This window comes from Puntigrus tetrazona, chromosome 3 (assembly GCF_018831695.1).
Source record: "Puntigrus tetrazona isolate hp1 chromosome 3, ASM1883169v1, whole genome shotgun sequence".
NCBI classification, from domain to species: Eukaryota; Metazoa; Chordata; class Actinopteri; order Cypriniformes; family Cyprinidae; genus Puntigrus; species Puntigrus tetrazona.
The window spans coordinates 1924758-1996846 of record NC_056701.1 but is presented as its reverse complement, the minus strand read 5'-3'; the positions used below and the strand labels follow the sequence as shown (position 1 = coordinate 1996846).

The window sequence follows — 72089 nt, the reverse complement described above, 5'->3', positions numbered from 1 at the left end:
TATCCGGAATGCTGGATCTCTGTCAATCTTTAAGAAACAGCTGAAAACTCACCTCTTTCAGCAATACCTCATCTCATCAAAAGTGTTTGTGCCACTGTTATGAGAACTATGACGCTAAACATATAAATTATACATTTAAAGCAGTCGTTGATTTAAAATATTAAACATTTAAATTTGAGCAAACTAATTTATCCACGATTAGTGCCCAGTAAACAAACGAAGGCCCCGAAATATTCAGAATGTCTCGGTCACAAATACTTAAACTGACATAAATTAGGTGTAATTAGGATTACAATTGCAGCTTAATTTACAAAATTTCATGCTAAACTCTATTTGGAAAAGATAGGAAGGATAATTTACTCTTTACTCATATTATTTTTTTTGTTGCTATATAAAAAGTGTTCTTGGTGCGTTGCATCAGGGTCATGTGACTGTCCAGGTGTTGTGATTTCTGTCTGTTGTTGGGATATTTTTAACACTATGTTTGAGTCTTAAGGAAACGTTTGGTATCTGATCCGTATCCGTGTTCTTCTGTTTCAGAGCGGGGCAGCTGCAGGATCTGAGGCGACTTCGGTCATGCCGTCACTTTTAGATGAGGCGAGACTTCATTTAAAAAAAACCTATTTTGACTAATCTCTCATCTTTGAATTAGAGCTCATCCAGCTGATGAGGAGTAGATTGAGACGTGTCTGGTGTGTGTTTGCAGACTTCTTCTGTGGGACTGGAGGAAGTGACAGACTCTGCAGGTATTTCAGCGTGACGCTAGCAACACCGACGTCATGATTCCCAGAGAATACATCCACAGCTTTCTGTTGTAACGTTGCTTTGGATGAATCTGCCTGCCAAATACTTTTAATTAACATCAGTGTGCAAACGTTTTGGATGAAGGAAACATTTGGTTTGTTCGAAAGTGAGAGTAAAGACTTTATCCCATATCCTAAAAAAATTAAATTAAAAGTTTCCGCAAAAGTGATTTTAACGTTTCCAAACATCACCGAGCAGCAAATCAGCATATTAGAAAGACTTCTGAGAGATCATGTGACACTGCAGGCAATGCTAAAACACCCTGGTACATCATTTTATCGAGCTATCAAAACAAGTCGTGTGTGTATAATATATATATATATATATATATATATATATATATATATATATATATATATATAAAATATTTCTGAAGCACTGATGGACATATGTGTGCTGTTTTTATCAAAAGAAGCGTGTGTTATGCTAGAGTTTCGCAGCTTCAGTGTTTTCTCCGTCTCTTGCAGGTGACTCTGGTTGGCCGTCTCCGGTCCCCGCGAGCGACCCCCACGGGGCCCTGGGTCTGGAGGACACCGAGCTGATGGGAGACGAGCTGGACAGTCTGCTGGACTGCATGTCTAAAGAGGAAGACGCGTCGCAGGTGAGCCAGGCCGACTAACTGGGTTCATGCAAGGGGCCTCAAGTCCTTGAGTTTGACGTTTTCTAACGCGAGTCCTGGAAAGGCCTCGAAAACAAACATATTTATGAAAAGGTACTTGAAAAAAGTACTTGTATGTTTAAAAGGCAGTATGTATATATGGAATGAGTATTTTTTGTTTTGCATTTAAAAAAATCTAAAAAGAGTCGTTTGCTCTCGCGATGTTGCTCCTAGAGGCGAAAAGCAAAGTAAAAGTAGAATTGGAAACGGTAGATCTGTCACGTAAATCGTTTAAAAACCCACGCCGGCGCAGGAGAACGCATCCACATGTATGTGATTTGTGGCCGTCGCGATCTCAAAATAAAAGTTCAAGCCGTCGCTCTGCGTTCACGTGGAATCACAAAATTGTTGAATTGCGCAGAAAAATGAAACATCGCTAGGCTGTTAGCGCCCTCTGCAGGTGTTATAATGCGTAGCGTACTTAAAGGAGTAGTACCTAAAAAAGATCTCCCATCTCGTCATACTTACCCTCAAGCTGAATTTCTTTGTTTTGCCGATATTTTAGAGAAAGTTTGTTACCAGGCTGTTTTAGGTCACCATTGACTCCCATAGTATGTATTTTTTTTTACTATGGAAGTCAGTGGTGTCTTATCCTGTTGTCGCTAGTGTAATACATGGAAACGTAATCCACTTTACACTTAGTCTATATTTATTACTAAAAATATCAGATTACTCGCAATAATCCGTATTGCTTGATTACCAATATAATCATTAGTTATGGCTCTAGATTAGTTAAACGTTTCAAAATACAACTACATTGGTTTGCTTTTTGTGATTTTAAAAGTAAAAATCTTTCAAATCCGATTCAAATACTGGCCTGTTTTAATGAACCCAATATGTGTATTGTGTATATTTAGTACACAGCGTGTTGTCACAGCCGTAACAGGTATGATGTAGCTCATAACTTTCCAAGGGTCTTCAGGCCAGTCATGCATTTAAAAAAAAACACTTTAAATTAAGAAAGCAATAACTTTGCTGTAGTATTCTTTCAAGTTGCTTTTGCATTTTGCTTTTGCTTTATTAGTTTATTCATTAGATATCGTGAAGAGCAATAGTGCTTGAAACGTCCTGGACTATGATTTTGCCGGACGCAGGCGATGAGTTAACCCCGTCCTGTCTGGTGCTCAGAGCAGAGTCGTTCCCAGCGGCCTGCTGTGTTTCTCACCTCCTCGCCTCCCTCCGGCTTTCTTCTCGTCCGTCGGGGGTGAGCTGAACTCTCTGGACTCCTTCACGGAAGCGGAGCGGCGCTCGGGGTTGAGCGGCGGCGGGCTGGACGCGCTGGACTCGCTCGGCCCGCCCCTGGCGGTGGGAGGAGCCTCGCTGGATTCGCTGTCCGAGTTCGCCCTGCCAGGTCTGACGGTCGCCGCTCTCCAGACTGTGCTGAGACGCTGGGTCCTGTGGGGTTGATGACGTGCTTGTGTCTGTTTCTCTGTCAGGCGCGGAGATCGGCCGCCGTTTCCTGACGCCTGTCAAGCTGACGCATCCTCCCGCGGTCAGTGTGATGTTTTGGAAGATGCGACAGCGCTAGTGCATCTTTGTTTGTTTCATTAGAGTGTGTGTGTGTGTGTGTGTGTTACAGAGGAATGGTCATGGGACCTCGACTCTGTCCAGGAACCCTCTTGAACAATCACATGACTTCACTCAGGCCTGCAGCAGCTGCTTCAGGAGCACGGGTGAGCTCTCTTTATTCTTTTACTGTTTTATCATTCTCTCTATGGCAGCGTTCCATTGTTTTTTTCTTTCTTTTTTATTGTTTTAAGCATTTGCTTGTCATTTCATCTATCGTTCCATCTGATGCTCTATTTTTTACGTATAGTTTTATTTTTTGGTGAATTGTTCTGTTCGTCATTTTATTTGTTATATCCAATGTTTTGTATATATTTGTTTATTGATTTATTACTCTATCATTGTTTTATCATTCTATTTATTCAATTAGTTTAATTTATTTTATACCTGTTAGTCTATTTAGCGTTTTATATATTAATTTTATTCATCATTCTATAATCATGTCATTCTTTTTGTTCTGTCTAGTTCATTTTTTCGTCTGATCTTTTGTTATATATCATTTTATCATTGTTTCTGTTACTTTATTGTGGTTTATTACAGATTATACCATTTATTGTTACGCATTACGTTATCATTTTAATTTTCTCTCATGTCATTGTTCGTCTTTAATCTAATATTCCACTTATCATATCTATATCCATTTGATCAATTGTTCTGCTCTATTTATCATTCTGTCTTTTTTTTTTCATTCCTTTTTTGATTCCTATCGTCTGTCCGCGTGTCTCTCTCAGGTCCAGGTGTGCTGGATTTCGAGTTCAGTCCTGGTGTTTCTCACAGCTGTAAGAAGGATCTTCTGCTGTGCAGGAGAAGGGGCGGGGCTAACCCACCCTGGAGGCGGATCCGGCCCCGCCCAACTCGCAACAACTTCCAGGCCGCCTTTGTGCTCTGTAGAGGTGCGTCATCAGTTAACCGCTCAGTGACTGATGAACTAGTGCCATTAAATCCTCCCTGTGTGTGTGTGTGTGTGTGTGTGTGTAGAGGTGTTGGAGAATCAGGTGTGTAAGTACGGCGAAGGCTGCACGTTTGCCTATTGTCAAGAAGAGATTGACGTGTGGACGCAGGAGAGGCGGGGCTTACTGATCAGAGAGCTGCTCTTCAATCCGCTCTCGACCAATGAGAGACAAGCACTCGGCGTCATTGAACTACTGAACATACACACGGGCATGTTTATGTTCCTCTGTGAGGTAACGGCACACACAGGTTTAGCCTTGAGCTTTATACTTTATATGAGTACGTCTTATTACTGGGTGTTACTGCCGGTCATCGAAGTGTTTGTTTTTAGTGTTTACTTTTACTTTATTTGTTATCTTCACACCAAGAACGATAAAGTCCACTCCATCACATTATAACTTCAGTTTAGAGATGTTGATGTTTCTATCGTTCATCAGCTGGAAAAAAGCTGGATTTCAGGGATATTGTGTCTGTGTTTTTATCATTACATTGTTATACAGTATGAACCAAGGTTATTAAAAGTATATTATGTTATATTCTATTGTATTACTACTGTCTGTGTTGTGTATGGGTCTTTAGTCATTTAAAAACTAAATTTCTTCTTTTTTTTGACAGAAATATTTAAATAATTCAATGCAACATTCATTCATTTTGGTCAGTTTTAATCTAAAAGAAACTGCATGTTAAATTCGCTTGTAAATTTATTCAATATAAACGCGAAACGCATTGTATATTACTTTAAATGTATTTCAAAAACACGCGACATTATAATAGCACAAGACTGTAATTAGGTTAGGTTGATGCCGAGTCAAGTTTCTTATATTTTCAGAAGATTGTTTTCATTAAAATGCATGCGATTTTAAAAAACAGTTACAAATATGAACCTTAGTTTTCATGAGCATTCGTTCGATACGAGTCTTATTATTTGACACTGTTGTGATACTGGACCTGGTGTCCTCTCACAGGCCTGTTTCGACTGCCGACCCAGAACGATCAGCAAACGCTGGAAGGAGAATCCCGCTCTGTGTGCGAACGCACCGACTCGACATCAGTTTGACAAGAACAAGTACGTGAGAACCATCGCATGTTGATGAAGACGTGACCGCGGAACCGGATCGTAAGCCTGTGCCCTTCTGTGTGTCTGTCAGGTGTTTGGTTCACGCGGTGAAGAGCGGCGCTGTCAGTCACAGTAAGGTCCGAGCGCTGAGCTCTCGCTGTCAGTTTGACGTGTGTCGTCTCGAGCTCACTTCGGACTGTAAGAGGAAGGACGGCTGCTGCTTCGCTCACTCGCTCATCGAGCTGCAGATCTGGATCCTGCAGAGAGACACTGGTACACAAACTTCACAATGAAGTATAACATGGCACAAACATGACATTCAGAGTAATATATATGTATATAATACCGGTGCATCTCAATAAATTAGAATGCTGTGGAAAAGTTCATTTATTTCAGTAATTCAGCTCAAATTGTGAAAGTCGTGTATTAAATCAATTCAGTGCACACTGACTGAAGAAGTTTAAGCCTTTGGTTCTTTTGATTAGGCTCACATTTAAGAAAAACCCACCAATTCACTCTCCACAGATTAGAATACTTCATAAAAAAGATTTCTAGTGAATTGTTGGCCTTCTGGAAAATATGTTCATTTATTGTACGTGTAGGGCCTCCTTTTGCTTTATTTACTGCCTTTATTTACTGATTAGCTTGAGGCGCTGCTGAGGTGGTGTGGAAGCCCAGGTTTCTTTGACAGTGGCCTTCAGCCCGTCTCTAGTTTCTCATTTTCCTCTTGACAAGACCCCATTGATTCTCTGGGGTTCAGGTCTGGTGAGTTTGCAGGCCGGTCAAGCACACCGACAGCATGGTCATTTAACCAACTTTCGGTGCTTTTGGCGGTGTGGGCATGTGTCAAATGAAATGAAATCAGCATCTCCAAAAAGCTGGTCAGCAGAAGGAAGCATGAAGTCCTCCAAAAAATCTTGGTAAACGAGTGCAGTGACGTTGGTTTTCAAAAACACAATGGACCAACACCAGCAGATGACATTCATCCCAAATCATCACAGACTGTGGAAACTTAACACTGGACTTCAAGCAAAGGGCTATGAGCTTCTCCACCATTCCTCCAGACTCTAGGACCTTGGTTTCCAAATGAAATGCAAAACTTGCTCTCATCTGAGGACCAGTGGGCAACAGTCCAGTTCTTCTCCTTAGCCCAGGTGAGACGCCTCAGACGTTGTCTCTGGTTCAGGGGTGACTTAACACGAGGAATACGACAACTTTAGCCAAATTCCTGGTTTCTCTTGATGCGTTGACCCCAGCCTCAGTCCATTTCTTGTGAAGCTTGACAATCCTCAAAAGGCTGCAGTTCTCTCTGTTGGTTGTGCTTCTTTTTCTTCCACACGTTTTCCTTCCACTCAACTTTCTGTTAACATGCTTGGATACAGCACTCTGCGAACAGCCAGCTTCTTTGGCAATGAATATTTGTGTCTTACCCTCTTTGTGAAGGCTGTCAATGATTGTCTTCTGGACCGATCAGCAGTGTTCCCCATGATTGTGTAGCCTAGTGATCCAAACTGAGAGACCATTTTGAAGGCTCAGGAAACCTTTGCAGGTGTTTTGATTTGATCATTGATGTCACCATATCCTAATTTATTGAGATCGTGAATTGGTGGGTTTCTGTTTCTGAGCCAAAATCATCACAATTAAAAAGAACCAAAGACTTCAAAACTACTTTATATAATCTGTATGAGTGCCAGATATGCTTTTTGAATTTGAAAGGCATGATAAATTGAGCTTATTTTGTCCTATGGGACTTCCGAAGGGTAGCACTGAATGAAAATGTGATATTTAAACCCCAGGAAAAAAACGTGTACGTAAAGTTCAGATGTGTTGACTTAAAGCATTCGTTCTTGAGCATCAGTGAATGTTAGAGCTTTTGTAATAGATCTCCCTCAGTTGTCTTCAATGTGAAAAATCATAACCTCAAAATTCACTGCGGGGTTTATGGTGTCTTGGAGGTTTTTATGAAGAAGAGACAGTGGGCAGTTTAACTGTTCAGGGCTCGCAACGAAACTGAAAAAGTCAACGACTTAAAATTGTGATTTGAAAACGCTCAATTAGTTTGATGTGAAAATAACACAGCAATACTAAAATGAGCAGCAGGTGGAGACACTGAAACTAACAGACTTCACCTGTGTGTGTTTAGGAATCACTCATGAAGAGATTGTACAGGAGTCTAAAAAACACTGGAACAAACAGCTTGTGAGTTTCTATTTAATTATTATATTATTTTAGTAGATATTTTAATATTAAATCAATTAATAGAAATAAAAGTCATTCTTAAATGGTGCTTTATCGTTGTTTTCTTACCTTGGTGTTGTTTTTTTCTTTCACAAATCAAGTCATTTTGTTCTTCTCACACTTCATGTAATGGCAGGGAATGCGAAAACTGAAAAAAAAAGGATGTGAATGTGTCAAGTTGCTTAAGCACGAATTAAAGCAATTTGGAGGAAGGATCTTTTTAATGCTTACTGTTGGAGGTTTAGTAAAATAATTAGCACTTTTATCATTTCTCAGCTCTATTTATGTCGTCTTTCCATCAGCCTGCGGTCGTAGCTTCACTCTCACTGAGCAAAATCACTGGTGCCAAATCGAAGAGTCCAATCAGAACGGAGGTGACGAATGGAAACGTGGGTCCTGTGCAGGGAACAGGAAGTGCCAAGGTCAAAGGTCACAGGCTGGAGCTGATGAAGTTTGTGTGCGGTCAGTGCTGGAGAGACGGGCTGGTCAGTGAACCGGACCGAGCGCAGAAATACTGCACCGCTAAAGCCAGACACAGGTGCAGACGGATGCTCACACACACACACACACACACACACACACACCTCAACACAACCGTCTCACTCTCTTCCCATGTCTCTTTTCAGCTGGACCAAAGACAGGAGGGTTTTACTGGTCAAATCCCAAGAGAAGAAGAAGTGGGTCGCAGTTCGACCTTTGCCCTTTTCCAAGACCTTTCCTCAACAATATGAAGTGAGTAAAAACCAGTGGTAGATAAAGTACCTCAAAGACATAATCAAGTACAAGATTACTTATCAAGAAAACGTCTTTGGAATGAGTTGAATTCAACAAAAAAACCACACACCCACACACACACATATAAATCTATAAGTAAGCCAGTAACTCCCTGATTCACATCTCTATTCTCAAAAAGACTCTCAAAGATGTTTCCTGACCTCTTAAAATGTTAGATGCAGTCGGAAATGGCTTGATAGAAAACATATTCTCAGTTCTAATAATAGCTCATTGATGCTAAATTACTCTTGAGTCTTGTTTAAAAGGTTTTATCGCATCACCATTGAAATGGTTTCCCTTTATTAAAGCAAAAACTCATAAGTGATCAATCAAAAATATGTCGAGTGAAGTCTTCACCCCGAGGTACGGCGAAACGTCTAATGCAAGCATTATTATTTTATACTCAGGAGGTGGTTACAAAGTTTCGCAGCTAGATTTTCAGCAAAATATTATCTTATTGGATATGGTTTAGTTCAAATGAAGACACTTCTAAGCTTTATGTTCTTGATTACATCAGCTCAAGCTGAATTACTGCACACACATTCTTCCTTCCATGCTAAATAGGGGGAGGGTTTCTTTCTTTCTCTGCAGCATAAAAACAGGATGCTCGACCTTTATTTGGCACGAAGTGAATAATCTATTCTATTATAGCAACATCTTTTTTATCTTTAAACACAAGCGAGACACAAAACACATGTATAGGCTCCAATTAAAGCTGCTAACCACAGCAGGCATGCATCGACAGGACGCTCATCTAAACAGGATGTTGGTTAAACAGCTATGCTGGTTTATTCTTTGCAACCCTGACCTCCATGTGGATTTCCGAACCGTCAACCTCGCTTACCAAAGTTTTTTTCTTTGCCTTGACATTCATTTCAATAAAATTTCATTTCATAAATCATTTATTCATATCGTGAAATTAATCTTAAAAGATCTCTGGCAGTCAATGAGTTTCTCTTCTTCTCGTTCTCAGCCCTTGATGCTTCTTTCCTGTTTTTTCTTCTTTTAAATTGCCTTGTCGTGTCTTATTTTCTACAAGCAAATTATCAAAATGAATTTCTAATGTGTGGGAATTTAAATGTGTGCATATATATATATATATATATATATATATATATATATATATATATATATATATATAAATAACAGTATATATTAGGGCTAGTAAGCAATTACAATTATTAATCTAATTAATTACATAATATGGGGATTAATTAATCACACATCAAATGGGTGAGCTATACTTTTAATAATTGATTTAGTTATTTTACTATTATTACTATTTCTAAAATGAAATGATACTCTGAATAATAAAATAAAACTACCAGTAGGTGGTAGTAAATGTCGTAATGATTAAGTCAGAGTCATATATGCTTTTCTTTCTTTTTGATTCGTCCAAATGGCTGATTCATTCAAGAGTGAAGTTCTTTACGAATGGTCCATTGAATCGTTAGGCTTGTTAAACTTAAACCAGATCGTCACCATTAAAACATGAAAAAAGTTGAAATGCGAAATTAAAACCGTCAGTAGGCGACAGCAAGTCATTGAGATTCAATCACTTGATTCAAACAACTGATTCATTCAGGAACAAAACGTTTGACGATGCTAATGAGTGAATCATTTATTCAACAGATTCATTTAAAAAGCTGATTTATTCAATAAGTAAACACTGTCCATTGCTCAGAGAGGCAAAACAGTGCTGTGATATTTGTTTGGACTTGACTTAAAAATGAAACTGACTGCAGTTGTGTTGGCTGCAACATGAGCAAAGGTGCTTTTAGGAGTCTAGCTTGCAAGCACCAGACCCTTGATTTGTCCAACCTGGTTTCTTGTCGTCTGTGTTCTTCTGACTTCATTTTGCAGTAAGTAATGAATATGCACCAAAAATATACATTTCAATTAGGAGGCGCGGTGGAATAAAAGTACAATTTGTTTGAAAAACTCAAGTAAAGTACAGATACTCCCAAAAAATACTAAGCTAGTATTCATATTTTGTTACTTTACCCCACTGCTAAAAACACTGTACGTTTTCTCATAGATCTGCGTCCATGTGCTGAAGCAACGTAAATGCAATTACATCGGGAACTGCACTTTCGCTCACAGTCAGGAGGAGAAGGATCTGTGGACGTACATGAAGAACAACGGCTGTAAGCGTTAAATCAAACACAATCAACACTGATGTTCAGTCACAGTCACATACTGCATATACCAACCAGGTTTTGTGAAGTTCTGAGGTTTGATTTAGGATTTATAGGATTTTGTGTACAGCTGTTCATGGCAACATTTGTAAATTACCAGTATATACTTTTTCAAAAATTAGTTTTTATTGATTTAGGCAGTAATGAGAGTTCTAGTTCTACTTGCCTCTGGGAAATATAGGAGCAGAGGAAACAATGGCCGCAGCAGTTGCAGTGAAATCACAGCTCCTACTGCGGCCATGGTAGATCACCAGACGTCCTTGAGAGTATAGTTCCTAGTCATATCAGTCTAGAAAACCACAACTTTTCATTTTCCTGTCGGTCTTAGTACATGACATAACTACAGAAGGGTCAAGTTTAAGAAAAACGTCAAAACCCTTTGGTCATTTTTGTACGCTATGCTACTGGTCTAATCGGATTCAGTGATCTATGCTAAGCTATGCTAAAAGTGCTCTCGCCAGACCTGGAGATCGGCTGAATGGATTCAAAAACTTATGCAAAAGCGTTCTTTTAAAGCAATCGTTATAATACTTTTTAGTATTCATTTCAATTCATTTGTTTAACTGTTCTGATTATCAGTATTAGACAGAACTGAATGACGGCGGCAAACACGAGGGAGAACGGGAGCGCTATGTGCTCAGCTGCTTCTTATCTCAGCACCGTCAAAATAAATATAAATGATACTTGGGTTAATGACAAAGTGTACTTTCTCATACATTGTATGTGTGTGTAAACCGGTGTGAAGTTGTTACATCAAAGCCTAGATATGGTCTGAATTAATGATTGAGGTCTCGTGTTCTCCGCTACAGTCAAGGACATCCAGCTGGTGTTTGACGATTGGCTCTCAACCTCCAAACAGAACAGAGCCTCTGACATCACCTCAGCATCTCAGCCAATGGAAAAGAAGCAGATCACCATGCCGACAGACTTTGCTGAACCGGCGGTACGTTCCAGCTGGCTCATTTCCTCCGTTCTCCTGTTTCTTATCAGCATCGGCTAAACGCCGGGTTTTCAAAAGTATGTACATTCTGCGGCTTAAGGGGTCCAAGAGTTTTAAACACTGGCGTGTTATAAAAATAAACGTGACGAGCCACGATTCGAAACATGATTGGTTGGTTTACCTGTCAGTCAAATGGCCTCTTGGGCTGGTCTTGGCCATTTAAAGAGGACGAGACCAGAGCAAGAGTGAGCTTTAACATATTTACTGTATAATAAAATAAACTAGAACTATAGATCTACTAATAGTATGGCTGCTAATAAAGAATGCATTATAAAAATATTTGACAAGTTAATATAGATCTATATATAGCATCGTTCACCTTCTCCCAACGTCACAATAGGATTTTACTTCAATAAAGGGGAGATGGGGTGTGCGTCGATGAATAACCCTACAGTACTAATTATTACATATTGGGGAATATATTGTTTGTTTGATTGCAAAAGAAACAAAGTCAGGATTAGCTAACAAGCAACCATATATATAGCCCAAATAACGGCAACCAACTACCGATATTTTAATTTTTTTAGGCTAGGCTAAGCCCAAAGTTGTGTAAAACATGAAGACTTAGCTGCTTACGTGTTTTATTTCTACAGCTGAACGGGTTCTACTGTTCTCTGTGTGGGAAACACAGCAGCAGTAATCGTCAGTGGCAGCAGCACATCTCCACAGAGAAGCACAAGCAGAGAGTGTTCAGCGGAGAGGGAGAGGACGAGAGCCTGGCCTGGTCCCACCGCTTCCCCGGACCCCGCTTCTCCATCTGTCCCAGGTTCACCATCGTCAAATCAGTGAGCGTCATCGGTCGCGAAGGGGTTGTCTTTGTCCTGATTGGCTGCGGTGTTTGATTGACAGGTCGGAGGAGGGCTGTGCCGATGGTGCGAGTTGTGACTTCGCTCACAGCGAGGAGGAGCTTCAGGAGTGGCGCGAACGAAGGGATTTCCTGCGCAGGACGTTACACAGAGCCAGAGCCGAAAACCTGCTCTCCCCAACTGACAACGACTTCGGCATCTTGACCTTCATATTTCAGGATTAAAGAAAAACGACATTTGAACCTTTTCTGTCATGTTTTGATGAGAGGATATTTTACTTCATGTTGCTTAAATAGAGAATAAATCCTGTTTATACACTTAATAAAGCTTTCATCTGTTAGACGGCAATCAGAGCATACTGTCTTTGGGCTGTTGATGTGATCTCTGCAGTATTTGTCCAAGACTTATAATTCATGTTATAAAAGAAAATTAAAATTACACATCGATCACAGTATAATGCAGTAAACATTACTTTTGTGTAATTATGTTTCTATTTGTATTTTTCTCTGCAACTAGAGCTATAACCTTTTCTCAACCCTCTTTCATGGTCCACCTTTAATTGATATGAGGCAGCAGTAATGATGCTTTATTAAAAATGGCATTGTGTTTCTTCCATTTTCAAGTTTGTTTTTTGAAAAAATCAGTGTTGCAGAGTTTATAATATCTTAATATCTTAAAATGAACATTGTGTTATTACAACTTTTGAAAAGTTACCTTTTATAACAATCATTGCAATTACGTTTTAATATATTGTAATTTCCCAGTCCATACTGAAGTCATGTTCTTGTAGCTAGAAATGCATTAAGCAATCTCACCTGGTTTGTCAACTTTGTTTTGTGTTGGTCTTGTGTTTTGTTGTTTTGTTGATGCTGGACATGGCTACTGTAAAATGAACATCCCGTTCACACAACTTTTCCCGCCCCACGTTACTGGTTATAACCCACCTGAATGCATTTGAATTGCCTCTGGAATTGGGGCTGGAGTCACTGCCAGCGTTTCACCCTAGAAAGTCTATGTACAACAAAACCCTTGATTGCATTAAATAAACCCACCTTTTTAATGCAATTGGGTCTGCATCTGTCCTTACATGGTTAATGATTTGCATGCATTATATTCATGGTAGTTTCTAGACTTTCCCCTCAAAGCCTTTGGAGAGGGTTCACGCTAGTGACATCTTGTGGAAAAAGCCTTTGCATCAGCAATTTTTTTATTTACTGTTTCAAATCAATTTGTTCTACAATTCTCATTTTTGTGTGAATAAATGAGTCAATAAACGATCAAAATAAATGAAGATTGTGGAATGGTTCATTGGCGTGAATTGATACTAGAAACCTTTGCAATGGTTTTTAAATCAATATGAAGCAGGTGGTTGTGTGCAAAAATGGAGTTTGGGCTGTCACAGATCATGTGGTGATGGCAAAACAAATCTACTTTACTTACTAAAGGATCTACTTTATCGGCGGGATTTTCAAACCTGAATCACACCAAAACTGTCTGAATCACACCAAACATGGAGTAGTTTTGAAGCTGTTGCAGACTCCTCTGGGACTGGCCCAGCTCATCTTCTATCAGTTTGTGTTCCTCAGGGTCTTGTGTCCTCTCCCCAGTGCTCTTCTCCTCTACACCAACGACCGAGCTTCAAAAGATCCTCGGTCAAACTTCCTAAAGTTATATTTGATGAAATATTTATGAAGATGAGTGGTGACGGATGTTATGGGAGTGACGTGATGGAGCTCAGGAGATGCGGATAACATGACCTTGACAATTAATAAACTAACAAATCTGCTTCTAATATTGAATTAATTTCTAATTACAATATTGAAATACTCGTAAAGCCTTTAAAAATACTAGAAATCGCGAATGGAATTGGGAATCATTAAAAAAAAAAAACAAACACATAGCACATTTAATTAATTTTGTTTGCTTCTCTGTTTCCTTTAAAAAAGTCCAGAAATGTGTCTTTTTAAACATGCATTGATGATGTTCACTGCATTGCTGCGGCCTTTCAAGATCTGGCATGTTTCAACTCATCTTAGAAGACGAATTTGGTGGCCAGGTAAAAAAAAAACTAAACAAAACATAACACAAAGAGAAGTTTCGGTTGCTTGGGTTCTTTCTGGGGATATTTGAAGTCATTCTGAAAGTGAAAGCGATGTTTTAGATTTCTGCTGCTCGTTAGGTGAACATGGATTCTCCAGCCGAATACGATTACAGCTGCCCGGTGTGTCGCGAAGTCTTCAGCGCTCCTGTTATTCTAGAGTGCAGTCACAGCTTCTGTAAAGAGTGCCTTCAGAGGTTCTGGAAGATCAGGAAAACCCGCGAGTGTCCCGTCTGCAGGAGGTCCTCGAGACACGACCCTACGTGCAACCTCGCGCTGAAAAACCTGTGCGAGTCTTTCCTGAAGGAGAGGAACGAGAGCGCTTCCCCGGCGTCCGAGGAGATCTGCGGATTGCACGGCGAGAAACTCAAACTCTTCTGTCTGGAGGACAAGCAGCCTGCGTGTTTGATCTGCTTGACTTCACGGACGCACGACAGTCACGCGTTCAGACCCATCGGGGAAGTGGCTTCGTCGTACAAGGTGGGAGATGAAACACGCTTATAAGCGAGGTCTTATAAACCACGTATGCCTCTGTGCGCTTTCGCTAATGAGCCCGTTTCATGACCATCCTGCAGGACGAGCTCGACGCGGCGCTGAAGCCCTTGCGAGAGAAACTTCAACACAAAGAAAACATCAAGGGAGAGTTTGAGAGAACCGTTCAACACATCGGGGTGAGGACGGATTCTTTTGAAGTTTGAGAAGATGTATTGCTTGTATTTTCAGAACGGATTGGGTGCATATTTTTTATTTCTCAAACCATTTTAACTATTGCGCATTTAAAAAAAAAATGTAACAGAAACTGAAACTCGCTGGAGTGGGCGGGGCCAACGTGCATGCGGCAATACCATTGGCTGGTGCTCATTTTCAGCAGAATCGTTTTAATCATGATTAATATTTAATATTGTTGTAAGATTGGTGTAATCTAATAGAAAAAAATAGATCTTTGTTTTTTATCTTCATTATTATCGTTGGTCTTTTTTCACAGAGACACGGAAAGACCAGTGAAAGCATAGCAACCCAGTAATTCGGTTTAATTTGAAAATCTGCATTTTCATGCATAATAGAAAAAAATAGAAATGCTTTATTAACTCACATAAGTTCAAGTGTTATTAAGGCTGGAATACACAACAAAGTCTTATTCCTTGCAGTGTGAGTGTGTGTGTGTGTGTGTGTGTGTGTGCACTTAGATGGGTTCAGTGCCGAGTTCTGTAACATTTCACATCACATTATGCTATCTTTCTATACGCACCTTCATTACGCTGTTTTCTGTTGAATCTGCCAACTGAATTGGTTTGGCTTCTTGTAACTATCGTCAGCTTCTCCAGAAGTTAAATTGGAGGAAACCAGGGCAAGAGTTACACAATGTAACAGTGTATTCCAGCCTTTGAGCCATTTAACACTTGTGTTTTGTGAAAAAAGACTGATTTGCATACTTTAACCTACAGTGACAGAACATCTGCTACTAGAGTACTAGTGCTACTGTAGTTCAGAAAGTTTGAATTGTAGTTAAAGGGTTAGTTTACCAAAAATGAAAATTAGCCTATGTTTTCTCACCCTCAAGCAATCCTAGGTGCATATGACTTTCTTCTTTCAGACAAATCCAGTCAGAGTTATATTAAAAATACTGGTACTTCTAAGCCCTGTCATTGCAGTGGGTGGGTGTTTTCCTTTAATAGTCGAAAACACATTAAATAAAGCCTGTGTATCCATAATAAAATGATGCATGCGTTTTTGTAATAAATTTTCTAATGTAACAACAAATGCTTTTCTTTCACTTCTGTTGATTATAATATGCAAAACAATCCATATTTCAAATGAAATAAACACTTCTCTATCACTATTGTTTATATGCGGAAACAGTTCCTGCGGATGACGTATGACATTGGCGATTATTGATGAATTTGGAGAGAGAACAAAACATAGTGGTAGTCATGAATTAGAAGCATAATATGAGGATTTGTAAAGAAAAATGTTGGAGGATTTCGATAGAAGCCATGAGGAGACTGGTTTTCCTTTGCTAAAAGTAAGAAAACTTTCCTTCATCTCCTGAGGCTTGTGTGTCAGTAAAAATGGGCTACTTTTAAATTTTAGGTAACTAAACCTTTAACTAATACATTTATTCACTCACTCTTCATGTTGCTCCAGAATAATTTGCATCTTTAAGACGACTGAAGTGAATGTGGTTTGATTTCAGTCTCAAGCTGATCACACAGAGAGTCAGATTAAACAGCAGTTTGAGAAGCTTCATCAGTTTCTCAGAGATGAAGAAGAAGCTACAATCACTGCACTGAGGGAGGAAGAGGAGCAGAAGAAGAAGATGATGAAGGAGAAGATGGAGGAGATCAACAAACACATCTCAGCTCTTTCAGACACAATCAAAGACATGGAGCAGATGATGAAAGACAATGACGTCTGCTTTCTGAAGGTCTGATTTCAGATCATTGATTGATTGATTGATTGATTGAGTTGTTGATGATAAATGGTGTGTTTGTTCTGCAGAAGTTTCCGGTCTCAAAGGAAAGGTGAGTGATCTGCTGGTGTTTCTGGTCTCTCTGCTTCTGAAGTCAAATCCACTTTAGTCCTGATCCCGAATCTTCTTCCAGAGTCCAGATCTCATCACATCCGGATCCACAGACACCTTCTGGAGCTTTGATTCATGTTCCACGATACTTGGGCAACCTGTCCTTCAGAGTCTGGAAGAAGATGCAGGACATCATCCAGAACAGTGAGTCTCCAGAAGATCTGTGCTCTTGTACATACACTGGACATGATGCATGGGGGAAGTTTTATAGAATGTAGCATTATGTGTGAATAATTAATTGAGCTATTACACCAAAATGAGCCATGAAAAGAGAACATGATACAGTTACACTTATACAGCAGATCATTTTATTTACATGGAATCCAAATAGGGTTCACTCTTGATCATTATATGAACTTAAGAATAAAAGCATCTGCTGATTGTGTCTCATCAGCTCCTGTGATACTGGATCCAAACACTGCTCATCCATCTCTTGTCCTGTCTGATGATCTGACCAGTCTGAGATGGAGTTTGAGCAGTCAACTATTTCCTGATAATCCAGAGAGATTTGACGAGTATACCTGTGTTCTGGGTTCAGAGGGTTTTAACTCTGGGACACACTGCTGGGACGTGGAGGTTAAAGATAGTTTATACTGGAGTCTTGGAGCAACTACAGCATCAAACCAGAGGAAGGGACCTGTTTTCTTTAACAGTGAGGTCTGGTGGGTGCAGTATGGACTGGATGAGCGGTTTGGTTTTCCTGTTAATCAGAGGCTGGAGAGGGTGAGGGTGTATCTGGACTATGACAGAGGAACACTGTCCTTCTCTGATCCTGTAACTAACACACATCTACACACATTCACAACCACCTTCACCGACACTGTCTTTCCATTTTTCTGGTGTAATGATTTGAAAATTGTACCAGTTAAATGAATACTGTAGTCTGACAAATGTCAGAAAAGTGGTCATTCCTCTAAAAGGGACCAAACTGTAACATTAATGGGGTCATATGACCTCGCTAAAGAGAACATTATTATGTGTATTTGGTGTAATGCAATGTATTTATGCGGTTTAAGGTTAAAAAACTGTATTTTCCACATACTGTAAATTATTGTTGCTGCCCTATGCCCTGCCTTTCTGATGTTTACAAAGCTTATTGTTTTCAGAAGCCAGCTGATTGGCCAGTTATCCAGTGCGTTGTGATTGGCCAAATACCTCAAGCGCGTGATGAAAATATATATAACTATAATGCAATGACCTGTCATGGTGAAAAAACAATAAATGACATTTGAAACAAGTCATTTGTTGCATCCAGTTAGGGACATAATTACTGATTATAATGACATCTATGTAAACACAACACCATGTCAAAATATGATACAAAATCCAACCTCTACTCTACACCGCTCAATTGGTTCTTTAAATAATAAAACATACTTATAGGCTGTGAGTCAGAAGAGCCAGACTGTCCTTGCAAAGTTGGTATTGACCCACTTTTTAGAAACAGACTTCATAGGTCTCTCTGCAGGTTTAAGAATCATTCTTCCGTAAAAAAAAAAAATCACTGTATACTTTCTTATATTTGTGTCAAACTGTTTTGGAACAGTGTTCTGGAACTTTCAACGAAACATAGCATCTCCAGAACATGGCGCCGGCAGCAACGCTACATCAAAAATAGTAGCTCTGCCTTCTTTCTTTGCATAAACATTGTGGTCATAAAATCTTCCCACACAGTGATGGTGGTGAGTTTTAGAAGGTGTTTTAGGAAGGCATGGTAGAGTCTTAACTTTTAAAAAGAGTATCTCTTTGGGTTTGAGACTTTAGTCTATGCACAAACAGCTTGTAACACACCAAAGATAAAGGAAAACTTCAAAGGAGATGCATGAGCTGGTTTCAAGAAATCTGGTCTCCCATGGATAATTGTCAGCTTTCATTCTCTTTTTGGTGTTGGTCAAAAAATTTGGCGATGACTCTATTGGGGAAATCTAACACCAGATGCTAGTGATGTACGATTCTTAAAAGTTGCTTTTTGATCCCCATGCAAAGTAGTTGCTTATCCCCATGCAAGTTTCATGCATTCTTCAGTAAAACAGTTTTTGTGATTAGTAGTAAATGTCCGTCACACAGAGCTGTAGTTCACTGATAAGTTATGCAATAGTGCATTCATAATCGCAGATGAATCACATTCGATTATTACTGCGATATTGCCCTAGTCAATAGTATTGGTACTGAATCAGTGTACAGAATCAGTTTAGTACCCACCAGTAGGCAGATTCTATAAAACACTGCTGTGCATTCAGTATTTTTAAACACTGACAATGGTTTTGTTCTGCACATTGGTGTATCCGGTCATTATTTAATTAAAGTATAAACACAATAAAATTGAGAGAATACCTTCCCAGTGAAGGCAACTTTTCACAAGAGTGCAGAACTCCATTAACATCTTCAGTGATTATCAAGGGAGTGCTCTTTATAATCTATTCACAGTTTAAATAAAATATGCATTTCATGCTTCTGAGCACACACTGCACAGTTTCAGGAGTGATAATCGTATTTTATTGTGAGACTGAATACGTAGTACAAAAATTAAGTGACCCTTTATTTTGTCATCTTCAGCGTAACTGTTTTATGACACTTGCTTTACACTGGATTTCTTAAGAGGAATGTTTACTTAACTTAAAAATATTTGAAGGCTACATGCTGTTATATGTATGTATGTATGTATGTATGTATGTATACAAAATAAATGAAATAATTTGACATTTTTCAAATGCTTGTTTTCCCATTCAAGTGAAATTCACAATGCAATTAAAAAACTCAGTTTAAAACCCATAGAAAAAACTCTAGGGAACTCACTGTGAATTAATCTTTCAGATTTTAACATCATCCCTGCACCACCCTATAATTTTTTCTATGGTACCAAAATTAAAATCAATTATCTAAATGTAAACGGTGTTAATGAATAAAAACAGAATAACCCCAAAAAAAAATTTTTTTTGTTTCTGTGCATTTTGTCATGTTACTAAAACATTTTATTACTAACATATTTTTCAGTTGCACGTTTTTATCCATTTCAAGTGTCTTGATTGACATTTAAAGAAATCAATGTAAATTAAAGCAGTTCATCAATGGCAGCATACAATTGGACGGTTCTGTGACTAACACGTTACTACGCTGGTTACTGAAACAAACTGGTTAAAAATGAACAAATTAAACAAGGCAGTCAAAAGTCAGCATTACTGTCATGCCCAACTCAAAAATAAGTGATTGAACTGGTTTAAAGCAGTTAAACGTTTATGTTGTTGGCAGAAGAACAAAACTGAGGTGCGAGACTTTTCAAGCCTTTAAATGTAGGACAGAGAGACGAAGAGAGGGGAAAATGGGGAGCGATGTAAGACTTGATCTGTTTTTATATTCAACAATATCAGTTACTTATTCAGAAATGGTAGTGTAGAGTTTGGATTGGGAAGAGATGTTTTCGAAGCCATTGGCTTGCTTAGTTGGGGGCACTTCATTTCTAGCGATTATCGCCTATTTGATCACGAAGATACTATTTAAAATGAGCTGATCTAGACAATGACGTCTCTTCTTTTATTAATGAAATGCCTTTGGATGGAAATGAGTGTTTAATCTTGTTACTATCACTCTATTCACCCAATTTGACGCTGTTCAGTGCTTTGACATAATCTGTTTTTTTTAAAAGTGTGTACGCTTGGAAGTTGTGTTGCCTTGCCTCTGAATAAGTTATTTTTGTGCATAATATTTACATTTTTCGTAAGTCAGCTGATCTACGAAAAACAATAAAAGCAAGAATATCACCACAAATGCTTCTTCTATGGTCAGATGAATCTAAAATAAATAGCTTTTTAGCATCAAACTGTCACGGCGTGGTTGCGGGAAGGAGCACTCAACGGGAATATAACTTTTAACAGTCTTTAATCTTCTATGAAAGAGTAAATATCAAGACAGACAGACAGACTGGAACCACACGCATACATAGACGAGACCAGACGTATAACAGGAACTTATATAGCAGAAAGTAATTGACATAATTAACTGAACACACCTGAACACAATGAGACGATTAACTGAAGACAGAAAGTAGGTCACACGGAGCACATGGGACATGAAAACAACAACAACAGTCCAAACACGTGACACAAACACTCAAGAGTGGGTTTGGTGAACACATGAATCAATGTGTACAAAGAAACATAATGCTGTATTTTTTAATGCTGTGGGCCTATATTTCTGCTGGTGGTCCTGGACATCTTGTTTAGACACATGGCATGGAGTAAAAATAAAAAAGTGACTAGCTCTGTTAGAAATGTAATAATGGGCAGCGTTTGAATCTTCCAATAGGACAATAATCCAAACGCAAACCTCAAAAAAACAACACAAAAATGAGTCGCTGTGCACAAAACCAAGCTTCTGCTGGTCATTCCAGTTCTTTGACCTGAACCCTGTGGAAAATGAGCGGGTGAACTGAAGAGAAGAAGCTGGGAAACTGAAGGGGCTGGACTGATCTCTAACCTCATCAGAACATTTAGAGCAAATCCTCAGCTCAAGTTTCAAAAGTTATTTAATAAAAGGACGTTGTAAATTGAGGCTTTTTAAAATGTAATTTATTGTTCCACCAATTTGCACAGCTGACTGATACTAAGACAAGACACAAACTTTAACGTTTTTATAACTCAGCAGCTCACTGAAAGAGTGCGTGCTAGAGGCTGTAGGTTTTACATATCTAAATATTTTTGCCTGTTTTGATTGAATTTCTTTAAATTACATATTTTGCCTAAAGCCTGCCCAACCATCACACAATAAATTTTGTCAGTAAAAAAAAAAAGGCAGTGCTGAAAAACGTGTCCCCCTCCCACTAACTTATTTCTCATATTAAGCTTTTGTTAGAGTGAGCACTAATGCAGAATCACAGCTGTCTGGATGGCGGGAACAAATAACTGGTCAGAACGGCGTGTCGGTATGAAGACAAGCCAGGGACAGATAGAAGAGAGAGGCTACTGGGGGAGTAAAGCAGAGTATATTTTAGCTGTGGCGGGAAATGTGGTCGGTCTGGGCAACGTCTGGAGGTTTCCTTACCTGTGCTACAAGTACGGAGGAGGTAGGAGGCTGAACAAATACACAAAGTGTTGGGTTTTCATTTTGTTTTTCAGATTTCTTCATATATCGGAAACCAAAACTGTTGTTGAACGTATTTAACTGCACACTCTTTCTCGGCATTCTGTGGTATGTTAATGATCAATTATTGCACAGGTGCATTTCTGATTCCCTACCTGGTGTTTGTGGTGACTTGCGGGGTGCCTCTGTTCCTGCTAGACACAGCGATGGGACAGTACACACAGGAAGGAGGCATTACATGCTGGACTCGTCTCTGTCCACTGGCTGAGGGTGAGAGTCACAAAGCAGCAAAAATGTACGATTCTTCAATGAGCTAAAGGCATTTTACTACATTTATTAATCTATGCTTTACTGTATGTCAGGTGTCGGCTATGCAGGGCAGGTCATTCAGGTGTATAACTGCATGTATTACATCATCATTCTGGCCTGGGCACTTTTCTTCCTCATCTTCTCGTTCAGCTCCCAGCTTCCATGGGCCAGCTGTGATAACCTGTGGAACACGGGTGATAATGACACCCTTATATAAATCAAGCAAATGAGCAAATGTTTAAATAAAAACAAAACAAAAGGTTGTTTTTCCTCTCTGTTGTAGACAGCTGTGTCAATCTTGCTGCAAAGAATATGAGCCTCAGTTGGACAACACTGATCAACTCAACATCTGCAGCTACTGAGTTCTGGGAGTAAACACAAATTATATCATCCTTTGCACAACTAGAATAACTACATACAAGTGTTCTTATGTGAATAGAAAATTTTGAAAATGTGTGCACAAGCAACCTAATGAGTCTTACCTGAATATTCTACATGAACAAATTTTATAGCAATAAAATAAATAATAATTTAATAAATGTTTGTATAAAAAGCATACAATTTATCCCTGTCAACTTCTACAGACGCAGAGTGCTGGCTCTCTCTGGGGGTATCGAGGAGGTCGGTAAGATAAACTGGGAGATTCTTCTGTGTCTCATTGCAGTGTGGATTGTAAGTTATTTCTGCATCTGGAAAGGAGTCAAATCTACAGGCAAGGTGTGTAAGTGTACCAAATTACAAAGTGGGTTTTTTTGTAAGTTTTTTTTGGAAAGTAAACAATGATTTGTTTGTCAGAAGGTAAAAAATATTTCTTAATTTGTAATAAAAGAAATTGTTTGTTCACATTAAGTTATTATGATCCTTTCTCGTCTTGTACTGCACCTGTAGGTGGTGTACTTCACAGCTACTTTTCCTTATGTGATGTTGCTGGTCTTGTTGATTCGTGGGTTGACTCTTCCTGGAGCTCTGCAGGGGGTTGTATTTTACCTGTACCCTGAACCGTCTCTTCTCGCTGACTCACAGGTAACCAGTGTCGGGGGAAACACCTTACTTGTAACTCAAGTTTAAGTGACTAGTAAAGTAAAGTAATGCATTACCTTTATACATTTATAATGAATATCTGCGTTCCTTATCAGGAACTCAAGCTGCATTGATGCACATGCTCTGAATCACATATATAATTAGTTCAATGGAAGGGCAGGATGTCATAGGAGATTAAAGTCATTGGCCGGGAAGCATAAAAGCATGTGGAATGCAGCCTTCAAACTTGAAGCTTTCTGTCATTCAGCATTTCTGTCATGTTCATATCACTCTTTATTTCATAAGCTAGTGAAGACAACATAGTGTAAAAACAGGATCTTCTTACAAGATCTAGATTGTTTGCACAAGCATATTATATCAAGCGCATTATACATGAATCCATTATAAGCCACATTTCTGACCTCGCTGCCCAAACAGCGCAACAAACTGTGTTCCAGCTCCTCATTCGGGGAGCCACTTCTCTCACTTCCCAGAATTTTGGAGTCTGAGTGACACTCCTGGGCTGGAGGCTTTTAGCAGGAGACGGATCAGTGGATCGTTATTCTCGCTGAACAGTCTTCAGTTAAAATGTCCTGAGGGCCTGGGGAAGAGCTGTGTACTCTGCATTATTCTGTGCCTGTCTCTCTGTAGTGCCCTTAATAGGGGTCTGTCAGCCCTGCCAGAGTTCCAAGGTGCAGCAAGCACTGCTCTCTGTCTCTTCCACCCAGAGATGTAGCGGAGCAGAGAAGAATCCCAGAATGAATACCGGATGCCAGTCTAAAGAGACTGGTCACCTTTAGTGGGACATCTGGAGTTGTGGGAGCCTGCCAAGTGTGTCTCAATAAGTCCTGTCTAGCAGGCTCTGGTTTTACCTCCTAGGAGATGACGTGGGTCTGGGTACTATCATGTCACTAGGAGACATCAGCAGCCCTGGTGCTCTTGGCTCAGGACATTGGAGGACAGACCCCTCTGGCGAAGAGCGTTATACATTGCATTACACAGTGCCCTCAAGAGATTGGTCTGCCAACCCCAGTTCCAGGGTGCAGCAGTCTCCAGCGAGCACAACTCTTAGTCTCTTCCACCTGGGAATGTATCAGAGCTGACAGGCACCCTAAAGCAGCTAGATTGGTTGTTTCCATTCCGTGTGCCATTCCAGAGCACAGGGAACAGCAGAGGTCATTCTTGAGAGAGAAATGTGTCTTAGTAGGTTCTGCACATTGCCCCACCTTGGTGTGTGCTGGACAGGCTCTGGTTATGGAACAGGAAGTAGACACTCTTTTGAAGGAGGAGGCCATCGAGGTGGTCCCTCCTCATCCAAGAGAATTCTGGTTCTACAGCCAGTACTTCATAGTTCTGAGGAGGGATGAGGACATTTTAGATCTCAGGCAGCTGAACCGCTCAGTCATGAGGCTGAAGCTCAGGATCCTCAAACAGGTTGGGTCTCAAATCAGTCCGAGGACTGGTTTGTCACTATAGATGCATTCATCCACATCTCTATCCTTCCCTCTTACAGGAAGTTCCTGATGTTTGCTTTTGGGGGCTTAGCTTACCAATATCAGGTTCTTCCATTTGGCCTTGCACTCTCCCCCTGGGTTAAGACTGGACAGCAAGAATTGTGTGTTTTTTCCAGTACAGAGAATCACTTATTTTGGTGTGGTGTGAAGGCCAGTCACTCACTGTCAAGCAGTTTCAAAGACTGCTGAGTCTGATGGCACCTGCGACCCCTACAGTGGTTACTCAAGACCAAAGGATTCTCCCTGGGGTGATATCCACTCTGTATGGTCAGGTTCACACCTTTCATGCCTTAGACATGTGGAGATAACCTTGGTGCTTGACTCAGGGCTGGGTGCTGGGAACTTCTTGTCGCTGACAATTAGAACTTTTTCACAACATTGTAATTTATTTAGATGCACCTGTATAATCGTTGTGGGTATGGGGTAGGGCGGGTTGTAAAAATAGATACAGTGGTGCCATGTCAGGTTGTCCGTTCTCGTCTAATCTTTGTGGAAGATTAAAACTTTTAAAAGTTATATTCCTGTTGAGCAATCCTTGCTGAACCACACCGTGACACACTGATGTAGCTGATGTGACAGCTGATGTGATGTGACTTTTTCAAATAAAGTAATACATTTTCAGTTTTCAGAAACAAAAATATTTTTATTTATTTATTATTATCTTAAGTAGTAAAATACAGTTTTTAAAAATGTAAGCTAACATTGTTATATTGAAATGACAAATCTGTCTATGTGTACGTAGGTTTGGATGGAGGCCGGGGCTCAGATTGTTTTCTCCTACAGTATATCTGTTGGCACTCTCACTGTATTGGGTAGTTACAATATCAATCAATCAATCAATCATTTTTATTTATATAGCGCTTTTAACAACACAGGTTGCATCAAAGCACTGTACAGTATAATGACAGGGATGTATAGTGACGAGAGTGACCAATTTCTTATTAAATGCAGAGACGGTCTCTGTAGTCAATTCAACGATGGTCACTAGAAGTTAAGTGTCCCCAACCAAGCAAGCCAGAGGCGACAGCGGCAAGGAAACAAAACCCCATGCATACAGAATGGAGAAAAAAAAAACCTTGGGAGAAACCAGACTCAGTTGGGGTCAGTTCTCCTCTGACCGGACGCCCAGCACTTAACTTCCAGTTCAATTTTAAACGCAGCTGTGTCAGGTAGTGTAAATGACTTAGTGTGTGCGTGTGTGTGTGTGTGTGCATCAGGATCTGGTGATCTGTCGGCGGGCGCATCTAGGTGTTCTGGTCTCTGATGAACATAATCTCTGGGTGCTGATCCACCATCTAGTCTGGATACATACTGTGAAAACAGATTGAGAAAGAAACAGGACTAATATTAGCGTAGATGCCATTCTTTTCACGATGTCACAAGTACATCGTATTGTAGGAAGTAGTGTTCCCGGTTCCAGCAAATCTAAGTAATGCAGCCTAAAAATCCTTTAACAGATTTGAATAATAAAAGGTGTGTTGATGTGTTATGTGTAGGCTAAGTTAAAAAGATGTGTCTTTAATCTAGATTTAAACTGGCAGAGTGTGTCTGCTTCCCGAACAGAGTTAGGGAGATTGTTCCAGAGTTTAGGTGCTAGATAGGAAAATGATCTGCCGCCCGCAGTTGATTTTGATATTCTAGGTATTATCAGATGGCCAGAGTTTTGAGAGCGCAGCGGACGTGCAGGACTATAATGTGATAAGAGCTCGCTCAAGTATTGAGAGCTAAACCATTCAGGGCTTTATAGGTAATTAATAAGATTTTAAAATCTATTCGATGTTTGATAGGGAGCCAATGCAGTGTTGACAGAACCGGGCTAATATGATCATACTTCCTAGTTCTAGTAAGGACTCTGGCTGCTGCGTTTTGGACTAGCTGAAGTTTGTTTATTAAGCGTGCAGAACAACCACCCAATAAAGCATTGCAATAATCTAACCTTGAGGTCATAAACGCATGAATTAATATTTCTGCATTAGAGGTTGAAAGCATAGGTCGTAATTTAGATATATTTTTAAGATGGAAAAACGCAGTTTTACAGATGCTAGAAACATGATTTTCAAAGGAAAGATTGCGGTCAAACAGCACACCTAGGTTCCTAACTGATGATGAAGAATTAACAGAGCAGCCATCAAGTGATAGGCTGTGTTCTAGATTATTATATGTGGGGTTTTTAGGTCCAATTATTAGCACCTCTGTTTTTCAGAATTTAACATTAAGAAGTTACTCATCATCCAGCTTTTATATCGACTATGCATTCTGTTAGATTCTCAATTTGGTGTGTATCACCAGGCTGCGCTGAAATATAGAGCTGAGTATCATCAGCATAGCAGTGAAAGCTAACACCATGACTCCTGATAATATCTCCCAGAGGTAACATGTAAAGGTTGAAAAGTAACGGTCCTAGCACTGAGCCTTGAGGAACTCCATATTTCACTTTTGATCGATATGATACCTCCTCATTTAATGCCACAAACTGATAGCGGTCAGATAGATATGATGTAAACCATGCTAAGGCGCTTCCTCTAATGCCAACATAGTTTTCTAGTCTATCCAAGAGAATGTTGTGATCGATAGTATCGAATGCTGCGCTAAGATCTAATAGCACTAATAACGAGATAAAACCACGATCAGATGATAGAAGCAGGTCATTAGTAACTCTAATGAGAGCAGTCTCAGTACTATGGTACGGTCTAAAACCTGATTGGAAATCCTCACAGACACCATTTTTTCTAAAAGGAATACAGTTGTGAGGATACTACCTTTTCTAGTATCTTTGACAGAAAAGGGAGATTAGAGATTGGTCTGTAATTTACTAAGTCTTTGGGATCAAGATGTGGTTTCTTAATGAGAGGTTTAACTACAGCCAGTTTAAAGGTTTTAGGAACATAACCTAATGACAATGATGAATTAATAATGTTCAAAATAGGATCTATAACTTCTGGAAGCAGATCTTTTAATAGTTTAGATGGAACAGGGTCTAACATACATGTTGCTGGTTTAGATGATTTAACAAGTTTGTACAAGTCTTCTTCTCCTATAATAGAGAAAGAGTGTAATTTTTCCTTAGGGGATCTAAAGCTCATTATCTGATGTGAAACTGTAGTTGACGGCTGCATATTTACAATTTTATCTCTGATGGTATCAATCTTAGAAGTAAAGAAATTCATAAACTCATTGCAGCTATACTCTTGGGGCATATTAGCACCTGTTGATGCTTTATTTTTGTTAATTTAGTCACTGTACTAAATAAATACCGGGGGTTGTGTTTGTTTTCTTCTAAAAGGGATGAAAAATAATCAGATCTTGCTATTTTTAATGCTTTTCTGTATGACAGCATACTCTCCCGCCAGGCAATACGAAATACTTCTAATTTGGTTTTTCTCCACCTGCGCTCCATTTTCCGGGCTGCTCTCTTTAGGGTGCGTGTGTTGTCATTATACCATGGAGTCAGATTGTTTTCTTTTATCTTTTTAAGTGCAAAGGAGCAACTGTATCTAAAGTGCTAGAAAAAAGAGAGTGCATAGTTTCAGTTACATCATCAAGTTTTTGCATCGTATTGGATGAGCTAAGGAATTGAGATAAGTCAGGAAGGTTATTTAGAAAGCTTTCTTTTGTGGTGGAAGTGATGGTTCTACCATACTTGTAATAAGGTGCAGAGTTTACAGGTTTAACTATACAGAGTTCACATAAGACTAGATAGTGATCTGAAATGTCATCACTTTGCTGCAGTACTTCAACCATTTTAACATCTATTCCATGTGACAGTATTAGATCTAGAGTATGATTTCTACAATGAGTAGGTCCAGAGACGTGTTGTCTAACCCCAATGGAGTTTAAAATGTCTAAGAAAGCTGATCCTAATGAGTCTTTTTCATTATCAACATGGATATTAAAATCGCCAACAATTAAGACTTTATCTGCGGCCAGTACTAACTCAGTTAGAAAATCAGCAAATTCTTTGATGAAATCTGTGCTGTGCCCTGGTGGCCTGTATACAGTAGCCAGTACAAACATGACAGAAGATTTATCACTAGCACATGATTCTGTAGATAATGTTATATGCAGCACCAAAACTTCAAATGAGTTATACTTAAAGCCTGCCCTCTGAGAAGTACTAAGAATATTGTTATAAATTGTAGCAACACCTCCCCCTCTACCTTTTAAACGTGGCTCATTTTTATAGAAATAATTTTGGGGGGTAGATTCATTTAGAGTAATATAATCATCTGGTTTTAGCCAGGTTTCTGTCAAACAAAGCAAATCTAGCTTCTGATCATTGATCAAATCATATACATAAAGTGCTTTTGTGGAAAGTGATCTAATATTTAGCGAGCCAAGTTTTATCGTTTGCTTATTTGAATTATAGGTAGTTTTAATTTGTTGGACATTAATTAAATTATTGCTTTTGATTAGGTTTGGACATTCTCTGCATATTCTAATTCGGGGAACAGACACAGTCTCTATAGTGTGATATCTAGGTGAAAGAGTCTCTATGTCAATAAATACAACAACAATTGCTACAAGTTAGTATACTTAAAAACAGTGATATAGGTGAAATAAATGAGTCAACAATTACAAATGGACTATAAATATACTATGAATATGTATTAAATGCATATCTCCGTCTATCAGGGACTGCTTTTGGCTTTGTCTTCTGAACAGTGGCACCAGTTTGATGGCTGGTTTTGCTGTGTTCTCTGTGCTGGGTTTTATGGCCCATGAACAGGGCGTCCCCATCAAGGAGGTGGCAGAATCAGGTACTGCAACATTAACTATGTTTCCATCAACCTGTTTTAATGTGAATTTGATGTTTTAACGCTCACTTAAAGTGTTTTTTTTAAACTTGTGTGACAAAGTGTTAATGTGAATAACGGGAGATCAAACAGATTTCTTGAAAAGAATCTTCCATTCACAGCAAAAACGTTTTTGTGTTCATTCTATGAATCACATGTACACATATTGGAGAAATGATGGTAAGATCAAATTTAGGATTGTTTCTGCACAACATTTTGTAAAGGAGGCCCCAGAATGTTTTTATGGTCATTCCGAATTTCCTGAGCAAAATCTGTCATCAAAATATGTATAACTGCCTCCTACACCTCCCAGTAAGCAATAACTGCATTTTGCATGTTTGTTCTGAGGTGCAATTTATCTTATATTAATATTATTAGGGTATATATTTAGTGGCTTCTCCTAGTTCTTCTTATTGATATTTTGTGCCACTTTTCGGGAAATGACAATTTTGTTCTCTTTGCCATTTTGATTGGAAACTGTGCTCATTTGCAAATGCTTTATGCAATATTTCAACTTAATGCATACGTTATATTAGATTCACAACTTTGGGTGGACAAGGTAAAGGGCTTTTTATCAGAGAATGTGCTCAGCATGAGATTTCTCTGTTTCAGGTCCAGGACTAGCGTTCATAGCTTATCCACAGGCTGTAGCCATGATGCCTTTCCCTCATTTGTGGGCTGTTTGTTTCTTCATCATGATTATTTTGCTGGGACTAGACACCCATGTGAGCTTAAACACACACTTACACATAAATTGTGTTAGCTTGAACCAAAAATTATGAAATTACAACAAATGTTTTCTTTAACAGCGATCTGCAAAAGAGGACAATGAAAGCAAATAAAATCAGCAAAAGATTAATGATATGCAAGTGCTATAACAAGTATCAGTTAGTTTTAAGAAATAGGTTAACCCCTTCAATAAATTAAAATAAACAGTTTTTTTATGTGTACTGCATTTCAGCAGTAGTTCACCCAAGAATGTAAATTACCCCATACTTTACTCACCCCCAAACCTTGATTAGTGTTTAACTTGGGCGTCAAGTGTCTCAGGAGTCTCAGCTCTCAGCAATGGCTTAAGGTTGTGGCAAGGGGACATAACGTCTCTGTTCCCTCCATCAGAGAATGAGGGTTACGTACATAACCGAGGCGTTACCTGTCTGTCAGTCACTACAAGTTGTGATGACAAACTGGGGTCCAATGTAAAACGCCACAACCTGAACACTACAACTGTGACTACTGGAGAAGCCAACTGGCTGTTCCTGAGTTAAGAAAAAACATCTACAAGAAGGGCTTCCAACCTTCCAAGAGGGTGCTAACCTCTTCTATTTGTTGTACAGGTGGCAGAACAATATAGACTTCCCAAAAGGGGGGGTGACATGTGGAATATATACTGACCTCAGGATGATTTATCCTTCTGGCACCCCTCAGGAACTTTACAACGAAATTGTGCTTTCTCAAAGACTTGTCTACTGCATTATGATGGGCTGCAATGGCAGCCACATACACTTTCAAGGTGGAGGGTGACAGTCTACACTCCAAGGTGGAGTCGCCATTCTCTGGGGAAGGTGAGTTGTTGTGAAAGCACGTTGACTGCACGATTGAGCTCCCCCAGAATATGTACAGCATGCAGTGATCTGAAATGTGAATGATTCCAGAAGAGGAATGACAGGCAAGCTGTGACATGCAATCTGACCATAAACCCCCCTAATGGTTGATGTATGAAACAGTCGCAATATTGTCCGTATGGACTAATATGTGCCTGTCTTCCAGCAGTTGCCTAAAGCTAGATGCACTGCCAGTAGCTCTAGGCAGTTGATGTGTCAAAGCAGACAAGACCCTGTCCAGAGCCCTGAGACTGCCTGTATTGCATGTAGTGCCCCAGACTGTCTGTGGTTATGACCACATGCTGTGACACTTGTTCTAAGGGCACCCCGGCCCATAGAAATGCAAGGTCTGTCCATTGGCTGAAAGTGTGACGAGAAGTCGGTGGGATTGTCCTGTCCCACTGCGCCATCCCAGACTCGGGAGTGTATCCAGTGCTAAAGTGGTCACATATGAAGCAAGTCTTAGGGTCTCTTTGTTGTCTAGGGGGCTTCCTGCAGTGATGCTTGATGCAACAGCCTTGACGGGGTCTGAATTGGATGTTGTTGCCACAGGGGGGTTCCCTTGGCGACGACCAGGCCAAGACGAAACCCGCGACAAAGCAGTGGCAGCTGGAGGATCACACCAGGGGAGGATGTGCTGAACCACCTTGGTCTGCTGCTGTACTGTACTGCCGAAAACTGATTAGTAAAGTCCTCAACAGTGTCGCCAAATAGCCCAGTCTGGGAAATGGGAGTGTCCAAGAAGCGAATCTTGTCAGCATCATGCATCTCGGCTTGGTTGAACTATTGATGCCTGTAGAGCGAAGTCGGTCACTGTACGCAGATCCTGCATCAACCCTGGGTCAGAGTCACCCTTGTGCAGCTCTTTCAATGCCTTGGCTTGGAGGACCAGCAGGATCGCCATGGCATATAGGGTAGAGGCGGTTTGGACCACAGTGCTGTAGGTCTTAGCAGCGAGAACCGCCGTGGTCCTACAGGCTTTGGAAGGAGCATAGGACGACACCAGAAGGCCGCAGTTCCTCCACTTCATTCTCCTCAGTCAACATCTGGTCCTCTCTTTGTGTACCAAACAAAACAAGAGGACTACTGTGAGACAGCCCTCCTGAATTGGCAGAACCGGCAGAGTGGCTCTTACCACAGCCCTCAGATAAGCCAGGTTGAGTGACAACAGAAGGTGCCGGTCCGTCCCGAAGGATAAAGAGGCGGAATCGCAGCACTGTCAGGAACTCCAGACCCCACACATTGAAGACAGCATTTGTGGCCGTCATTAGCGGACAGATAGCGACCACACCCAAGAGGGCACAGCTGAAACGGCATCTTGAAAAGATGCAAAACAACTATGCTAAGAAATCACTCTTTTAGGAGAGACACGCAGCGTAATTGCTGGAACACAGGAATACAACTGATTATGTCGTCAACGCCACCCAGAACAGCTTTTGTTTTCAGCTTCTCCTCTAGCACTTCAGAGCCAGAAGTCATGAGACTGTCAGCTCAAAGCAAAATCTGATGAGTGGTTACACCTGTCTTCTATTTATGCCCGGCGTGACGGGAGGGCTCAGGATTAGTTAACAGCTTGGCAAATTTCATTGACGCTTTCTTTTTCAGAGCTAATAAGGGCTCCAAGCAAGTCCCCAGTCTGTCATCACAACATAACACGTAGTGACTGACAAACAGGGAACTCATGTTTCTCACAAACACACATACTGCCCTTGCTGAAAGTCAGTGATTTGAGCTGTAACTTTAAAGGTACAAAATGGTGAGAACCAGAAAGGCACAAGTGACATTTCACCAACTTTACCGGAGGATTTACAGATATAAAAACAAAACAGAATATAAAACGATTAGAAAAGCTAATGCTAGTTTAAAAAGCAGTAAATGAATAGAGTGCTAAAAGGGAAAAAAATCATTTTATTTATCTATTTTCTTTTCTTTTTATTTCTGTTTACAAATTGTTTATTCACCTTCATGTCATTTCAAACCTGTATGCGTTTCTTGCTTCTGAAAACCAACATATTTTACAGAACATGGCACATGACGAATTACATGGAAATTTTTCTATCTTCGAGTGTCTTCACAGTTCTCAGGTGCTCCTGATGTTCTTTTTAAAGTTTGTTGCAGTGGAAGCTGTGGTCACATCAGTGATGGACCTGTTCCCAGCGGTTCTTTGCAGAACAGGCGGCGAGAAATCTTCCTCCTGTTCTTCTGTCTTATTTGCTTCTTGGGGAACTCTTCATGGTTACAGAGGTCAGAGAACACCATGTTTTTGTGTGAGAGAGTACAATAAAAACATGAATGCAGATGTGTCCGATGAGTGCATGAAGAGGAAAAGGATTTAAAAGTATCTAAATGCTCTAACACAGGATAACAGTAATTGTTGAAAATTATTTAAAGATCAGACCTTTTGTTAAAGTATATGGGTGAGTACAATGAACAAAATGAATAATTACACAACCACTTGATGAACACTAAATGTAAGGAATTTTTGGTTGTATAGATAGACAACAAATTCAATAACTGAAGATTTTGCCATGGCAAGCGTTGTGGTTCCTCTCTCATCAGTCCTGCTTAATGCATGAAACCTGCAGAGCGGGATGTATGGATCTACTATGCCTTGGAGCCAATGTCTGTTCCTGTCTGCGTTTGAGTCTCTGGCCATGGGTTGGATATTTGGTGAGTCATGCACACAACATAAAAGCAATGGCAGCATTGGAAAGCTAGTGATTTGTACTTTTGCTCTTTGATCACAGGAGCTGAGAGAATGTTTGACGTCATTGAAGACATGACAAACTCACGACCCAACTACTTATTCATTCTGTGCTGGAAATACCTGACTCCTCTTGTGGCCACGGTGAGTGTTTTTGGATTTCTTTCATCTGTTTGAGTTTCACCGATGCTTTGATCACTATTTTAATGGATATTGTTGGTTTTTATATTCCTAAATGAGGCATTTCTTTACCTAAAGCACATAAGATCAGTTCTTCATGTTTCTTTAACGTCTCTTTCTCTTCCACATTCTCAGGTGTCTTTTATCTGTTCTGTGGTGCTACCAGCCCTTGACTTTCAACCGTTGTCGTTTATCTGGGCGTATGCTGTAGGCTGGTTGCTGGCCCTGTCCTCCGTTCTGCTGGTTCCTGGATTGGCGATTGGACGACTGTTAGCTGGGAAAGAAAGCCTGAAACAGGTGACTGAGCTTTCATTAAAACTCTTTAACTATTTAAACAAAGCAAATCTGCACAACTAACCAATTCAGTCTATATAAACCACGTCAGTACTACTAAACTGTGTTTGTCTTGACAGCGTTGGCTTCACCTGTGTAACCCAGACACAAACCTTCCTCTCACCAATAAGCAACGATCTGGAATAAAGGAAAGAGTTTCCATCACAGAAATGACAGACTTGGTCAGAATAAATGTAGAGGATGCTCCATAAAAAGTCAAAAAGGGCCTATTTTCAGCAACAGAAAGTACTGTTGTCAGGAAATATTTCTATTCATATATTTCTAATATTTCTATATCATTTCTGTATTTCACTTCTAGCTCGTGGACCTATCCGCACGCTGCACTGAAAACTTGGCATGTTGTACTTCACATCTTCTTGCGACAAATTGCTTGTGGTTTTTCTCATTTGCAAATTGCTTTCGGATAAAAGCTGTTAAATAAATGTAAATGCAGATCAGTCTTTGTGAATATCCTGCTATCCCCGTGGCAAGTTCACATCATTCTATTTGGCATGAAGCCGACTTTTCTGTTCACTTTCTGTATTTCAGAGCAGCTGTAGGCCATCACATCAACCCCCGCTGCCAGCACAAGATTTATATCACATTTCATTTAAATGGGTTTTATTAAGCAGGCAAATGTCAAACATAACTATGAACCCTTGAGGAACTAACTAAGGAGGAACTATCAAAACAAACTGACTATCATGACTTTCAGATATATAAAAATATAAAACGATGTATAATCACCCGCCAATAAAAGTTGTTCATATTTTTTAATAAAAATGTAGCATTTTATCAAATTAGTGAAGCAAAAGTGATATCTAATGAAATATATCTCTCTCCTGATTCACAACAGGGATGGGTTTTGTTAATGTTTTAACAGTATTCCTAGTCTTACAATACTGTTTATCAATCTAGTGCTTCTCATTGGCTCTTAAACCCCCGCTGTCCTCATCCTCGTTCCTACAGCTTGAGGAGTGTTATGTTCTGTTAACACTTACTTCTTATTGTATAGCAGTTACTGAAAATGTATGTATGACTCAACTCTTGGTAAAGCGTTTAATCTCGTTTTTTATTGTTACATTTTTGTGTACTTGTGGTTTATTTAAAAAAAATTTTTTGCCTGTAGATTTTTAAGTTATGTGCATGTACCTACTCATTATACTTCAAATCACCTGTTCCTTCATTTTCGTCTGTATTTTCAATCAAGAAGTTTTGAGTTCCCAAAATAAAAAACCAACTAACGAAAACTAGAATGAGATCAAAATAATGTTAAAAAAAGATGTTAGAATAACATTAAGAAAGCATTATCAGAACATTATTCTGTGTTTTAAACTCGGAGAGCGGTGTTCAACTAAAATAAAACTAAACTAAACAGAAACAAAAGACTCCAGAAGCCTTAATACTTCAGTAAACATGAACTTAAACAGGTGTCTTTCGTCTTAGGGACAGCAGTCCTATTACATACTTAGGCTATCTGTGTCATCCAACAAAAGTACATAAAGGTATACATGTTAAGTAAACCAATAACTTTTTTTGAAGACTACATAAAAAATGGCTATCTAAACATATATACTAAATATTGACAAAAATGCAAGGACTGTTTGTCGATTTTTCTGTCAAAACGAGGCAAATGACTAAAATGCAACTAAGACTTTTCAAGCATTTTCGCATTTTCGTCTTAGGAGTAAGACTAAATCAAAAATGCCTGCTAAAATTAACAGTATACCTAACCTCCCACTGCTGCCAGGTTTACTTCATATAAAGTATAACACTTTCTTTACCATAAAGCCCGTTCTTGATGATTGGCGAGTGATTGGGTTCCCAAGTAGGACCCCATGACAACGTCCCATAACCCCGAAACTGTATTTTCAATTTTCTTTTTAAAATGTAATTTATCTTGTCCAATTCCGCTAATGTTGACTGGTGTTACGACGTGATAAAACTTTAAAGCTTAATAATTCAGCAGTAGCAGCAGCTAATGGATGCATGCTAGAGGCTGTGGGTTTTACATATTTCATTTTTTTCTTTTTAAGTTTTATTGCCTTTTTTTGGTCAGTTTTAGACACTCCCAGCTACTGAGTTCCGGGAGTAAACGAAAATCACTCATATATATGTCATACATAAAACTAACAAGAACAATACAAGCACAGGAGCTAAGCACTGTGGCTGCCATTCGCAGCACCATCATGTCTTCAATGCAGATAAACCAGCTTCAGTCTTTTCCCTGTACTATTTATAATCAGTACATATTTTATTACAATTCAATTGACTCACAAACATTGCCAATAGCAAAATGGTTTTGTTGAACGTAAAGAATGTACCGGTTCCTCTACATTGCATTGCAGTCAAACTTTATTTTAGTTCTTGTGAGAAAAAGTATTGTTAAATAAAAGTCTGTGTATGCACCAACTAAACTGAATTTCTAAAATTAGTACTAGTTTGAATTTGATGCTCACCTCACACTAAAATCCGACCAGGTTAAAAAGGTGTGGAAAAAGCATATTACAGAGTACTGGTAGACAGGCGAAAAAAATGATCATATAAATGTGTGTGTGTTTATAACCAAAGGAAATGATCATCTTTGTATAAAGCCAGAAATAGCTCACTTAAACACTTTCATTTTCTTACTACAGGCGAGGTCAAGAATTCAAGACATTCCCCACATCACATGGTATAAATGCACAGAAGAAAGAGTTTATTTCACTTGATGTTACTGAGAGAAACAATACCATACTCAGCTTTGACTTATTAATGTATTTTATATGTGTGTGTTGGATTTATTAGAATTAAATACATAATAGATTAAATAATATTTGTTTTTATTGTTATTATTACTACTACTACTACTTTTCAGGCAGATGCAGTGGTGACCTTAACATTTCATTTGAATATGTAAAATTTGTAGGTGGTTTAAATTAAAAGCTGTAAAAATATATTTAAGTTTGTAAAATATTGTAAAAACTTTGTATTTAAGTTTTCAGAAGCTCTTTTAATCTGTGTGATTGCTAGATCTTTGACAGGGGAACCAGGCAATTACAGTAAATATGAACACGTTATTATTTTATTTTTAATATAAATAATCAATGTTGGGAGGAACTGGTTCTATGTAGCAGCGTTACATAATTTAATTACAAAATAAATGTAACTGTAATCATATAATGTGGAATATCAAAGAATATGCCACATTTTAGATAAATTTAAATAAAACAAAAGTAAGGTTTAATTAAAAATTCAGTATAGACTACGCAATTTTTGTATGATTTTTTAGATCAAAATGACTGATTTTGTCATGGTAATTTTTGTAAATTTGTGACAAATTAGCATTTCCTTTTATTACGATATCAAATATACCAAATGAACTCAAGTCAAGTCACCTTTATTTATAAGTATAATATACTTTTTGCGTTGTCATTCAATCATATTTACTTAAACAAGTTAACAAGTAAAGGTTATTTACTGCACACTAACAACTGTTCAGGTATCGGCTACATATAAATCATCTTTAGCAATTTGAGACTTCATCAACACCACCTATAAAAGTCAGGAGCGTCTGCACGATATCTTTTTTTGCGGCCAGGGACAGCGAGTTGATCATAGACAATGTTCAATAATTTAGCCTTCATAAATGGAAAAGTAATACATTATTCGGAAATGTAAATGGTCAAAATATCAACAAAACATTGTGCTTTTATAAAATAACTAGGAAAACAGAACTTCACATGAACCGGAACGCTATTGACTCAGTATGATAAATATATTTAAGGAAGCTTTAAATGTAGGCTACTACTTTAAAAAGAAATTAATGAATTGATCAAATTGAACAGATTAATTGTTATAGTAAACGTGTATAGTAATACATTTCTAAATTCTAACTAATAAATTCATAGCATGGCTGGTTCTGTCAGTAGAAATACGGTGCACACAGGACTATAATTTACTGTTGAAATGTTTGCGGGGAAATCTCAGGCCCGTCTGAGCTCGTGCTAAAACCCGCAGGTACACCTGCTGACGCCTGATAAGAGTTCATTAATTTTGGTCGTGTTCTGTTGCCATCATACTTAAAGCTGTCACACCCCTGGACTGTTTTGTCTGTGTTTTCATTCCCTATGTGCTCTGTGTGTCCTAGTTTCTGTCCTTTCAGTAAAGTCATTGTCGACCCCTTTATAACTTTGCCTCTATTTAGTGCAAGTTTGTCTGGTTTCATCTATGTATACGTGTGGTTGTTGTCCATTATTATGAATTTATTAAAAAGAAGATAGTAGATTAAAATGAAGTAAGCAGCGTGTATATCCGCTCTTTATTTTGCTTTTTTGATCAGTTTTATTTTTGTTTTTTTTGTCATGAATGAACCTGTTGTCAAGGTCCTCCAGTTGGCTCTGGGGGACCACTCTTTCGAGGACCACACAAATGACGTCATGCACTACCTAGACAGCTGCCGCTGCACATTTTATCAAACTGGACTAAACACCTCCAACACAAGCGCAGCTGTCCAGGGATAGTCCTTTGAGCTGCCTTCATCGAGTGGGTGCTGCTGTCAAATCTCCGGTGACCTGTGAATATCACGGATGATGATGATGATGATGATGATAACCACTGCCCGTCGTGCAGACCCTGTGCAAGATCTGGGAGGATGAGTTGCAGGTCTTGCTAGTTGTGCCATACTGGCCCACCTGGACCTGCTTATCCCAAACTCATGCTCTTCATAGAAAACAGCCCCTCTCTGGCGAATATGTCTGAGGAAGGACCTCCTTACTCAGGGGTTAGGCACCATTTGGCACACACGTCCGGATATCTGGAACCTCTATGTGTGGCTTCTGGATGAGAAGCGGCAGACTTGAGTGGTCTCCCACAGACTGTGGTGGACACAATCACTCAGGCTAGAGCCCCTTCTACGAGGCAGGCCTATACACTGAAGTGGAGTCTGTTCGCAAACTGGTGTTCTTCTTGCTGAGAAGACCCCAAAGGTGTGCGAATGGAGTAGTGCTTTCTTTCCTGAAAGAAAGGTTGGAGCACAGGCTGCCACCCTCCACCTTGTGGCTGTGATTGCAGCTCATCATGATGCAGTGGATGGTCTGTCCTTGGGCAAGCATGATCTCATTGTGAGTTTTCTGTGGGGTGCCAGGAGGTTAAATTCTTCTAGGTCACCTCTAGTGCCCTCCTGGGACCTATCTGTCATCCTGGCTGGACTTGAGAGATGTCCCTTTGCTTAGATCACATTCACTTCCATAAAGAAGGTCTGGGACCTCCAAGTATTTTTGGTGAGCAAAGAGTACCTTGTGTTTGGGTCGAAGTTGGTTTACTGGATAGTGGATGTCATTGTCTTGGCATACTAGGCCCAAGACAAACCGTGCCTCCTGTGGGAGAGAGCTTACACCATTCTGATTCTCTATGGCGAATATTTGTAGAGCTGCAGGCTGGGCGACACTGAATACCTTTGTGAGATTCTTCAGTCTTCGCATTGAGGGGATGCAAGTGCCTATCCCCTCTTCCAGTAAGTTCATCGAACACTGGTTGAGTATCCTCCAGCACTCTCGGCAGTCAGATTTTGCGGGGCCAATGTACTTGGCTAGGTGACTAGGTAATCCTATATGTGTGCTCTTCCAAAGTAAGGTTTGGAAGCCTCTCGCTGCTATTTGATCACTTCTGGTGGCCTAATATGGCTAGGGATGTGAGAAGGTATGTCCAGGGACGAAAGGAATGCGCCATCATCTACCTGCTAGAAATCTCTGCCTGTTACCCATTCCCAACCAACCATGGTCATACCACATTTCATGACCAATCTGCCCCCATTTTATGGTAGTAAAATTTTATGTTCAACCAAGTGTTCAGATATTATGGAATCCATGCAGTTCATCTCATGATCCTTTTCTCACTTCTATGTGTGACCGTAAGACTCCTCAGACTACCATCCCCAGTCTCTAAGGACAGTCTGAGAGGAAAATCCAAGAGATTGGGTGGTTCCTGCATACTTTGTGCCATGGCCACCAGGACTCTTGGAACCAGTTCCTGATCTGGGCCGAGTATGTGCAGAACTCAAGTTCAAGCCAGTCAAAGTGAAATTACTTTACGGACTGCTTACTTACCTACTACTCTACTATGACAATCTCTGCTGTGTGTATATAAACATCTTGTTATTTCACTCACCTCACTGCTCGGTCTGCTTCTGTAACATAGACACGTAAGAAAATAAACAAAACACACAGAAAAGTCCACGGTGTGATAGCATGTTTATATTTAAGACAAATATGTTATATTTATATATTATGACATAAATATATACACGTATTTTGTTTTTCAAAATATTTGCTGTGTCTGTGTGTATTATTATATATATTATATCAATTGTGTTGTCTTTTGTTACATAAAATGATTCATTGTTATTGTTATAGAAATTGTATCATTTATTTGTTTTAAATTTAAAAAAAAGTAATCATTCAATCAATCTTTATCTCTTCAATAGAAAAAAAAACGAGGACTGGACTAGAAAGGCTTTTTAAATGAACTTTTACAACAGTAAAAGACTGAAAAAATGAATGACCTATTTCACAAACTCCATCTTGAAGGCAGACACATTAATAAACTAGGAGCTGCAGATGTTCTTCAAATAAGTGAACATTCATTACAGTCTTATTCTGAAGAGAAACTGATTAAGAATTTCCTCCAAAAACTAATGATGATGAACTACAAAGCAAGAGAAATTAATGTTGAGGAGATTAAATTAATAAACAAGAGCATATGCAACAAGAAGACAATGACTCATCTGAAACTGAGAATGATATTTTCTATGAAATGGCTTTCTGTAACAAAAAATTAGCCAATCTACTGGAATTCATCCAATGGATGTTCAGATGGCAGTGTTTCATTGTGCTGATAGTTTCCTAAAGCAGATGATGGTGACAAAACTGCCTCAGTGTCAGTACGCCCTGCCTCTGCTTGTTCCTGATCCATTCACACAACAGATTGAGTTTCCTCTCTGGACATTTAGACAAATCAACAAGAGCTGGAAGATGAAAATACTCAACAGTGAATTCAGTCAAATCCAGCCGATATACAAGGCGGAAACTCCCATGGTGTTTTTCTTCAGGTTTGGCTCTGTGTCTTCATCCAAGTCTCAGCTGATGAATAGTCTGATCAATGAGAAACACAACACGTTCTTCCACAGGAACTGTACAGGCAGCAGCAAAACCAGAGTCCTGATGGATGGAGTGGTGGAGATCGCTTGGTTCTGCCCTTCAGGGTCACATGATGATAAATTCAATGACTGTGTAGCGTTCTGTAATCTACACGTGTGATGCAGGAGACCATGAGAAACAGCTGCAGATCCTCTCTGAAATGAGCTCAGTTAATGTTGTTCTTTTACCACAACTAGACAAAACTGACAGAAGTGACAGAAGCGATAATGCAAAACCTGTACAAGAATAAAAGGCCACTTATTTGTCTTTTTACTGAGGATGAATCTGTAGTAACTAAAAGGAAAAAGGAAAATTCAAAATTGGTCTAAAAGACAGAAATCAGTCAGATGTCTCAAAAGAACTGAGAAGAGCTATAAATAATTGTCTGTCAGATTCATTCAAGTCATTTTCAGACTTGAAGATGTCTCCAAACACTCATACATAAGAGTAGATGAGGAAGATGATGATAACTGCAGGAGAGGAAGAGGAGCAGCACAGCAGATGATTAGTTTACTGGAGAAGAAAGATCTGACAGAAATCAAAGACTCATTTCTACCCTGCCAAGGGATTTTGTGGCATCAGTGGAGTCAGAAGAATAAAGATCTACATCGACCTCGAGCAGATGAGACAGAAATGGAAATAAGTAGAAAACAAACAGAGATGAAGACAATCCGTAAACAGCAGTTTGAATCTAATATCAGTGAATTTATGAAGTTATTTATTAAAGAAATGAACTCAGATGCAAACAAGATGTTTTTCCTCAAATAGCTCAGAATCTTCCTGGATGAATATATCTCAGGTGATCTTTCTGATCTACATTACAAATACGATGAAAAGTGGTCAACAGTTTTAAAACTGAAAGAGAACAATGAAAAACCAGAGCACATCAGAACTAAACACTTAGAACTGGAGAGAATATCTGAGGAACTTCAAGCTGCAGCCTTTGGTTTGGAGCACATCATGAGGGAGATCGGTCAGATCTATCAATCATGTTCATCTGTGAAGGAGAACAAGAAAGACCTGCAGGTTCACTTCTCTTCTCTCCCGGGTCTTGCAGCAGAGATGATGATCTCTGGATCTCCACTGGAGTTGATGGATGGAGATGCTGCTCATGTTCCTGTGATCTGGATCTCTGCTGTTCTAGATCAACTAGTCCAGAAGCTGGGAGACCAGAGAGTGCTGTCAGTTTTAGGGATCCAGAGCTCTGGGAAATCCACCATGCTGAATGCCATGTTTGGACTCCAGTTTGCTGTCAGTGCTGGCAGATGCACCAGAGGAGCTTTCATGCAGTTGGTCAGAGTCTCAGACGAAATGAAAACACAGATGAACTTTGACTATATTCTGGTTGTTGATACTGAGGGTCTTCATGCTCTAGAACTGGCTGGAAGATCAACAAAGGATCATGACAATGAACTGGCCACATTTGTTGTTGGCCTTACAAATTTGACATTAATCAACATTATTGGTGAAAACCCATCTGAGATGCAGGACATTCTTCAGATTGTTGTTCAGGCCTTCATGAGAATGAAGAAGGTCAGACTGAATCCCAGCTGTGTGTTTGTGCATCAGAACGTTTCAGACATCACAGCTGGACAGAAAAACATGGAGGGAAGAAGACGACTGCAGGAGAAACTGAATGAGATGACAAAACTTGCTGCTGAAGAGGAAGACTGTGATGTTGAATATTTTAGTCATTGAATTTGATGTTCATAATGATATTAAAGTATATTGCTCAGCTCTGGGAGGGCAGTCCACCCATGGCACCACCAAACCCAAAATATTGTGAGAATATTCAACAATTAAGGAAAAATATTATATCTCATACCTCAAAAACACGTGGAATAATGCTGAAAGACATAAAAGTTCATATTGAAGATCTCTGGGAGGCTTTGCTGAATGAAGGATTTGTGTTCAGCTTCAGAAATTCTCTGGAGATTTCGGTCTACAGGAAGTTGGAGACCGAGTACAGCAAGTGGTCCTGGAGTCTTCGTTGTACCATGCTGGAAACAGAAAACAAACTACACAACAAAATTGAAAATGAAGCAGTTCATGAAATTGAGGAAACTGACCTTCGAAAAGAACTGGAGAAGACAAGTGAGAAAGTGAAAAAATCAATGTCAGAATTTTTTGAGAAAGACAAAGATGCTGCTTTATTAATTCAGTGGAAAACGTCATTTAAAATCAAAATCAAAGAGCTTCAGGAAAACATTGTGAGAGAAACAAAGAGAAAATTAAGTGGATTCTTCAAAATCGAGATCTGAAAAAGATAGATGCTCAAAGGACACATCATGAAAACAAGCAAAAAAAGCAAAGAACTTGCTCTAAAACTCAGAGACAAAACAAATGATGAAAAAACACTGAAGATAGAGTTTGATTTGTTTTGGGAACAAAGTGTGAAGAAGATTATTACAGAAACATCTCCAATCACCTCCGAGGATCGCCACCTTAACGTGGTGGAGGGGTTTGAGTGCCTGAATGACCCTAGGAGCTAGGTTGTCCGGGCTATATGCCCCCTGGTAGGGTCTCCCATGGCAAACAGGTCCTAGGTGACAAGCCAGACAAAGAGCGGTCCATGATACCCTTATGGAAAAGACCTGGAAGGAGTCGCGACGTCGCCCGGTATGGCGCAGCCGGGGCCCCGCCATGGAGCTAGGCCTGGGGCTGGGGCCGGCATGCGAAGCGCCTGGTGGCCGGGTCTTGCCCCACGGACCCGGCCGGGCTCAGCCCGAAACAGCGGCGTGGGACCATCCCCGTGGGCCCACCACCTGCAGGAGGGGACCGTAAGGGGCGGTGCCTTGTGGTTTGGGTAGCAGTCGGGCGGGGACCTCGACAACCCAACCCCTGGACTTAGAATCTAGTTTTAGGGACATGGAACGTCACCTCTCTGGGGGAAGGAGCCTGAGTTGTTGCGTGAGGTTGAGAGATACCGGCTAGAGATAGTCAGGCTCACCTCCACGCACTGCTTGGACTCTGGAACCCATCTTCTCGAAAGGGGCTGGACTCTTCACTACTCTGGTGTTGCCCGCAGTGAGGCGGCAGGCTGGTGTGGGCTTGCTCATAGCTCCCCAGCTTAGCCGCCATGTGTTGGAGTTTAACCCGGTGGACGAGAGGGTCGCCTCCCTGCGACTTCGGGTTGGGGAGGACTCTCACTGTCATTTGTGCCTACGGGCCGAATGGCAGTGTAGAGTACCCGGCCTTCTTGGAGTCCTTGGGAGGGGGTGCTGGAAAGTGCTCCAACCGTACACCTGGCATCAGGACACCCTAGGGCGGAGGTCGATGATCGACTTTGTGGTTGTATCATCTGATCTCCGGCCGCATGTCTTGGACACTCGGGTGAAGAGAGGGGCGGAGCTGTCAACTGATCACCACCTGGTGGTGAGTTGGATCCGTTGGCGGGGGAGGAGGCCGGACAGACTTGGCAGGCCCAAACGTACCGTGAGGGTCTGTTGGGAACGTTTGGCAGAGACCCCTGTCAGGGAGATCTTCAACTCCCGCCTCCGGCAGAACTTTGACCGGATCCCGAGGGAGGCTGGAGACATTGAGTCCGAGTGGACTATGTTCTCTACCTCTTTGGTCGACGCAGCCGTCCGGAGCTGTGGCCGTAAAGTCTCCGGTGCGTGTCGTGGCGGCAACCCCCGGACCCGATGGTGGACACGGAAGTAAGGGATGCCGTCAAGCTGAAGAAAGGAGTCCTATCGGGCATGGTTGGCCCGAGGGACCCCTGAAGCAGCTGACAGGTACCGGTGGGCCAAGCGGACTGCTGCCCGGGTGGTTGTGCAGGCAAAAACTCGGGTCTGGGAGGAGTTCGGGGAGGCCATGGAAAATGACTATCGAACGGCCTCAAAGAGGTTCTGGCAAACCGTCCGACGCCTCAGAAAGGGAAAGCAGTGCCCTGCCAACACCGTATATAGTGCTGATGGGAACCTGCTAACCTCGACTGGGGATATTGTCGGGCGGTGGAAGGAATACTTTGAGGACCTCCTCAATCCCGTCAACACGTCTTCCACTGAGGGAGCAGAGGCCGGGGATCCGGGGGGGGACTCGACCATTACCCTGGCTGAGGTCACTGAGGTGGTTGAGAAGCTCCTCGGTGGCAAGGCACCAGGGGTGGACGAGATCCGCCCGGAATACCTCAGGTCTCTGGATGTTGTGGGGCTGTCTTGGCTGACACGCCTCTGCAGCATCGCGTGGACGCGGGGGAAAGTGCCTCTGGACTGGCAGACGGGGTGGTGGTTCCTCTTTTTAAGAAGGGGACCGGAGGGTGTGCTCCAACTATAGGGGATCACACTTCTCAGCCTCCTGGGAAAGTCTATGCCAGGGTACTGGAGAGGAGAATCCGCCCGATAGTTGAACCTCGGCTTCAAGAGGAACAATGCGGGTTTCGCCTGGACGTGGAACACTGGACCAGCTCTATACCCTCTCCAGGATGCTGGAGGGTTCTGGGAGTTTACCCAACCAGTCTACATGTGTTTTGTGGATTTGGAGAAGGCATTCGACCGGGTTCCTCGTGGTGTCCTGTGGGGGTGCTCTGGGAATATGGGGTAAGGGGCCCTTTGCTAAGGGCTGTCCGATCCTGTATGATCAGAGCAGGAGCTTGGTTCGCATTGCCGGCATTAAGTCAGACTTGTTTCCAGTGCATGTTGGACTCCGACAGGGCTGCCCTTTGTCACCGGTCCTGTTCATTATTTTTATGGACAGGATTTCTAGGCGCAGTCAGGGGCCGGAGGGGGTCTGGTTTGGTGACCACAGGATAGCTTCTCTGCTTTTTGCTGATGATGTTGTTCTGTTGGCTGCATCTGGCCAAGACCTACAGTGTGTGCTGGGGCGGTTTGCAGCTGAGTGTGAAGCGGCAGGGATGAAAATCAGCACCTCCAAGTCTGAGGCCTTGGTCCTCAGTCGGACAAGGGTGGCTTGCCCCCTTCAGGTTGGTGGGGAGCTCCTGCCCCAGGTGGAGGAGTTTAAGTATCTTGGGGTCTCGTTCACGAGTGAGGGAAGGATGGAACGAGAGATTGACAGGCGGATCGGTGCAGCTTCTGCAGTAATGCAGTCGCTGTACTGGTCTGTCATGGTGAAGAAAGAGCTGAGCCGCAAGGCGAAGCTCTCGATTTACCGGTCGATCTTCGTCCTACCTCTCACCTATGGTCATGAGCTTTGGGTCATGACCGAAAGAATGAGATCCCGGATACAAGCGGTCGAAATGAGTTTCCTTCGTAGGGTGGCTGGGCGCCCCAGAGATAGGGTGAGGAGTTCAGTCACTCGGGAGGAGCTCGGAGTAGACCCGCTGCTCCTCCACATCGAGAGAGGCCAGCTGAGGTGGCTCGGGCATCTGTTCCGGATGCCTCCCGGACGCCTCCCAAGGGAGGTGTTCCGGGCATGTCCCACCGGGAAGAGGCCCCGGGGAAGACCTAGGACACGCTGGAGAGACTATGTCTCTCGGCTGGCCTGGGAGCGCCTCGGTGTCCCCCCGGAAGAGCTGGAGGAAGTGTCTGGGGAGAGGAAGTCTGGGCGTCCCTGCTTAGACTGTTGCCCCCGCGACCCAGCCCCGGATAAGCAGAAGGAAAAGAAGAAGAAGAAGAAGATCTCCAATCAAAGACATTGATGCATTGAGAGATGTCAAAGTCCTCCTCAGTGACATCTATAAAAGTGCTCCTCTGGGTCAATGGAGTGACAGCAGGGACATTTTTGTTGTGCAGCATTATTCTGAATATGTTATTTTCAGAAAGACAACAAAAAGTCGGATTAAGGAGGTTTACCAAACAGATACAGAAACACTTGGATACACTCAAACTTTGTCTATAGAGGATGAAGCCCAGATCAGATCATTACTCACAGATGCTGATCAGGAAACAGACAGAATGATTCAGTCATTTAATATTTCAAAGATGGGCTACAACAAAAGCTACATTAAACAACTAACAGATTACATCAGCACAAGTGTAACAAAACATCAAGAAGGTCCTGTGAAATATATGTTCAAAAAAAAAAATTCCTCATTGATTTGATTTATTCCATCTTCGAGAACGCAAACAAGATGATTATTAACCAACAAAGGATGTTTAGAGAAGCCAACGATCCTGTCGTATATGCCAAAAAAAGAGAGAAGAATACTATAGTATTTTTCAGAAATACTGTCTTGGAGCAACATCAACTGCCATTTTTGGAAAAAGTATTTGTCAGAAACTCAAAGAGCCAATTCAGCAGAGTGTCTACAAGAAGACTGCCCGAAATTTGACAAATGAAATAAGATCAAACTGTCCATCATTGAATGGAAACAGATCAAATCTAGAGAAACACATCCTAAAGACACTGGCAGAAGAGGAGAACTTTGACAAATACATGAACTACATTAATACACCCAGAGATTACTTCAAGAAATTGATCAGAGATGAAGTCAGTCGCTACATCAATGATAAATTCAATGTCTGTGTTTTTCCAAAAATGAAGGAGAACATTAAACTTCTGCAGCAGAAGATCATTAAAGCAGCTCATGAAGCTACTGAACATGTTCAAGTCAACAGTGTCGACAAGTTGGTTTGTGGTTGAAGAGTTTCACACAGCAGCTCTCAGACGAGCTGATCTTCTCTGAAAAAGACCTCAGTGGAGTCAAACATAATGATGCTGATGATTTCAACCTCCTAGAAGATGTGATAAGAAAAGAATTTGCTGCTATAATGTCTGAGATCAGCAGTAGTTTCAACACAGAAACATTTCCATTCGATCTTGACTGTAAATACAGACCAGATGAGCTTCTGATAATTCACTTGTGTCAGTGCTGTTGGGTTCAGTGTCCGTTCTGTGGAGCCATCTGCACCAACACCATAGAAAAACATGATGGAGATCACAGTGTTCCTTTCCACAGAGTGGATGGAGCAAATGGGATAATATACAGGAATACAACAAACTTGTCTATTAGCATCTGCACATCATCAGTAGCAAATAAAAAAAAATATTTTCATCCCAAACCCTCAGATGATCCAGTCCCATGGAATAAATACAGAAGCACAGGAGGTGATTTTGCTAAGTGGAACATTACCCCTGACACCTCTGAACTGCCCTACTGGAAGTGGTTTGTGTGCAGATTTCAGAAAGATCTGGAAAAATACCACAAAAAAACATTTGAGGAGAGTGGTAAAATACCAGATGAATGGAGAAAATATTCAAAACGGCAAGCCATTGAATATTTGTATAAATACATGTAACTGAACAGATTACCTGAGCAAAATAAATTTAGAACTTTTTTTCTAGGTATTTGATTTGCAGACAAACTTTAAATTGGCTTAAGAAAGCCTGATCAGAAAAAAAAAGTGTTATGCTGGTTTTTCAGTGCAAATTTTGCTTGTTAGGAAAATATCAGTGAATATTGAAAGACATTTTCGAGAGAGTGATTATGCATGAATAAAATTCATTATCTAGAAGGATCAAATCGATTTGAGAATTGCCATTGCCATCATCATAGCCTTCACATTCTTCTGATTTCAGTAATCCTTCTTCATCAAGCTAGCTTAATATATTCAACAGGTGAATTCTTCCCAAAAAGACCATCAGACAGCTGCAGCTCATCCAGAACGCTCTAATGTTGTAAATACAAATGCATTCAATTTAGAATTTTTTTTTATCAAGATGCTGAACACCAAGTGCTCAAAACTCATTATGCAATTATGCCCCTGGACCATAATGGCCATAGTATAACCTGTCCCTGCTTCTAGAGCCAGTCCCCTCACACATTCTCCAAGCAATCTATCCAACTGTTTTTCCCTTTTACCAGCACTCACACGTCATGAACGCATCTCTCCTCACAGGCTTTTTCCCCTCAACACACAAGTATGCTTAGGTAGCCCCAATGCTCAAAATAAATAGTTACAGACCTTTCTCTCTTTCCATTCATAGTAAAAACACTTGACAAAGTTTTTTTTCAACAAGATATAATTATTTGGTTCACAGAATACCTAACTAGACATGAACCAGTCAGGTTTCAGAAGTGGCCGTTCAACTGAGCATATATTACTGTTGGTCACTAAAGCTTTCTGGATTGCAAAAGCTTATTTCAGATCATCAGATCTAATGCATTTGTGTAACGCTGTGAATGATCAGATTGTTCTCACCACTCTCTTATCACTGGGCATCACAGAAACTCTACTTCACTCATTTGAATCTCACCGTACAGTTTTTTTTAATGATTGTCTAGATGGAAAGGTATGCAGACTCATCAATTCAATTGATTATAGGGGACCCTCAGGGATATGTTCTTGGACCTCTCCTCTTTACCGTATACTACATCACTGGTGTATGATTTCTCCTAACATTTTCTTCTTTCATTTCAACACTGTGAGTTTTCCGCAACCAGCAGTTCGTGCACAACTGGAGTTACCGAGAACAGTCGGACTGGTACCCTTAGTGGCGGTGCCTGGGAACACCTTGACATCGAAACAAGAAATCACTTCTCTCCTGGAAACTATTTCTCACATGATGTCTTGGCCATGATGTGGATCCAGTTCACTCTCAGTGCTGGTTTTTCTTCAAAACCGCTTTAAGGTGAGGGTAACGCCAGCTAGACTCAAAGTATATGTAGAGGTCATTTCAGCGAGCCATGTGCCCGTTGAGGGCACTTGAGGTTTATTTTCTTTTTTTAGAACTAAGTTGCTAGCTATCAAATTTACACAGATCGCTAACATCAAATTAAATTATATAATCACTTATAATCTGTGCTGTGTGAATTTAGTGTTTAGGTTGCTGACAGACAGTTCTTGTTTAAATGCCTATTGAAGTAATGAAACTTTTTAAAATGTAGCCATTTTTGGTTAGTCCTCAAAACTCTTTATGCAGCGTTTGATCCAAGATTCAAGCAGATGGCCAGATTTGGTTTCAGCAATTTGATGATGAGATGTTTGTGAACTGTGTTCCTGTTTTTGATGTTTCCAGTATTTTCAGCAAGAAAACGTTCATGTACTTTCTGTGGCTCCACTGTTTTTATAGTTTCAGCACAACACTGGATCCTGTTAAATTAGTAAACGTTTTTAAAAACAGGTGAAAATCATCTCTATAAAGTTGGTCAGCAGCAGGAAGCATGAAGTGCTTGGCACCCCAAAGCATCACTGACTGTAGAAACTTTACACTGGACCTCAAGCAAAGTTTAAGGTTGTTGAAGAGTGGCTCGACACAAGGAAAGCGACAGCTGAAACCCATGTCTTCTGCATCGTCAATGTGTAGTGCTTCTTGAAGCACCGACTCCTGCTGCAGTCCACTCTTTCTGAATCTCCCCACATTTTTTAATGTGTTTTGTTTCACAATCCTCTCCAGGGTGCAGTTATCCCTATTGCTTGTACACTTTTTCTACCACTTCTTTTCCTTCCCTTCGCCTCTCTATTGCAATGACCTTTGTGTCTTTCCCTCCTTGCGCAAGGTGTCAATGGTTGTCTTTTGGAGAACTGTCAAGTCAGCGGTCTTCCCCATGATTGTGTAGCCTACAGAACTAGACTGAGAAACCATTTAAAGGCCTTTGCAGGTGTTTTGAGTTAATTAGCTGATTAGAGTGTGGCACCAGTTGTCTTCAATATTGAACCTTTTCACAATACAGGCAAAAATGAAACAGAATTACAAATGAGTGACTATTGAAACAAACTAGAAAATCAAGAAATTGAAAACAAGAGAGAAAAATAAACAGAAAGCATAAAAGACCCCAAAACATAAAAATATTTAAAAAACTTAACATGTAATCAAATTAGTAAAGTAAAAGTGAAAAATAATTAAATGGACCTCTCTCCGAAATTAAAATTGGGCACATGAGATTTTCTCCCAACCGTTTACATTCACTTAATGATAGACTAAAATTAATAAATTAGTAAGATATTTGATCATCTTCAGAACACAACACTTTGATGAAATTCAAGAGCTTTCTGATCGTCCAGACAGCAACAGATCGAGCTACCACAATAAAGGCCCAGAAAGAAGAAAACACAATCTCACAGTTGAAACTGATGGTTTTGAACTTTATTAACTTTGAAAGCTTTAGATAATGTTTCAGTCACATCACTTGTAATAGCCTGTTTGGACAGGTTCAGAAGAATCTACGCTAATACTAGTCTTGTTTCTTTCTTAATCTGTTTCACAGTTTGTATCCAGACTAGATGGTGGATCAGCACCCAGAGATTATGTTCATCAGAGACCAGAACACCTAGATGCGCTTAGTGTACAGATCACCAGATGCACACACACACACACACACACACACACACACACACACACTCATTTACACTACCTGACACAGCTGTGTTTAAAATTGAACTGGAAGTTAAGTGCTGGGCGTCCGGTCAGAGGAGAACTGACACCAACTGAGTCTGGTTTCTCCCAAGGTTTTTTTTGGATGGGGTTTTGGTTCCTCCGGCTTGCTTTGTTGGGGACACTTAACTTCTAGTGATTATCGTCAAATTGATTATTGATTGTTCACTCTCGTCATTATACATCCCTGTCATTATACTGTACAGTGCTTTGATACAACCTGTGTTGTTAAAAACGCTATATAAATAAAAATGATTGATTGATTGATTGTTTGGATTATCCCTGTATTCACTGATTGATCAGACTGCTATCCTGGTTTTGACTCTCTACCTGACTATTCCTCTCCGTTTGCTCCACTAAACATCCATATGTGGATTATTTCTTTAGAAAAAAGAAGCTGAAACACACACAGACCGTATAAAATCAATCTATGTTTGCTATCTGCAATAAACACGTTTAAGCATTTCTTCTCTTAAAAATCAGACTTGAGTTTGTTAATGTTGATAAACCTTCTAACATTGCCCAAAATATGCCACAAAATGCACACAGAGACACAAACACACAGATATCAGGTGATGTTTACAGGGTTTACTTCCACCGATTACACACATTGTGAAAACTTACACACAAATCCAATAATCGCATACGCGAAACGCAAAAAATGCCTCACATCAAATGCCAAGTAAACAACTCTTTAATCAATTTAAAATGTTGGATTGCATTTCTTTGTGTTTTTGTCTTTCATGATTTTAGAAGGCGTTACATATCCATATTATTCAAGGACAACATCTGTATGACTACATGACTGAACATGACAGCTCCGAACCCAGAAAAGACACGCTGGTTCTCGGACCAAATGTGAATCCAGTTCCCAGGACCTTTAACTCCAGCCCGTCTATCAGACTGAGAGATGCTCCCGTGTCAACCCCCAGTCCCACTTTTACACCAACTGGACCCGCTTGAGCTGATGCACTAGCAATTTCGGCTCGAGCCATTGCTGCGGCTGAAATGATATTAGCTTCAGCACTAGCTCTGGCGTTGGGGCCTCTGGCTTCTGCCTCAAATAAACTGAATTCAGCACGAGCTAGCCCAACTCCTGCTTCCGCACATACTCCAGCTTTGGGGATCCTCTTTCCCGGTGCGTTTTTTGGTTTATCCGCATATGCTTTACTTTGAGCATAAACGGCTTTTGTAAAGGCTTCTGCTGGCCTGTCAATGTTGTCAATCACGTTTATGGTGTTTGTAATGTGGCATGTGCTAAATTTAGCTGATGCAAGTTCCATGCTTGGCTTTTTTACAATGTCCTTTTGGATTTCCCATGTTTCCGGTTTGTATAATTTCTCTCTGAGCGCTCCTAAACACGTCACTTTTAACGGTCAAATCTGCTTCAAATGGTCTTTTACACCTGCGTGCTATAAATTATTTCAGGGTTACCTAAAAAACAACAGCAACAGAAATTATTAGCTTTAGCCATTTGAGTGTATCGTGAAGAAGAAAAGATATATTTGCACAGCCTGTAAGCTGTACGTATACTATTTGGTGTGATTTAGACTGTTGGCTAGAATTAGTTTTGCCAGGATCTAAAGCAATTCTATATTTCTAGCAAAGCAGAATTATTATTAGAAGACCAGGACCACAATTTCAGTACTTACAAAAATAGTTGAAGATAATTGTAAATACAAACAAACAAACAAACGAAAAACCCACAAATGTTACAAATATCACCATATTACCAAATATCAAAATGAAAGAGGATATATATATATATATATATATATATATATATATATATATATATATATATATATATATATATATATATATATATACATTATACTTTATATAATTTATACACATCATTTTTTTGTAAATAAATACACTAAATACATACATTTACAAACACAATTACAATATAGAGTTTTGGCATTGTTATTAAATATAGGCAACTATTAAACTTACTTTCATGTTCATGTCGCCTTGATTCTTGGTTTTCAGTCTCAGAGCCTACAGTTGCTCTTAGTTCTTTGGTGGAGCCACATAATTTATAAACATAAACATACCAAAGTTGGAAAAGGAAACATTTTATAACATTATCAAATAAAACATACGTGCAATTTTTTTTTGTAAATATAGGCCAACTAAATGCACTTACCTTCAGGATCATAGTGGGTCAATTCTCTCCGCAGGTCTTTGGAGAAGCCACATAATTTATATACATGAGACACCAAAATGAAAAAACTTTATATTTTGATATTAAAATATTATAAACAAAATACATATATTAACAAATGCAAAAAATGTTTAATGATAGTAAATATACTCCAACTAATGCACTTACCTTCAGGATCAATGAGTCTTGATTCGTGAAACATTTTTGTGTGTTGCAAGTCTGAAAAACTAACCAGGTCTTTGTAGCTATGACAAGCATAAAACAGGGAAGGAGCAGCTTAAACCAGCAGCATAACTTCAAGACACACCTAAACCACATATCCTTTTTTTCTAAAAGGGACTTTCCAAAGGGTGATGTAATCTGTTGACAGTTTTTGTTTATATACGATATACAGATGTTTATAACCCAGAATATGATCTGGACCAGCAGCCTTTTCAAGCTTATTGTCACTATTGTCTGTGAAATGAGTTAAAAACAAAACAGCTCTAGTCAGTTGCGTCCACTTTGCGTATAGCGAGGATCAGCACTGATAGTGGAAATCGGTTGATTGGTGTGATCGGTAAAAAGGTCTGAAGTGACAAGGTGTAAACATATCCTCTTGTAACCGAGGGGCTATTTCCTCCTTTATGTTTTGAGGAGACATTAAATTTCTGCACCATCAGGATAATGAAAATAGTTCCTCCAAATATGCAAACTTAAGGTAAAAAGTACTAGGATCTAAAATGCTCCTTTGAGGAACTCCACAAGTAATAATATGCTTTATATGTTTACAGGGATGGGCGATTGTGTCTGTGACAATAAATTGCTGTACATAAAATAATTATCAAGACGGGTACCCACCATTATTTAAATACCCACTGTTAGTCTACACTTCCTTGAAATGCTACACAAACATAATAATTTTTAAAGCTTAGTGAACTGAAAATAACAAGTCTTTTAATGCATTACTTTAATTAACAAAGTCCATTCCAACATTCCAGTTCATCTCAAGTAAATTCAGATACAGTAGTATGCAATGATTAATAAAACTGATTAAACAACAATTCACTTATAATGCCACCTTTACAACTGTATAAAAGAAACATTTATAAACCCACAACCAGATTGACATCAGTGACAACTTAATTGCAATGGCATTAGATTATATGTATGTTAAATGATTCAGATTTTTATTCAAAGATGTTTTAAAAAAGAATCAAGACACTCATCATAAAGACAAACAACACCATCAGAGAAGCACTCAGAGAAGAAGCCTTGAGAGACCTTCACTTTGTCTTTGACCCACGTATCTGTGAACAGGGAATATAATGAAGTATGTAATGCATTCATGACAGAAATATTAACTTAAAATTAAATGAAATGTTTACCTGTGTTTCCTTCTGACAACATTAAAGGACCCATGGATATGGAAGAACTGTCATGAAAGTCCAGAGACCTGCGCTTTCTCCAGTGCTGCCCAGAGCTACAGTTCTGGAGAAGAAAGAAGTCCCTGTTCAATATAACTCAACCAAAATTTTTAAAAAGTGCACAAAGTCTCCAGAAGAGGACATTAAAAACAAGCATTCCTGACATTAAACCTTAACACTGTGGGCTATAGTAATGATGATATATCCCTACCAGTATTTAGATTATCGATCGGGTCAACAGGAGGTTGTCCGTGGCAGAATCTAAAACCTTTACATTTACATCAATATTGTAATCATCACATCTCACCACTGAGCAGTGATTGCTTGACAGAAGGCAAAGGTGAACAGCACAGTGCAGGTAAAGCTTAGTGGAGTTTGCAGTGAAGATGAACATCTTGAAGGAGAAACGGCTGGAGGTTGAGACGCTGCTTCTGGAGCAGCTCCACCGTGTCGTCATTTGGATTGGGACACCTGAGAATATGATAAATCAATGAATCTAATTATTTCATGCAAGACATTCTACACCAAAGTCGCCCTGTGCTTTAGTACAGAAATACTGAAAAGCAAAGTATCCTAATAAGGATATGTTTCATTTTTTAATCAGTTCAAAAGGTTTTTTTTTTTTATATTGTTTTACAGTGACTTAACACTTTTTGGAAAGGAGCATTTCTTTACTCTGTGACGATGAGATCCCAACGGAGACTGTAATCAGGATCATTCACCGGTGTAGCCCAGCAAGTGTCTATCACCAGAGCAAACTGCCGGCTGTCAACCCCCTCGGCACGAACTTCCACGTGCATCTCCTGGTTGAGCTCTGCATCTACACCACCAGTGAAGGGCCGGGTAAACTTATCATCCTGAAATGGAATCATCCGAACCCGATACGTGCCTTCACCCGCTGGAAGGCTCTTGTGCACAATGCTGTTAAAATGACGGTTAGCTCTATGTTAGCATTACCCTGTTTTATTAATTAGCTCTCACACACAAATCTTTATTCACTGAAAATTTTGGCTTGTTTATAATAGTACATTTGAAATGCCTATTGACTCTCACCTCTCTAGTGGGTTGATTTCCACATTCATGGAAAGTGTTTGTGTTTGAGGATAAGCACAGCTGAAAGAAAGCTTCAAAACCTTCACTCTGCTGATGAGGCCTTCTGACCTCGGTGTTCCCAAAATGAAGTTATCATAGATGAAGTGGGTGCCATTGGCCTGTGGACCGTAAATATATATGCAGTAACGACATAGGTACCACTTTATTTTTATGGTCCCTATTAAGTGTATTAGTAGAATATGATAAAGGAATGATCCATATTAAGGTGAAACCACTACATAACCCAATCAGTTGCATCAGTCAAGTAATTTTGAGTCAGCAATAAATGGTGGAGAATGCGGGCATGTGGTGGAGAATGCGGGCATGTGTTTTTTTTTATCATGAGCAACAGGTTATTTACACACATACAAAGTGGGCTGGTATATTTGTATAAGTGGTGCTCACAGCAGAGCCCAATAATTCAAGTGTAGCATAGCCATGGGCAAGGGTCTCCAACCCCTAGAGAGCCACCATCCTTCAGGCCTCAGCTCCAATCTCAACCAAATCAACCTAAACCAAATAATAAAGTTCAGGGCTTCTTGATGATTGCAGGCAGGTGTGATGGAGCAGGGTTAGAACTGAACTCTACAGGATTGGAGATGAGGGTTGGAGATCCCAAATGAGATCATATTAAATGAGGGGAATCTGGACATCAAGCTCCACACTGACTGGCTTTAATGCTTTGTTTTTGCAATGATTTGTTTTTGCAAAGGAAACAAAAAAAATAAAACACTGATATCCCTGAGGCCTTGATTCATCAGTGAGAGTTTGATCCACAATTTAAATGGTTTAATTGAATTACACATAAATTAATCTTACCACAAGGTTTGTTCCACAGATGTGCTCGTCGTTGTCAAAATGAAATTCCACTCTGCCATTCCTCACTGTTCCTCTGCAGCTGGGATCATTGAGATGTAAGATATCAGCCGAATAACCAGCCTCAAAGAGCTGACAGCGAGACACAGACATGGAGCCAGAGCTGCTTTCACAGGTTTCTGAGGAATCTGAAAGAAAGCATTACATTGCATTACAATATAAAATAATTGTAAAAAAACAAAAAGTAATTAAAATGTTACAAAATACTAACCAAAAAATTCAGATTGCTGTCCGTAATGGTTCGTGTTACACAAACAGCCATAAACACCATTTTTTTTCCCACAGTGTTCATCCTCAGAGCAGCTGAGTTCAGAACAGTGATCCATTTCACCTAGCAGGAGAAGTACAGATAAATTAAATGTAAGAAAAAAGAAAGAGAGACATAGTTAAATATTCTGAGGTCATTGTAGATCATTGCTCTAGATCCCTTAATGTATTTTATTCCCTAGTGAATTAGACATTGTTTCTTGGATTTCAATGTTGTTCAAATGATTATCCATCCACCTGACCAATAGAATTACTCTAGTGCAACTCGTACAGTACTTATTACTAGGAAGCAGCTATGGTACCATTGCTAAAATATTGTTTATAGTGTCATCGTTTCAAGGTGTTCTCCTTCAGCCACTGTCTTTGTACATCTTTGTACATCAATACATCTTTGTTTTTGATTATTTGCAAAGGTTTTTCAAGTTTGAGTAATAATATGTCTTCTATTGAAATACAGAACACCTAAACGATTTTAAGGTGATTGTTTATTTTTATACTAACGCATATGTATTTTGACAAAGAAGAATGCATTAAGGCTTTAAGTATTATAAGCAGCTTGCTAGTTATCGCTGCTCTTATCCATGCTAGGCCGAACTAGCTACATTACCCAAAACCTAAATATAGCAAGTTAAACTGTATGCTACTTGGCATTCATCTTTTACATCAGTGGTTTTCACAGAAATTACGAGTGATATGAATTGATGTACAGAATAATATTGAGAGTTTGTGTAATTATAATGCATGTCCAAAAAGATGGTCATGAGAGTTGATGAAGTAAGAGAATACTTTACTAGTGGTTGGAGTAATGAATGCTGTTGTTGCTGGTGTTGATGTTGTTGTTGAAGAGGCTGCATTAAGCCTTGTGACATCTGATATCAGGAACAATCATTTTTATCAATAAAATGTTTAAATAAAATGAAGGTAAATAACTGAAATACACATTAGTAAATGCTCACCTGTGCAGTAAGCTCCACAGAATATTGGGTTGACAAACTCATAAACATAGTAATTTCCTGGACAGGCTTTGACTTGTATAGGGAGAGATCTGTAAGTACAGCAGCCAGTCCATCCGGAGCCACAGACCTGACGGGTCACCACTCCATCTTCCAGCCGCGGATGAGAGCCGTTGAGCCACATTGACATGTAAGTGCCACACATGTATTGATTAACGCATGATTCTGGCATCTGGGCACTCTGATCATTGTAGAACAGCCTGTACCAGCCCTCCTGGAAGCTGTCACACTTAAGATTGTTACCACTGTAAGAATTGTTTGTTGCTCTCCAAGCCTCATTCAGACTGTTATAGTTGTAGCATGGGTCAACACTTGGGGGGTGAAACGTACTTTTTAATGAAAAAATGAGAGAACATAGAAAGAAAATATTACATACAACTGATTAATTTTTTCAAGATAATAATAATGTGAAAAACAATAAAGCCATGTTCACTGAAACTATAAAGATAGCGATATTAGTGTCCACACTATTAAATTATATTTCTGTTTATATTTCTGCTTTAAATTCTAATTTCAATTCTAAATTTAAGTAATAGAAAAATGATTGTACCTGCACAATATGTAGGAGCTGGGATTGAAAGAGAAGGTCTGGTAAGTTTGTATACAAAATAGTTCCCAGGACAAGCTTTGACTTGGATTGGGCTGGATCTGTAATAACTGCACTGCTCATTATGAGAGCCGTTAACGTCACGAGTAACAACTCCATCTTCTAGTCGAGGATGAGATCCAGCAAGCCACAGAGCACTATAACCTCCACATGTTGAGTAAGATACACACCATTCAGGCATCTGCGCACTGAGTCCATTAATAAAGAGTCGATACCAGCCATCCCAGTTTACATCTGTGTCATCGTAACTGTATCCATATCGATACCTGATGTTTCTCCAGTAGTCATTGAGTGTGGTGTAATTCATGCATGGGTCAAAATCTAAAAGTGAGAGATGACAAGATCAAAACAAACAGGGCATTTTTAATGAGGATATTCTTGAATGCAAACCTGAACAGCTCAAGCATAAATATCATGAGAATTTTGTTGAAACAATATTTTCATTTACAAATACTTATAAACAACTTACTCAGAGTGTTGTTGATTCTAGTGGTTATAGCTGGACTTACAGTGGAAATTGGCTGCGAAATGGTGCTAATATCTGAAAAAGGATAATTCATGATTTGACTGAAACCACTTTAAGTAGTTGCAATGACTTCAAAAATGGTAAAAGCACCGTACTTGTACAGTATCCCGCACACCAATTGTTTGGCCTCACAAGTTCATAGACATAGTAATTTCCTGGACATGCTTTAACTCTGATTGGTCCTGTTTTGTATTCGCAGCACTGACTCCCATAATTCCCACAGATCTCTCTGACCACCACTCCATCCTGAATCCGAGGATGAGAACCGTTGAGCCACAGGCTCATCTGAGAGTTACATCTGTATGAGCTAACACAGGTCTCTGACAGCTGGATGTCCATTCCATAGTAGAAAAGCCGGTACCAGCCGTTCCAGGAGAAATAAATATCACAAATGTTATCTCCACTTTCATTGTTGGCTCTCCAGGGACGATCCAGAGACTTGTAGTTGTAGCAGGGATCACTGCTGATGCTTTGGAAAGCAACTGTCATGGAGTTTGCAAAAGTAATGTTAAAACATTGTCAGTACATTGAAGACAATTTACAAATAATTTACAATAAAGCCCTGTTCACACCAAAACTATAAAGATAATGATGTGTCCAAACCATCAATGATATCTTTTGTTTCTGTCTCTACAATTAACCATTTAGATGTGTTCCTAAAGTGACTCTATTACAGTTTCAGTGAAATTGTCACATCTTTGGACTTTTGTTATTGTTTCTGTCTCGTGCCATGTGTTCAGTGTAACCTACCTTTAGTTAATTGTCTATCGTCTTCAGCTGTGTGTGATTAATTTAGTGATTTACCCTGTGTACTTAAGTCCTGTCTTTCTGCCTGCCTGCCTGTCTGTAATTATATTGTTTATTTTCATCTCTAAATGTGGATTAAAACGCTTTATTTTCATTTATATTAGTCGTGTGCTCTCCTGCTTATCACACCCATGACAGAAATACACAACATGTGCTATTAATTTGTTAACATGATGGATTAGTTAAAAAATCAGTAGTGACATGGTTAAACATTTACCATTATAAAATCTGATCCATTCTCCAAACTGTTATCTCTGTATTGCGGCATATAGAATATATTCATATGCAATTGTTCATATGCTAATTCATATACAAACATTCAAAACAAAGCAGGAGTATAAAAATATAGTGAAACAAAATATTGCACTAAAATGCTAAAATTCACATTATTTAGTATAATGTCTAAAACTTGTAACACTGGGCAGTCTATTACGTTATGCAAGCAGGAGTGACCACAAACTTCATCAGTGAGCACTTCACGACAGACTGTACCAAACTGTTTCTATGTTTGGACTGAAAAAGTCTTATTTTGAAATGTGTGCGTCTCCCATTGCTTCTGTGTTCCCTTATTAACTCCTCCCCCTTGTTATATTGTGGTGTATTTAAAGTCTTGTTTGTGTCTCAGTCCGTGCTGAGAGCGAGGACTCTTTCAGAAATGACTCAAGGTCCAGCACATGCTTCCGTTGAGAATGCTCACGCAGAAGCGCATCGTGCGTACAACACCAGGATTGGTTTGCAGCAATATACCTGAAGGACACATATTTTCATGTCTCCATCCTTCCTTGCCACAAACTGTTTCTATGGTTCACGTTCAAAGGTCGAGCCTGGCAGTAAAAAGTCCTCCCCTTCGGGCTCTCCCTGTCTCTGCGGGTCTTTACTTTTAGGATCCTCCTAGGACACCCCTTGTGCCCTCATGGGATCTCTCGGTTGTCCTTCAGGCCTTCAGAGAGGTCCCTTTGAGCTCTTTTAGTTAGTCAAGCTGAAGTTCTTGTCTGTCCCTGGATATGTGCCTATGGTTCCTACCATTCCTTTCGCGATCAGGTGGTGAACCTGCAAGAACTGCCCACGGAGGAAGCAGATCCAGCCTTGGCGTTGCTGTGTCCCATCAGAGCTCTACGCATATATGGGGACCACAACCGGAGCTTTAAAAGCTACAAGCAGCTTTTTGTCTGCCATGGGGGTTAGCAGAAAGGGAAGGCTGTCTCCAAACAGAAGTTGGCCCACTGGATAGTGGATGCCATCACCCTGGTATACCAGGCACTAGGTGAACTGCGCCCCCTAGGAGTGAGATTGCATTCTACTCGGAGTGTCGCCTCCTCCTTTGTGTTGGTGCATGGTTCCTCCCTGGCAGACATTTGCATAGCTGTGTGCCGGGGCGAAACCAAACACCTTCACTAGGTACTACAGTCTTTGTGTAGAGCCAGTTTCTTCTTGTTGTTGGGTAATAGGTAATCAATGAGAAGAACTGGCCGGTATCACAATTGCTGCACCATTCCCCCTCACCCTGGGAGGCGAGCACTGTTTTTTTCCCTTCAGTAAGTTCTCCGGATGGCAAACCCTGGTAGGGCAGTCAGACTGGGCGGAGCAGTCTGATGCCAGGCCCAGTATTGGCACCGCTTCCCCCAATTCTGCTCATCCCCTGTACTGAGCTAGGTGCTCCATATATATTCTCCAGAGAGATCTTATATGTGTATTTTCCACGGCAAGGTTTCCTCTTGTGAACCCGTGTCTTCCCTTGGCAGAGTCCTCTGTCTGTCTCTGCTGTCAGTTGTTCCTCTCCAGCCTCGGACAGGACCTGCCACAGAGATAAGTTGTATGCTTACTGCCCTCCTCTGGGGTCAGTCACCCACCCTGTGTCAGGATGTGGTCTCTGTAGCGTTCTTCCAGGAAGTTCCCCTCCCCTATTTTTGTGCCAACAAATAGAAGAGATTAGCACCCTCTTTGAAGGTCGAAATCCCTTCTGTTAGAATTTCTAAATTCAGGAACAGCGGGTTGGCTACTCCAGTAGTCTTGGACTCACCTCTGGTCCCCCGTTGAGCACCTAGGTCAGCGTATTGCTCTGGGGCGATAAGAAGGTTAGAACCTTTGCATGGCTTAGTCTGGCACACGCTGCTTGCCAACTGTGGCAGTGTGATCAGGTAGTAACTAGTTCAGGTTGTGGAGTTTTCCAGTAGACCCCAGTCTGTCGTCACAACATAACTCGTAGTGACTGACAGACAGGTAACGTCTCGTTTACGTATGTAACCCTCGTTCCCTAATGGAGGGAATGGAGATGTTATGTCCCCTTCCCACAACCTCGAACCATCGCTGAGAGCTGAGACTTGGTTTCGGCTCCTCAGCAAATCTAATGATTGGTTACACCTGTAGCCTATTTATACCTGTGTGATGGGGAGGGGCTCAGTATCAAGATGGCGCCGTTGAGTTCGGCTGCCCGTCCACGACCGCCGGCAAAACTTTTTGTTTTTCTGTTAATTATTAGTATTTTGGATAGTCTGCGCGGTTTTCTTTATATAAGATGGCTATCACTAAATATGATCGAGCCACTCTTATATCTATTGGTGTACAATGCACCCAACTTTCGCCGTTTTTAAACCCGGACCCATGTTGGCGGCGAGATCCTGACGAAGACAAAAGGACGCGACCCGCACCGGCCGTCCACGAGGGAAACGAGCCGGCATCAGGAACAGGTTGAGGGCACGCTCACACCGCGCTCCCCTACCTAGTGTCCTGTTAGCCAACGTCCAGTCTCTGGAAAACAAGCTCGATGACCTCAGGGCAAGGATCAAGTTCCAGAGAGACATTCGGGACTGCAACCTCCTCTGCTTCACCGAGACATGGCTGAACCCAGCGGTACCGGACCACGCCATACAACCGGCTGAGTTTTTCTCTGTTTACCGCATGGACAGAACAATGGAGTCGGGGAAGACACGGGGAGGTGGAGTGTGTCTGATGGTCCGTTGTTCCTCTCTCACGCTCCTGCACACCAAACCTGGAACTTCTGACCATCAAATGTCGCCCTTTCTATCTTCCACGGGAATTCAGCTCGGTCATAGTCAGCGCCGTTTATATTCCACCTCAAGCGGACACGGACGCTGCAATATGGGATTTACACGACCACCTCACAACACACCAGTCACAGCACCGGGACGCCGCACTCATTGTGCTGGGGGATTTTAACAGTGCAAACCTCAAGCGCGCTCTGCCGAACTTTCACCAGCACATCACCTGCCCCACCAGGGGCAAAAGGACACTGGATCACTGCTACACACCCTTCAGAGACAGCTACAAGGCAAAATCATGCCCGCCGTTTGGTAAATCGGACCATGCCGCCATTTTCCTCGTACCTGTTTACAAACAGAGGCTGAAACAGGAAGCCCGGTACAGAGGGAGGTGTCACGCTGGACTGACCATTCGGTGGCCGCTCTGCAGGACGCTTTGGATGACGCAGACTGGGCCATGTTCATGTGTAGCTCCGAGGACGTCAACGTGTTCACGGAAACGGTGGTGGGATTCATCGGGAAACTAGCGGATGACACGGTAGAGAAAACCGTCATCAGGACGTTTCCCAACCAGAAGCCGTGGGTAGACAAAACTATCCGCGACTCTCTGAGATCCCGCTCCGCAGCCTATAATACGGGGATTGTCACCGGGGATATGTCTGAATACAAGGCTGCGTCGTACAGCGTGCGCAGAGCGGTAAAGGAGGCAAAGGGGCGCTACGGGAGGAAACTTGAGTCACAGTTTCAACACACTGACTCTAGGAGCCTTTGGCAGGGACTGAGAAACATCACGGACTATAAAACGCCAACCTCCAGAGTGGAGAGCGCGGATGCTTCTCTGGCAGACGAGCTAAACACCTTTTATGCTCGTTTCGAGGCTGCAGCTAATCCCGCTAGCGGCATGATGAACAGCATGCACGCCGAGAGAGCCGGAGAGGAAATCGCGTTCACCATTTCAGAGCACGACGTAAGGAGGGCATTCAGGAGAGTGAACACCAGGAAGGCCGCAGGACCTGACGGCATCACAGGTCGGGTTCTGAGAGCCTGTGCTGACCAGCTAGCACCGGTGTTCACTGAGATATTTAAGCTCTCCCTGAAACAGTCTGTAGTCCCCTCGTGTTTCAAAGAGTCCATCATTGTTCCTGTGCCGAAGAAACCTCAACCATCTTGCCTAAATGATTACCGCCCTGTAGCTCTGACGTCTGTAGTGATGAAGTGCTTCGAGAGACTCGTCAGAGACTTCATCACCTCATCACTACCGGACACACTGGACCCACTACAGTTTGCTTACCGCCAAAACCGGTCTACGGAGGATGCCATCACACACCTCCTCCACACAACCACAAGCCACCTGGATTTTAGGAAAGGGAACTATGTGAAAATGCTGTTAAGGGACTATAGTTCAGCGTTTAACACCATAGTTCCCTCCACGCTCACCTCGAAGTTGGAGGTCCTGGGACTCAGCCCATCCCTGCGTCACTGGATCACCAACTTCCTGACCGACAGACCACAAGCCGTACGGATGGGAAAACACACCTCATCCTCCCTCACTCTCAGCACTGGAGCCCCTCAGGGTTGTGTTCTGAGCCCCCTGCTGTACTCGCTGTACACACATGACTGTGTGGCCACTACAAACTCCACCACCATCATTAAATTTGCTGACGACACTGTCGTGGTGGGCCTGATCTCCAACAACGATGAGATGGCCTACCTTCAGGAGATCAACAACCTGGAGAGATGGTGTCAGGAGAACAATCTGCTCCTGAACGTCAGCAAAACAAAGGAGTTAATAGTGGACTTCAGCATGAAGCAGGTGCGCTCTTACCATCCCATCAAGATCGACGGGACCCCAGTGGAGAGAGTGGACAGTTACCGGTACCTGGGTGTTCACATCACGCAGGACCTGTCTTGGTCCTGTCACATCAACACCCTGGTGAAGAAGGCCCGGCAGCGTCTATACCATCTGAGGCGCTTAAGGGACTTCAGACTCCCATCTCAGGTGCTCAGGAACTTTTACACCTGCACCATCAAGAGTGTCCTGACAGGAAACATCACCTCCTGGTTTGGAAACAGCACCATGCAGGACAGGCGAGCCCTTCAGAAGGTGGTGTGGTCAGCTGAGCTCCCTGTGCTGCAGCACATCTACAACAAGCGGTGCTGTACCAGGGCCAGGAAGATCGTGGAAGACCTCAGCCATCCCAACAATGGACTCTTTTCTCTGCTGCGTTCAGGAAAGCGCTTTCGTTCCCTGAAGGCAAACACAGAGAGAATGAGGAGGAGCTTCTTCCCGCCGGCCATTCGGAGTCTGAACCAGAGAACACCCAGCACCTAATTACCGGGATTCCCATGTTCACCCCTCTTTCCCAGATACTCGCCACTTTGGACAATTGCACTAGCCACGTTGCACTGGACATTGCACAGCCACTTTTACATTTTACACTTTATATTTTATATTCTACACTTTATTTACACTTTATTCTTTATACTTTGCACACTTCTTTTTTATACATATTTTTATACATATTCTTTTATATTTTATATTTATATATATTTAAATTCTGTTTTCTTTTTGATGCTGGACGATTGTAAACAACATTTCACTGCATGTCGTACCATGTATGTATGTGTATGTGACAAATAAAATTTGAATTTTGAATTTGAATTTGAGGATTAGTTAACCACTTGCGTTTTCTCTTATCAGAGCTAATAAGGGCTCCAAACAAGACCCCAGTCTGTCGTCACAACATAACGTCTCCGTCCCTCCATCAGGGAACGAGGGTGACATAAATAACCAAGACGTTTCCTGTGCCTTCATCAGCACAGTTGCAGTGTGGACTCTGCTATTGTTCAATACTGAGAACAATTTTTAAATTTATCGTTATCATCCTTGGTGTGAATGCACAATAAGCATATAAATACAAGTTATAGAATATGGAAAATGATTGTACCTGCACAATATGTAGGAGCTGGGATTGAAAGAGAAGGTCTGGTAAGTTTGTATACAAAATAGTTCCCAGGACAAGCTTTGACTTGGATTGGGCTGGATCTGTAATAACTGCACTTCTCATTACGAGAGCCATAAACGTCACGAGTAACAACTCCATCTTCTACTCGAGGATGAGATCCAGCAAGCCACAGAGCACTATAACCTCCACATGTCGCATAAGACACACACCATTCATTCATCTGCGCACTGAGTCCATTAATAAAGAGTCGATACCAGCCATCCCAGTTTACATCTGTGTCATCGTAATTGTATCCATATCCATCCCTGACGTTTCTCCAGTAGTCATTGAGCCTGCTGTAATTCATGCATGGGTCAAAATCTAAAAGTGAGAGATGACAAGATCAAAACAAACAAGACATTTTTAACGAGAACGTTCTTGAGTGCAAACCTGAACAGCTCAAACATAAAGATCATGAGATTCCTAGACAATTCATACTTGACTGTGTATTAGAAATGCTACATGTTAAATGACAAACTTACTCAGAGAGTTGTCAATTCTAGTGGTTATAGCTGGACTTACAGTGGAAATTGGCTGAGAAATGGTGCTAATATCTGAAAAAGGATAATTCATGATTTGACTGACATCACTTTAAGTAGTTGCAATGACTTCAAAAACGGTAAAAAAATAAAAAAATAAATAAAAACGTACTTGTACAGTATCCCGCACACCAACTGTTTGGCCTCACAAGTTCATAGACATAGTAATTTCCTGGACATGCTTTAACTCTGATTGGTCCTGTTTTGTAATCACAGCATTGACTTCCAGAAGTCCCACAGACCTGTCTGACCACCACTCCATCCTGAATACGAGGATGAGAACCGTTGAGCCACAGAGTAATCTGAGAGTTACATCTGTATGAGCTAACACAGGTCTCTGACAGCTGGATGTCCATTCCATGGTAGAAAAGCCGGTACCAGCCGTTCCAGGAGAAATAAAGATCACAAATGTAATCTCCACTTTCATTGTTGGCTCTCCAGGGACGATCTAGAGACTTGTAGTTGTAGCAGGGATCACTGCTGATGGTTTGGAAAGCAACTGTCATGGAGTTTGCAAAAGTAATGTTAAATACAATTACAATGAAGAAAATTTAGAGTATTGTAAAAACACAAAATAATCAAGGTAATTTAGCAGTGTGTGGTCTGACCAAAACGACTCGAGTATATATTGAGGATGCGCCCTGGTCACATGCTGCTATGTGTCATCTGTGTCTGTTAATGGAAGAATATTCCTAACTATTTTGAAAAGGAAGTGCAGTCAGGGTGCTGTCAGGTACTCTCCGCTGTTTGTTTGCTTATGTATCTCAGTCAGTGCGAACAGTAAAGATCTTCAGGCAGGTTATGCTCTCTATCAAAAGGAAATTCTAAGCGGCCATGTATTTGTTTTAACCTTTTTTTTTAATCTGAGTTTAACAAATGAGTTGTTCTCTCAGTTACACAGCTGCACCAGTAGGTGGCAGTATAGCACTACTCATGGGGAGTTTTACACAGTATCAACCATACTTTACTGCCCTGTAGACAAGGGCCTTGTTCAATTTATGCAGCTCAATAGAATAGAATCCCAATAGAAACCTTTGCAGAAATTCTAATAGTTCTCATTAAAATACTGCTACGAACAATTTTAGCTTTTTCCATTAAAACCACTTTTTGTAGCGTATTTTGGGCGTTTTTCAATAGGACTTAACCTTTATTTTTTCTAGTTTAATTATAGTATTCCAATAAAATTACCATTGTATCTATTAAATCAATTACATTTGTATTGTGTTTTGGGCGGGTTCTATTGTTTTAAACTTATAAATGTTACAATAACATTAGTGATGTAAATATGATATAAATATGATAAATGAATGTGATCATTTTGCTGTTACATTATTACTGCTGCACGACTCCAGTTTCTCAAGTATTTGTGACACGCATCTTTGTATCTTTTTTTGGTAATAGATGTATATTAATAAACATTAATAAGCCTGTGTGTATAATTTAGTTCAGTGATGTTATGCAGTGTAGCCTTGTTAAAAATATAATGCCAAGAAGGTTGTTCACAGGTTGTTATAAAGTTGTTATAAATGTGAGCTCTTGACTGTTTAAAGATATAAAACGATCTAATTGATAGAGCATTGATTTTTCGTATTGACTTTAGTTCACCTGCGCAGTACACAGGCCTAGGGATCGATGCGTTGGGTTTGACAAGTTCATAGACGTAGTAATCTCCGGGACAAGCTTTGACTCGAATGGAGTTGGATTTGTAGCTGCCACAAGAGGAAGACGAGCCCTGCCAGGTTCCCAGCACTTCACGGGTCACCACTCCATCGGCCGGTCCGGGATGAGAACCATTGAGAAACAGTCCGGTTTCACCGGTGCACTGAGTGTTACTCACACACCACTCGGACACCTGAGCGCTGAGTCCTCTCAGATACAGCCGATACCAGCCCCTCCATTCAACAAGAGCGTCGTTACTCGAAGGCATGTAGTAGTTCGTCTGCATGTCTCTCCAGTATTCATCCAGAGTGGTGTAGTTACTGCAGGGATCAGAGCTGGAGGCTGTAGGACCTGAGGCCAAAAGATAACAACATTGTCCGTGTAACATTGGCAGATTGCAGCGAAAGAAGGTTCTTCATACAGTCCCCCCATAAAAACGAGCCATTTGTACATGTCTCATTGGCATCGATATTGAAAACTGGCGTCTCTCATCGTGTGTCATTTATGAACACACTGGTGTGTGCTAACATTTTACCATTTACTGCACGCTGTTATTTACCTGTAGGGTCCGGATGCTTAACTTGGAGGAAAGAGGTGGAGAAAAATGTGAGAAAGTCAAGACGGTGCTTTGATTGAACGGTTCTTTGTGGAAACCAAAATGGTTGTTCTTGCGGAAAAGCTGGATAAACTGACTGCAAACGTATCATCTGCACTCCTCTCTCCCTAATTAGTGAGCGTTTTCTGAGAAGCACACCTGAGAAGTTTTCTCCAGCGCAGAAAAGATTTATTGCACAAAGTCGCATATCGATAGAAATACTGTTGGTATAAAAACTTCAGCAAAGTGTTATAAATTCAAAAGCTTGTGACAAGAAGTGCATTGATCAGACACCTTTCTAGATAGTGCTTACACTAAAACAAAGTGTCGATCTGATCGTTCTCACAGGTTTTTTTTTAAGCACTAAAGCAGCTTTGAATAAAATAATCTGCATAATGCCTAAAACGTAAATGCTTAATACAATAAACTGAATATAAAATCCTTTCGAAAGCATTACATATTTATCTTTAAAAGTATTGCTGTAGATGTCATTCTAGTTAGCCTGCTGTTCCTCCTCTGTCCACCAGGAGAAGATAGGTCTCCTGTTCTTCTGTTAGCTGAGACTGAGGTGGGCGTTTCTGAATTCGGGGGTGTTTTCATACTGCTGGGTGTTTCTAAATCATGCAATCGCAATAATCGCCCTGACCTAACCATCTGGTAACTCCCATTACTCTCCTGCAGAGACCTCAAGTGCGTTCGGTGCTGCGGCGAGCTATCATCGAAGTATCGCGAGAGCGATCAAAACGAGCATTTAAAGCATCGGCTGTCGAACGCTCTCGCGAGACTTTGCTGTCACACACCGCTTCAAGTCAAACACACCTCTAGACAAGTTTCAGTCAGGACTTAACTCCACATATGTCATGTTTATCGTTATCATCTCATGTAATTGTATGCCGGATAGTAAAAGTGAAATAAATGACAAAACATAATAATGATAATTAATAACAGTAATAAAAATAGTATTCACTGTCAATTCTGAATAAGAATGTATAAGAGCAACTGTCGATTGAGAAATAAAATACAAAACTATATATATATATATATATATATATATATATATATATATATATATATATATATATATATATATATATATAAGGAGTTCATTTTATATATATTTATATATATTCATCTTACTATGATGAAAAGTTTGTACTAAAAGCAACAACAAAAATCTGTAGCTGGTTGCCTTAAACATTTCAGTTCTATCAACTTTTGATATTTTACAGCACTGAAAAATCATATTGAAAAGTTTGAGATTTTTGACTTTTCCCAACTTTTATGCAACACTTACTAAAAAATAAGAAAACCCAAAACCTCCTACAAAAATCTGCTCAAACTTTAGTTTCGGGTCTTTACAGTGTAAATGAATTTCTGCTTTAACTCGGTCTGCACCCTTAATGTATATCAGCCTGCTCTCCGAGAGGCTTTAATTCAGAAGAATAATAATGCAATACTGTCCATCGCTTCAATGACCTGCAGATCCTTTCTGACGAAAACGACCGAATCTGAAACACTCACCACGAATCAACAGCAGCAGCGACACAGAGATCAGAAACCTCATCCTGCACACAGTCTCTTCAGTCTCTCGCTGTATTACGCTGTTTATTGCAGGAGCAACACAAGTTAGGACATTTACATGTATTTATATGAAAATGAATGTAGTGATATTAAAATGAAATGAAGAGATGTACCTGAGCTGAGATGCTGCAGATTCGGTCTCTCTCTTCAGCAGCTGAATGCAGTGATGCTGAACTGAAACTTCTCATCAGCTTTATTAGAAGTGGGTGGACTGACATTTGAACTGGGAGCAGTCTCTAAACATCTTAAACCAGTTTGTGAACAAGATAAATGAAACGAAAGTTTTATACAATGAATGCTTTGGAACAATACAGACTGTTTCCAAGCGGCTTCTACTCAAAATGAAAGCGCTTCAGTCAAGGGCATAACTACAAAAGTGCATTTTCTTTCTGATCTGGCTCTCTAAATTTAATAACGTTTTGGGATAATACTCAACAATCAATAATACACTTAAAGTCTTTTGTAGTTTCCTCATTGCAGACACAATGAATGCAATAAATTCTCATTAATGTATTAAGAGCAAACAATTAACAATAGTATATATATATATATATATATATATATATATATATATATATATATATATATATATATATAGTTTTGATTTAAACTCTCTATACATTTAATACATTGTAAATTCACATAAATGAAATATTTTGTAGCTTATTGCATTGAATCTACAGCGACCTTCCTAAATAAAAAAGCTTTATAATGGCATAAAGGTTCAAATGGGGGTAAAATAATATAAATGAATACAATTATAAATGTGTCCTCTGGCTGACAGGGTGTTTCTTGTTCGTTTGGTCAAACTTGACGGTCAGCATTGCCAGCAGTTTAATACATTGCTAAGATTCCTTCAGTTTTTGCATAATACACACCTGTATAGGTGGTGACTGACAAGAAACGCAATTAATTAACCGGCCTGCTTGGTGGCTTGGGTTTTGTTTGAAAACACGTCTTTTTCTTTCGGTTTTGGCCACACTGACACTGTGTTTTGTGCTCAAGAACCTCAAAGCGTAATGTGCAAAACACGTTCTGAGCCAAAACCTAGATATTTTAGGCAATATAGGAATCCTGGCCAGGAAAATGTCTCTTATAGTCACCCTAACTCAACTTAACACCTAAAGCAACCGTAAAACAATGTGAACACGACTCAAAAACTGTGAAACAATTTGATTATTCGTGCCTAAGTGCATGATGGGAAAAGCGGGATCATAAATTTGATATTTATTT

At 40.5% G+C, this 72089-nt stretch overlaps 4 protein-coding genes, 1 long non-coding RNA gene and 1 pseudogene across 6 annotated transcripts in view; 4 read left to right on the top strand and 2 right to left on the bottom strand.

The window, feature by feature from the left end:
* The window catches only part of zc3h7ba (zinc finger CCCH-type containing 7Ba), a 15925-nt gene extending 3628 nt beyond the window's left edge, over positions 1-12297 (top strand). The window contains exons 4-20 of one of the 2 annotated variants that reach the window (XM_043226491.1): positions 541-597; positions 707-746; positions 1272-1405; positions 2591-2813; positions 2899-2952; positions 3061-3135; positions 3760-3921; positions 4007-4212; positions 4945-5045; positions 5128-5309; positions 7180-7235; positions 7577-7812; positions 7901-8006; positions 10087-10195; positions 11056-11189; positions 11840-12012; positions 12096-12297. In XM_043226491.1, the coding sequence (XP_043082426.1) occupies positions 541-597; positions 707-746; positions 1272-1405; positions 2591-2813; positions 2899-2952; positions 3061-3135; positions 3760-3921; positions 4007-4212; positions 4945-5045; positions 5128-5309; positions 7180-7235; positions 7577-7812; positions 7901-8006; positions 10087-10195; positions 11056-11189; positions 11840-12012; positions 12096-12276 (2229 nt within the window). In that variant the 3' untranslated portion in view covers positions 12277-12297. Of the gene's footprint in view, positions 1-540; positions 598-706; positions 747-1271; positions 1406-2590; positions 2814-2898; positions 2955-3041; positions 3136-3759; positions 3922-4006; positions 4213-4944; positions 5046-5127; positions 5310-7179; positions 7236-7576; positions 7813-7900; positions 8007-10086; positions 10196-11055; positions 11190-11839; positions 12013-12095 lie in introns of both variants that reach the window. The other variant, XM_043226483.1, reaches the window with a different exon arrangement.
* Positions 12298-13729: 1432 nt separating this feature from the next.
* LOC122330083 (E3 ubiquitin-protein ligase TRIM35-like) lies at positions 13730-18692 on the top strand. The gene is made up of 6 exons (XM_043226897.1): positions 13730-14630; positions 14726-14821; positions 16345-16575; positions 16650-16672; positions 16754-16875; positions 17126-18692. Exons 1-6 carry the CDS (start codon positions 14238-14240, stop codon positions 17602-17604), a joined length of 1344 nt encoding a protein of 447 aa, XP_043082832.1. The 5' UTR covers positions 13730-14237; the 3' UTR covers positions 17605-18692.
* A 2959-nt stretch (positions 18693-21651) lies between these two features.
* LOC122330004 (sodium- and chloride-dependent GABA transporter 2-like) lies at positions 21652-36118 on the top strand. The gene is given in 16 exon segments (XM_043226776.1): positions 21652-21790; positions 21943-22077; positions 22170-22310; positions 22400-22487; positions 22701-22833; positions 23005-23139; positions 25393-25469; positions 29147-29173; positions 29283-29407; positions 30056-30168; positions 33156-33222; positions 33225-33291; positions 33635-33717; positions 33795-33895; positions 34067-34228; positions 34345-36118. Coding segments are annotated over 16 exon segments (1725 nt in total). The 3' UTR covers positions 34477-36118.
* Positions 36119-40796: 4678 nt separating this feature from the next.
* LOC122329655 lies at positions 40797-48638 on the top strand (annotated as a pseudogene).
* Positions 48639-53117: 4479 nt separating this feature from the next.
* On the bottom strand, positions 53118-54158 carry LOC122330717. The gene is made up of 4 exons (XR_006248070.1): positions 54053-54158; positions 53867-53902; positions 53674-53736; positions 53118-53148 (listed from the first exon to the last, which is right to left on the bottom strand). It is a non-coding gene; the product is annotated as an uncharacterized LOC122330717 (long non-coding RNA).
* An 895-nt stretch (positions 54159-55053) lies between these two features.
* LOC122333258 lies at positions 55054-71100 on the bottom strand. The gene is given in 21 exon segments (XM_043230813.1): positions 55054-55140; positions 55142-55173; positions 55252-55354; positions 55598-55720; positions 55722-55761; positions 55966-56211; positions 56344-56501; positions 57202-57386; positions 57470-57589; positions 58317-58394; positions 58482-58867; positions 58955-58976; positions 59089-59466; positions 59615-59686; positions 59767-60153; positions 66426-66803; positions 66965-67036; positions 67134-67520; positions 68627-69031; positions 70797-70876; positions 70970-71100. Coding segments are annotated over 20 exon segments (3702 nt in total). The 5' UTR covers positions 70840-70876; positions 70970-71100.
* Between the last annotated feature and the right edge of the window lie 989 nt (positions 71101-72089).

What these genes read in the sequence shown, in the direction of transcription:
- LOC122330083 (XM_043226897.1), top strand. Translation starts at nt 14,238, where the DNA reads ATGGATTCTCCAGCCGAATACGATTACAGCTGCCCGGTGTGTCGCGAA. An exon ending in AAGTGGCTTCGTCGTACAAG is followed by an intron (nt 14,631 to 14,725) that starts GTGGGAGATGAA and finishes ACCATCCTGCAG; the next exon opens with GACGAGCTCGACGCGGCGCT. An exon ending in ATGACGTCTGCTTTCTGAAG is followed by an intron (nt 16,576 to 16,649) that starts GTCTGATTTCAG and finishes TTTGTTCTGCAG; the next exon opens with AAGTTTCCGGTCTCAAAGGA.